Source organism: Brachionichthys hirsutus, unplaced genomic scaffold (genome assembly GCF_040956055.1).
Source record: "Brachionichthys hirsutus isolate HB-005 unplaced genomic scaffold, CSIRO-AGI_Bhir_v1 contig_1416, whole genome shotgun sequence".
Classification (NCBI taxonomy): domain Eukaryota; kingdom Metazoa; phylum Chordata; class Actinopteri; order Lophiiformes; family Brachionichthyidae; genus Brachionichthys; species Brachionichthys hirsutus.
The window spans coordinates 3684-75562 of record NW_027180454.1 but is presented as its reverse complement, the minus strand read 5'-3'; the positions used below and the strand labels follow the sequence as shown (position 1 = coordinate 75562).

At 42.2% G+C, this 71879-nt stretch overlaps 4 protein-coding genes across 5 annotated transcripts; 2 read left to right on the top strand and 2 right to left on the bottom strand.

The window, feature by feature from the left end:
• Positions 1–2663: 2663 nt before the first annotated feature.
• Positions 2664–3980, top strand: LOC137915026 (G-protein coupled receptor 22-like). Its single transcript, XM_068758508.1, has one exon. It carries the CDS (start codon positions 2664–2666, stop codon positions 3978–3980), a length of 1317 nt encoding a protein of 438 aa, XP_068614609.1.
• A 9855-nt stretch (positions 3981–13835) lies between these two features.
• LOC137915024 (B-cell receptor-associated protein 29-like) lies at positions 13836–16420 on the top strand. 2 transcript variants are annotated; one of them, XM_068758504.1, is made up of 8 exons: positions 13836–13906; positions 14248–14352; positions 14557–14657; positions 14755–14902; positions 15002–15137; positions 15249–15345; positions 15468–15568; positions 15830–16420. In XM_068758504.1, the coding sequence occupies exons 2-8, from the start codon at positions 14261–14263 to the stop codon at positions 15863–15865; spliced, it is 711 nt and encodes a 236-aa protein (XP_068614605.1). In that variant the 5' UTR covers positions 13836–13906; positions 14248–14260; the 3' UTR covers positions 15866–16420. The 2 variants fall into 2 exon arrangements, with proteins under 2 accessions (XP_068614605.1, XP_068614606.1); XM_068758505.1 differs by having other exon boundaries at positions 13844–13906; positions 14252–14352.
• Positions 16421–16483: 63 nt separating this feature from the next.
• LOC137915018 (solute carrier organic anion transporter family member 1C1-like) lies at positions 16484–22290 on the bottom strand. Its single transcript, XM_068758499.1, has 13 exons — positions 22149–22290; positions 21632–21764; positions 20851–20972; positions 20589–20735; positions 20296–20394; positions 19763–20011; positions 19366–19530; positions 18576–18771; positions 18249–18414; positions 17968–18152; positions 17738–17802; positions 17368–17485; positions 16484–17061 (listed from the first exon to the last, which is right to left on the bottom strand). Exons 1-13 carry the CDS (start codon positions 22288–22290, stop codon positions 16863–16865), a joined length of 1986 nt encoding a protein of 661 aa, XP_068614600.1. The 3' UTR covers positions 16484–16862.
• Positions 22291–32754: 10464 nt separating this feature from the next.
• Positions 32755–57441, bottom strand: LOC137915023 (cGMP-inhibited 3',5'-cyclic phosphodiesterase 3A-like). The gene is made up of 15 exons (XM_068758503.1): positions 57358–57441; positions 55825–55953; positions 52389–52439; positions 46889–47149; positions 44602–44759; positions 38437–38510; positions 37758–37909; positions 37503–37640; positions 37186–37297; positions 36852–36965; positions 36110–36309; positions 35734–35937; positions 34935–35096; positions 33195–33453; positions 32755–33065 (listed from the first exon to the last, which is right to left on the bottom strand). Exons 1-15 carry the CDS (start codon positions 57439–57441, stop codon positions 32755–32757), a joined length of 2409 nt encoding a protein of 802 aa, XP_068614604.1.
• Between the last annotated feature and the right edge of the window lie 14438 nt (positions 57442–71879).

Genomic DNA, 71879 nt, shown 5'->3' with positions numbered 1-71879 from the left:
AAATCACTCTTTAATATTAAATCTCGAAATTCCAAGTCGGCGATACTTTAAACATCGGCTCTCAAAAGCCATTTGACAATGTGGTAACGCATCGGGACATCTGTATATTCTCATGCTGTGAGCACATCCGTTTGTGTCTTACTCCCACATAATATGAAAGATCTGGCTTTGTTCAATGGGAAACGTGATTTGCTGCGTGCACTTCCACACTGTCAATCCTGACAACATGCATGACGCTCGTTTTGCCTGGTACAGAAACACCGGACCCACTGATCCTTTCTGACACTGTAAAGTAAAGTACGGCATCCATCACTGAAACAACCTTGAAGAATGACCGACATGTGCCTCTGCAAGTCTGCAGACATAACATGGCTCAAATATGGCGCTCAGGCTCTAAGCAAGTCTGTCCTATCATTAAAATCGCATGACAATATCACCACTGTTTCTGTACACGTGAGACTCACGGCAAGAGCAGCAAAAATGTTACGACAGTAAATCTTCAAATCTGAGAACGGGAGGCTGGGATGCAGTACCAGTTCCCTTTTGTTCTGGAAATCGTTGCTGGTGCTGTTATGTTAATGGTTTATCAAAGACATAAAGACATCAGGCAATGCACAGGAACATAAGACATTGCATGCTTGTTGCTATGCTAATGAGAATGTCCTTATATGTATATTTTCACTAATGCACCCCCACACTTCATCTCCTACTCCTCCTACTCTGTCTATCTATCTATCTATCTATCTATCTATCTATCTATCTGCTACCCTGCCCTTTCTCTCTTCTCAGGTCACTGTGAAAGAGCGACGTGGGACTGAAGGAAAGAGACGATGTTGTATGCAACACCTGTTTCCTAGAGCCCCATGCTTGTCTGGGATCTGTTCTTTTTTATTATCTACAAGGCATGCTGTCTCTGCCTGATGAAGTCACGTCCATCACCACATGCGGATGATCTCCTTCTGAATTGCTGAATCAACCCCCTCCAATGTAAATCACGAATCCCACAGTGGTTGCATGTCACGTTGGACAAACACGCGCACACACACATGCACTTTAATAATCTGTTCTACTCACGCCATCTCCAGTGATTGAGGGCTCAGCATGTCGAGGGGCAAATTGGAGGCCTGCGCTCGATTTACAAGTCAATGGTGGCTGGAGCCAGGCGCACAGAGAATGATGAGAAAGGTGGAAAGTGAAGGCCTGTTCCGTTAGTGCTCCAAGGGGAGACATGGACTCGGATGCTACCTGGACAGATCGTGGACATTACCTTGGTTTAAAGTGGGGAATCCACATGACGTACTGACAATCTTTGCCTCTCGAGCACAAGCGAATGGATGTAATCGTTTTTTTGTATTCACAGATCTGACAACCATCTTCTCAGTGAGACAAAAAAAAAAGCCGGATTGCACAATGAGAATTACATTCCAGCCCTGCTCAGCGGAAGGAGTCTGCATTTCTTTGTTTTCATGGTTGTCTCTGTCGCTCCTGCCTGGGAATATCATGACATTATAAACAGGAGGTGGCTCCAACATCTTATCCCTCTTCCACTCATCCATCTGTGCTCCTACCACCAACCAAAACCAAAAGGGACACAATATCTGAGACGCAGCCTGTAGAGGACACTAACCTATATTCTTATCCACCGGGTGACTCCATAACTCGCTGATCGCTGAGGTCTGGGGGAAAAAAGGCTGCAGCCGACAGACAATCCATCCAGAGACGGGCCGGAGCTTCTCTGGCCGTCGCTAACTCTCTGGCAGGGACTGGCATTGAAAGGAAAAGCTTTGCTGTGGGGCTCTGCTGGAGCAGGAACAGTTTTCCACTGGCTGTGTTTGGATGTGATGCTTCTCTCTGTGGATCTAATAGAGACTCTATGGCCTGATTACGCAGCCCTGCTATTCAGATAGTGCTGGAGGGAAGGGTAAATATGACTTCAAATCAATTAAGAGTTCAGATTGGATTCATCACTCATTATTTCTTTAGGTTGGATTATTTTAATATTGTATGTTAATCAGTTAAAGTAAGTGATTCTTGAGTTCAAGTGTAATAGATTTCTTTTCTTTTTTTTTTACACCAATGTGAAAATAATGACTGCCCTGAAATCCAATTATGATAAGTGCACTAATCCCTCATTTGTTTATGACCATCTTGTACTTTAAAGTGCATCTCAGCGAGATGGATGCCTGCTAGTGGGCGGCTAAACACAGAGGCGGTTATGATATCCTCTCGTAATGTCGCCAAGACTCCAATAATTTAAACAATTCCAGTAGTGATGAGTTAAGTCACCACATATATAGTATAGCAAATATAATATTACCTATCCTGTTCAGAAGAGACTCTAGAATGCAAACCATTACAGAGTTATTGTGTCAATGTTTCTGACACACACCTTCGCTATTCATGTAAACATGGTGATAAAAGAAAGTACAAGCTGATATTGAGACAAGTAATTGCAGGAAAATATTCTAGCATAATTGTCTGGTCCTTTTTTTGGGGGGGGCATTTAATCCTAAAAGCCTCCTTGTTGTTTGACGGCTGGCTGCGTTGCGTCAGATAACATTTGTTAGTTTTGTGTTGATGTCAGCTTGCCAAAGATGCGAAAGCATCGTTTTTTTACTTTACCTTTAGATGAAATTTCTTCTCCTCTCTCTACACACAGGATAATGCATATCCATCCCTACCCGGAACAAGAAGCCACCATGAGCAACGTCACGGTCACCGACAACACTGAGCCCATCAGCCGTACCATGAGTCCGGCCACCCCCAGCCCGTATACCTATCCCGTTAGTTTCCAGGTCTCTCTGACTGGCTTCCTCATGCTGGAAATCCTCCTGGGCCTGAGTTCCAACCTCACCGTTCTTGCCCTCTACTGTATGAAGTCAAATCTAATTAGTTCTGTCAGTAACATCGTCACCATGAACCTCCATGTGTTGGATGTGCTGGTTTGCGTGTGCTGTATCCCCCTCACCATTGTGGTGGTGCTGCTTTCCCTCGAGGGAGACACAGCTCTGGTCTGCTGCTTCCATGAAGCCTGCGTCTCCTTCGCAAGTGTTGCCACTGCCGCTAACGTGCTCGCCATCACCCTCGATCGCTATGACATTTCGGTTAAGCCAGCCAACCGGGTGCTGACCATGGGACGTGCCCTGGCCCTGCTGGCTGCCATTTGGGTGCTATCCTTTGTTAGTTTCCTTGTACCCTTTATTGAAGTTGGCTTCTTTGCCCGGGGCAATGTGGAGCTGAACCAGACAGCGGTGGAGGATGTGATCGACACTAACCAGTACTACACAGATCTCGGCCTCTACTACCACTTGCTTGCGCAGATTCCTATTTTCTTCTTTACTGCTGTTGTCATGCTCATCACCTACTCCAAGATTCTGCAGGCTCTCAATATTCGCATTGGCACACGTTTTCACGCTTCACAGAAAAAGAAGGCTCGCAGGAAAAAGCGCCCATCCATGACTGCTATGACAACGCAGCAAGAGGCCACAGATGGTTCCCAGAGCAGTGGCAGCCGCAACCCCACACTGGGTATGCGCACCTCTGTCTCGGTCATCATTGCACTGCGCAGAGCCGTTAAGCGTCACAGAGAAAGGCGGGAGCGCCAGAAGAGGGTTTTTAGGATGTCCCTCCTGATTGTGTCTACCTTCCTGCTGTGCTGGACGCCCATCACCGTGCTCAACACAGTTATCCTCAGTGTAGGCCCCAGTGACCTGATGGTCAAGTTGAGACTGGGCTTCCTGGTCATGGCTTACGGGACCACCATTTTTCACCCTCTTCTCTATGCCTTCACAAGGCAGAAGTTCCAAAAAGTCTTGAAAAGCAAGATGAAGAAGCGAGTGGTGTCAATCATCGAGGCGGATCCTACCCCTAATAACGCCATTATACACAACTCGTGGATCGACCCAAAGAGGAACAAAAAGGTAACGTTTGAGGACAAAGAGGCCCGGCAGAAATGTCTGTCTTCTGAGGATGTGGAGTGAAGGGAACTCTTAACCTTTGGGCTAAACAGTCAATTAAAGCAGCTAAAACTGACATCAGGTCATGATGAAAAAGGGAAAATGCTAATCCAAAGCAGAAATGTAAATAGTATGTGCAATAGAATGTACAGTAAGGAGACATGGATAATTTATTACTATTTATTGAGAGCAAAAGTAGGTTTCATAGATGAATCATACACTGTACTGTAGATATTGCATGGCTTTTTGTAACGTAGCAACATACAGTATAATATGTACATACGGTACTTGATACATGTACAGCTTAGGGTAAGAAAAGCATCATATAAATTGAGTCAGAATTGTTATGTATGCGTATATTTATAATAAATTTTATGTTCACTCACATAACGTGGCAAAATGTTTTCAATCCCCCCCCCCCCAAGGAAAATGTTTGTTATCCTGTAGCAGCTGTGAGATTACGGCCATTCATCAACGCGCCACTTGTTCTGACAACAGACTGTGTAATGGCCCCAGAGACCACTGACCTTATTGCCTGGGAGCCCACTGAGGGAAGGACCTTCCATCTGAAGTGAGACTTATAGGTACGAGAATGCAACAAAGGCAGAAAGGTCAAACACGCACAGATAGGAATGGAAAGGAAGAGCAAAGTGAAGCAGGCTATTTTTACACAGCTGAACAGCAATTGGGGCACTTTTTTTGCACTCATTGCTATATGAGAATAAGCGCAGACAGTCCGGCGTGGTTCTCGGCACTTCATTTGACATAAACCAGGTTTAATAAAAGCCTCGCCTGTTTCACTTTAACAGTCATGTCTTTGGGCCAAACGGAAAATCTGCAAAAGCTTTATTCTGGTTTGATGAAAAGCGAGTGACTTCACGGTGGGACTGTGGCAAACGCAGCACAGATAAAAAACGCAGCGAAAATAGTAACAAATACTTGTTTTATTCTTAGAGACAGCCAAATCCTCAGATGCTCTATTTTCATAGAGAAGAGATTCAATCTAAATAAAGCACGATGATGCAGAAGGTTGTATTATCAAATTGTCTGCTTTTACTAATGCCAGCTGTACAACAATGCTCTCTGAATATGCAAATCCTTATCTGCAATGAAAAAACAAACACTTTTTTTTCAAAAATCTTGAAGCCTAATAAAATACTCTGTTTACAGCACAAAATAACAGAAGATGAAGTTCCAGTCACAGAAGAAAACACAGTGAAATTGCATTTTCTAAGCGCCGGTACTAAATGCATATAAACGCGCTCAACCTCGTACATTGGCTCAACGTCTATGTTTTTCCTAAATAAGTTTGAATAATATATTCATAAAACTGCAGTAGAAATTCAGTAGTAAGAACCTGCAAGCGGGGGATTCTGTCATCTTATTACATTCAGGCTGCGCTCTCATACTGAATCTGAGCAGAGTTCTAATATTCATTAGCATATAGAGCCATCCTCGGCCTGCCTGGCAGCTCCCTCCATTACAGCCCCCGGGTCAAGCATTGCATTGAGATGAAGATTATGAGATACACAGTGAATTCATATGCATACATAAAGGTTTTCACAAACAAATGCATGCATGCACAGATATCTATTCTACACTGTACTATGGCGTATGTCGCGGTAATGAGCTTATTACACCTTTACTGTTTCAGGTACAGTGGAAAACTGAAGAGCCCTTTAGCGCCTGAGAGCACATGGCAGTTGGCTATACCACAATAATTACACAACCTTGGTCAGATGCTTCTCTTTCTGCCAGTGTGTGGTCTGCAGCACAACAGAGAGGGATGATGTGGGGGTATCGACGCCTGCAAGGTTCTTTATTACCCCGCCGTATACAGGAAGAGTAAATGTCATAGTGCCTTGAGGGCAAGTCTGTGATTGAAAGTAGAGATGCAATCGCCGCTAGCAACAGATGAATCGGCAAGGAATATAATATATATGGGATATACGTAGACAGTATACAGTGGAACGGCGGCTTATGACTTTATTACGTTCTTTAACTCTGTACGTAACCCGAAACGTTCATCAAACTAAATAATTGTTTGCATCAAAATGAATGTAAATCCTGTTTATTCCATTCTCCAGCCCCAGAAAATATAGAAAGGAATTAAAGATGATTGTAATCATAGAATAGCAGGAGAATTTTATGTAAATGGGACGTCTACTCTTCTACTTCTAACACTTGAGACCTTTGCTTCATTAGCACAGTCGCTCCTTTAGCCACATCAGCTGCATTTAGTGCATCTTTGTTCTTCAGGATAATGCAAATTGTCAATTTAGCCATTTTGTATTACTTGGCGAGTTCGGAAACACAAACACCATTTTTTTTCATTTTTATCTATTACTTCCTTCTTCATTTCGATTGTAAAACTCTTATGCTTCTTACTCCCACTACCAGTACCAATTTTAACTTTCTTGGGATCCATAATTAGGTTAAATCAAATAAAAAATAAAAGCACCAGAAACACATGTTTTAAAAGGAGAGCATAACGAGAATGCTGCAAACAACGATATGCACAAAGCACAACTTACGAGCTCGACGACGCCAAGCGCCGGAGCTGCTGTGCATGTGTGTTTGAATACCAAAGCTTGTTTGTGTTAGTAAACTGAGGAGTTGGCTCCACTAAACTATATAGTGTATATAACCTTAAAGCTAAAAATAGTAGGGTATCAATATGCGTGTTGGCACTACAGCAAAGGAACATTCTGTCTCCCATTCCTGGTGAATGCATAATTTAGAAGTCTGCTCTAATGCCAGGTACTAAACCAAACTTCATCACTGTTACTGAAAAATCATTTGCATTGATTGCCTTCTAAAAATTACCCTTCAGTGACTAATACTGTTTACGTCAACAAGAATTTGAGATCGCACTTTTATTTTCCATCCCGAGGCAAAGCCACGCTGATCAAAAAGTCCTTTCAAGCACGATCAACAGAGCATTGTGTCTGACTGCAGTGTCATTTCGTTAAGACTGTGCTCATGGATTATTTTGTTTTCACTAATCACTAAGACTGATGGATCCGTTCTCTTGATGCTATTTTCAGCCGCTGAAGCAGGGTGTGTATTGGATAGACGCACTCAGCTTGAAGTTTATCGGATACATTAATCTCAGATGTTTGTGGAACATGGAGAAATGTTAATGCTCTATTTTATTGTGCCTACACCAAGCTTAGTGGTTGTAAAGCCAAGCAGCTTTGCTGATTGAGCTTTTTCTTATTTTAGATCATAAAAATCAGAGGGGGGAGCATTGAATCTTTCCTTATATGTATATGCTGTCTTTTTAAAGAAACGCCTGCCGCTGCTTTCACTAAATAACTATTTATTGGTTCAACCCCTCCACCTTGTTTTAATTGATTATTGCTATATTAGTTTGGACTCTGGCTATCTCGTGATGACCTTCCTAATCTTGGCCCAACTTGGAACAAAACTGGCTGCTTCAGAAGCATCTCCATCTGGTTAAAAGCCACTCATTACAGCAGCAGCACAGCTCCGACACACTTTTAACTCACAGGCAGTAAATCAGGCACCAGAACTAGAACCGATTCAAGGTCAAAATGGACGCTGCTGCTAACAGCAATGACAGTCTTAATATTTTTTGGTAAATGATATTCCTGTAGAGGACCATAGTCAATAACCAGACACCTATATATTTTTTTTATACATACATATTTATACATGACACATGCTGACATAAATTGCCAAGCATGTCGTACTCAAAAACACGATGAAAATAGTAAAAAAAAAAATATATATACTACTTTTATTCTGTCATTTCAGAAAACGTGTAATAATATGAGGAGCAGACATTTAGATTTAAAGGCTTACAATTAAAATTCTGCACTCCATCATCAGCAATAGTATCAAGTCGAATAGCGTTAGGATTTCTGGCCATATTGCTAGATAACAATGATTAATAATAAGAGAACATCACCTCTAACCTGAGCTGACCTCCAGAGAAAAAAACTTGTTCAATACACTATAATCAATAGCTGAAGGTCAATCAGACGTAGAATCCCTTGACCCTGGTGTGTCCTTTATCCCCTCCCCTATACTCCCTCTCAAGGCTCATACTTGCTGCTATCTCTAGCACATATATTATATCCTTCCCTCTATCGGTCAGTGGCTGCTCTTAAGCAGCCATCCCCAATTCAGATGCCATCTCTTCAGGGCCCCTCTCCATCCAGCTGCAGACACAGAATAAAAGCCTGGGAAATCACATTAGTCTGTCCGTATGAAGCCTTTATTGGATTAGTTCAGCGAACACTCAACTGTGATTCTGCTATCGTAGAGGAGAAGAAAGTGAACTGAGCACAACAGTCAGCACAGCTTGACAAATTGTTGGTTGTGGTCATTTTGCAAATGTAACTCTCACCGAGCCGCATTTAGAACGACAGAAGGACACTTTATGGAGTTGAAAGATATACGACTCTGAGATACATGCTGTAATGTCCGTACAAGAAAACTCCAGCTCAGAGAGAACAGGCAGAGACAATGGCTCATGACCTCTACTGAGACCATAATGGCATCATTGTTTGTTAGCGAAGAAAAATAACGCACCCATCATTCCTTCAATGCTGTGGAGATTGAAGAGGGCGGACAGCCAATGACAATGAATAAACATTCCAAAAACTGAGGTGGACTAAATATTTTTAATAGTAACACTGCAGGTCTGAGAAAAAAAACAAAAACAAAACCATGATATGCTCAAAAAATGATATTTAAATCACATCGGATATTGATGAAGGAATTATTATTGAGGGTGAGCTGATTTATACTTCCTATTGGTGCCCAATTATAAATAACCAACCAACCAACCATCGAGGCAGAGGCTAATGAATTGCTGCTGTCGGTTTGTTGATCTGTCTGTCTGCTTCATTGTTAGCATGACAATTCAAAATTCTATAGACGGATCTTGATGACATTTTCAGGAAATGTTGGGAATGTTACCAGGAGCAGATTGTTACATTTTCGTGATGATCCTGGATTATGGGTCACTTTGAAATTGTAATTAAGATTGCAGTCAATGGAGCTCCAAAATGTGTTCATTTTGATGATGATGATACATATCACGATTCAAGAATTTTATTATCATTATGCTAACATAACAAAATCGTGTGAAGGCCCACTGCTTCAGGCACTGGGTGATTCTCATGAAATCAAGATTGAGAAGGTGTCAAGCATAAGAATTTTTAACATGCCCTACATTTAGATGTAATTTCCAATTAATTCTCATTACCGAAACATTTGTGAGGATTTACAATTGTGTTTATTTAATTACTTTTGTAAAAGATAACATACACATTTTGTATGTATCGGTCACTAAATAACTAGTGTGGTATAACTTGTCTGTATATTTTAAAACAAAATATGATAATATAATTATTACTTAATTTGTAAAACAAGACCAGGTTGCGGTAATGAGAAGGCCATGTCGGTAATGAGGATCGCCATTTTCTTTTCACTTGATGCTTGCCTGCATCAAAATACCATACTTGAGTATAACATTTCATGAAAAAGATTGACACACAGAAAGATAGAAATAGATTGTTGAATAGAATGAGCAAGAGTTATAGCGCATTCCCTCCTTCATTGTATCTCTCCACCGCAACAGGCCCTCAACTGTTGCGGTGAATGATAATGGTGTTGCGGTGGATGATAATGGTGTTGCGGTGGATGAGTGACAATGAACGTTTATGCTAATGTAGTTAGTACGTGATGTGCGCGCTAAACTATTCTTAGCTGTTTATGTTTAGACCATAATTGGGTAATAATAATAAATAGAATCATTATAATTTTTTTTAACTTCAAAACTTCACGTTTCGGTAATGAGAACTAAAAAGTTGTGTAGCTACTTAAACATACAAACTTTGAAATTATATCTTCACTGTAACTGTTTATAGTATAACATGCACTAAAGTTTATTCTTTTTTATCTTTCTTAATTAGTAATATTTCCATCTCATAGAACCCAAATCCAGTTATGGACACGTTGCGGTAATGAGAAATTTACCCTTAAATGTAAAGAAAAACAACAAAATTTATATTTATTATGGTAAATTTAAATCATGAGCAAATAGTAAATTAAGAGATGTCTATAATGGTATCCTTATTATTTTGATAGCATTAAGTTTTATAATCAAAATGCGTCATGCCACCTTGTTCGTCTGGTTTCGGTAGAATCACCCTTTTGCCCCTTGACCCTCTGGAGGTAATTTTTTTCTCCTCCCCTCCTCTCCACCACCTCCCGGGCACAATGTCCCCTAACCCTGCCAGGCTCTCCACGACCTCTTGGCCCAAAGCTAAACTTTTAGCGGAAGACCTCCATGGGAGGGAGTGCCGCCGCTCAGCTCATGCCCAGCAAAGGTGCCCGAATCTCGGATGCGAAAAACGCGTTTGACCCTTGACCCACTGGAGGTCATTTTTTTCTCCTTCCTTCCTCTCCACCACCTCCCGGGCACCATGTCCCCTAACCCTGCCAGGCTCTCCACGACCTCCCGGCCCAAAGCTCAACTTTTAGCGGAAGACCTCCAGGGGAGGGGGTGTCGCCGCTCAGCTCATGCCCCGCGAAGGTGCCCGAATCTCGGATGCGAAAAGCACCTATAGGGACATAAAACAAAAATCAAAATCTCTCCTAAAAAAACGATATATGAGAATGGGACTGAGAATCCAGCAAATACTGCAAACACCAACAGCAGCACAGTGGGACAGCCACATCACCATGTGGACGGTGTAAATCTACAGTAATAAGGAGCTGCTTGGCTGGCATCTGTGCTCTCTGAGTGCTTTTCTAGATTTTTATGCTGTGATTAAATCAAAAGATGAAACATATTTCAGTTGAATGTATTTTAATGAGTTTGTCAAATGGATCTTTCCACATCACCACCTTTATTAAAAAATATATTTGTATTAGATTAGTGCATTTCTTTTAGAGTGCACTGTGCTTCTTTGAATGGAGAAAAACAGTTACTTGTGCATTTATTTCCTCCAATAAGATATCATCTTAAGAACTTATGCATCTAAATCAAAAAAGTTTGTTGCACCAGTTCCACCAGCACAGAAAGTTGGAGTTGTGCAGAAATGTGTGTCTTTTATTCATATTCTACAGCTGGTGCAGATATGCCCAAACAATATATGCATGAAGCCATGTGTCAGTCCAGTTATTTATCAGGCAATGACAGAATGTCAAACGTTACGTGTGAGAAGAGAGACAGCAGAAAGACAATCGCTGCTCTCCAGCTCTCCCCGCAATGATGACTGCTGCCTGTAATACCAGTTCTCTTCTCTTGACATGAAAAGATATGACTGGGGGCCGCAACAGAGCTCAGCCCCATAAGCCTGGCAGCTCAGGTCTAGTGAGCATTTGTGTTTTTATTAAAGTCAAAATCGACAACAATATTTTGTTTGTGATTGCAAAAACAAAACAGTTTAAGTGTTAACAAATCATCTGGAAGAGAAGGTTCTACATGTGAGGCGTTCACATGCAAATCCGTTGTCTGCATGACCTGGAATGGAAGCGGGCCACTGTGAGGTCTCCAAAGATGCATGGGACACGCTATCTGCACCCCGATAAATATTAATTCATATCTGTCAGACTTATAATTATAAAAAAAATAATTGCTGGTCAAGTCCATGGAGGGATGGATGATATGTCGAGCAATATAAAATCACACTGGGAAGACAAATGCAATTGGTGGGAAGTTTGGACTGGCAATTATCTTATAGCTTTTTCATTATTTTTCATTACGCCACTTATAGATGACTCAACATGACAGCATGTCCAGAAGTGATTAAACCTGTCAACCCTGAATAAACCCTGAAATAGCTCTAGCTGCGTATGGATCGAACCGCTGCTCCTGTAAATAAACAATAATCGTAAACATGCAGTAACAGTTTAATTTCTTTAACACCACGCAGCTGGGGACGAGCCATCTGGTGCTTTTTCAGGCAGCGACCTGACCGTATCCTTAAATGTGCAGAAGTGGGCTGAAACAAACGTTAACCTCTTTGATGCTGAACATTATCCACCCATCTTTTATTTTGTGATTTGCACAGTTTACTGCCCAACAACTCCCCCTCAACTCCTCTCACCGTAGCTCTTTGCAAAACTGTTTTCAAGCCTCTATCTATACATGCATCTTGAAATAGCGTTGCTGGGAAACAGCGTATAAGCAAGGGAAATTGCAAATAGATTGTGAAATCATCTTCTGGTCTTACATTCTTCTTGAACAAACATTCAATATTATGCCATATGTGTTAATATATGATAATCCCTATCAGAAGCATTGTTTAAATTGCAGGAACCACTGCAAACTTAAGACTCGGTCATTTAAGAAATTACAAAAGGTAAAACTGAGTATTAAAACAATTAACCTCTGCGACATTTAAATAAATTGTCCACTCCTTTCTTAGTGGTGCGTACTCTACATTGGATCATAAATAACTAAGCAGCAGCAGTCCCTGAAAATGAAATTAAATCCTAATCTACATTCCAATCAAGAATGTGGGCGACCACATTTCATGATACAGTACTCCTATAGGCAGCTCTTGAGAGAAGAGAACCCAACAAGCAAGTCATCATCCTGCAGGATCACTGGAACCAGTAAGACATATTTGTGCCTCACACTCATGTCTGCTTATACCACTTAAAAACACACTAATGTCACAATGCCATCACAAACCTCATTATAATCTAATTCCATCAAAAGCATGGCCAAAATTCCCAAATGAAAAACAAATCTCTCTCTCTCTCTCAAATCTTATATAACGTTTAGGATAGTATTTTAGAAGGCCCTTCTTATGTATGATCACATTTACTGCTGCATCTGTCACGGCAGATATTTCAATAGAGACGCACCTTAAACACAACAGATGGAGCTCTTGGTTTGCGACAAACCACCGCACACACTATCAGTGTAGGATGACCATCTGCTTATGGCAGGAGTTTTGCAGCAATGACTTTTCAGTCTCCTGAATTGAAACCTCAGAGATTTCAGGAGAGGACAGCAATCAAAGCGTATATTCACTCCCTTAATGCCATTTGCCCACTCTCAAAAAGCTATCAGAGCTTGCAGCTGTAAACATTTTGCTCCTCAGCACTCCTGAGACATGCAGTCAAAGAGTGTAGCAGCCTCTTTCACCGAGGACGCTGAATACGCTCTGCAAGCTGCACAAAAAGCAGTACTTTTCTACCTCTTGGTAGTTAAACCATATTTCAGTGACAGCTATTTATAGGCAGCTGGCTGTAAACGGAGCCCTTAATCCTCCACACTCTTGGCTTGATGCGAATCTCATTGGGAATATTTGGATTGGATTTACTGAAATCACCAAAGCACACAGGGCGTCCTTCCTAAACTGTGACGAAGCTCAACTACAGGACAAGATAACGCTGCCCTCTTGTGGCTCTTTGTTGGGCTTGTTCTGTCCAGAAAAATGTGGATCCAGTCTGTGGAAATTCATCATGTCTAATGAGATGCTGAGAGCATTAGGTGTGATTTTTTATTCCAGGGAAGAACAAAAGAAACCAATAATTAATTATTATTCGTATTAACAGACTGTTCTTCTTCATGATTATATTTGTACCTTGGCATGAAATGTGAGAAGACTACAAAAACACACCCACAAATCAACATATTCATCACGACACACAGCAGTGGGGGGAAGAACACACGTTAAAAAACACTTTTCATTGAACTATTCATTCAATTGATTAAAAATAAAGTTGTTTTTTTGGTCAGATTGGTCGGTCAGGGTTTGATCTTTCACAAATTCAGCAGGGCTGAACCAATCATGTTGACTGACAGTTTTATTTAGGGCAGGAGCTCCTCTGATGCTCACTAGCAGCTGTTGTGAATGTGTGTGTGTGTGTGTGTGTGTGTGTGTGTGAGAGAGAGAGAGCATTTGTGTGTTCATCCGGACTTTTCCATTACTCTGATCGTTCAACTTAGTCTGGTAAGCCAACAACTCTATTTATTGCTTGAACTAGATCAGCCACCTCCTGCTCTTCAATAAAACGAGAACACCGGTTGATGATACAAACGCTGAAGCCTCAGAATACACTGTAAAAAGCCTATAAATAGCAAATAGGCCAGGGAAGCTTGCTCTAGATCGCCTGCTTAATGTAGTGGGCCTACAAAAACATTTTGTGAGTGAAAGTCAGACTTCAGTATATGAGTAGCAGAGCGTATGAGTTCCTATTGTGAAGATGTAATAAATGCATCGGACTATTTTGGCATATTCGTTTGCCTCCATCGTTTCCGGTTTGGAGCTCATTAACCGGTTGTTCCCCTCAGGAAGGGAACGGCCATGACTCTGCAGTGGACAGCTGTGGCTTTCTTTCTCTATGCAGAGATAGCAGTCAACCTCATCTTGTGCATACCCTTCATATCAGCAAAGAGGTACTGCAGTTAAATAATCCCACAATGCATCCATAAGTTAATTCTGCTGCCCGTTCTCGGAGTCCGTTCAAAAATGATGTCCTCTGGAGGAGCGTCTTTCTAAAAGGAAGATGTGGCGGCTCACCAGCAGAGTGCACCCATGTGCAACGACTGCATTCTGCATCATGACAGACATTCACAGTGGCCTCATCGCCTACTTTTCAGATGGCGTTTGGTTTTCAGCTTGAGAATATGGAACTGGTTATCGCCGTACTGGAACAAGTGCTTCTTTACCATGATCATGGTCCTCGTCGTTCTTTTCCTGGGTAAGTCTATCTGCTGTAGGAGACAGACATTTGGACAGCAGCGTGACCAGACTGACAGCATCTGTTACATTTCTGCGCGCTTCTTCATCACCTGCAGATGCCGTCCGTGAGGTGCAGAAGTACTCGGGTCCCGAGCCCATGCAGGATGCTAAGGTGAACCCGAACGTGTACGACCACATCCACATGAAGCTCTTCAGAGCCCAGAGGAACCTCTACATATCTGGATTCTCTCTCTTCCTTTGGCTGTTAGTGTAATTTCTGTCCGCATTTATTCAGAATAAAAGTGTTTTTATTCTGGGGCCCTCTCATTCCCCTCCTTCTCCTCCTCCGTCCACTTATCACAGCATCATGCGTCGGGTCGTCACCTTGCTCGACCAGGTTGCAGCCACATTAGAGGACCGTTCAGATCTTCAAGCACGGATGGACGACGGTGTCAAAATAGCCAAGCAGCAGCAGGACGACAACCTGATGCTAAAACAAGTGAGTCTTAGTCAGATGACCTTTGTGTCACATCTGAAAATCGAACGTTTTGGTTCAAAACGTTTTCAAGATTCGTCTTCCATGCTTTGACTTAGCCGTTTATGTTCCAAGGCTCTCCTGGATGAAAAAAAAGCCATGTCAGCAGAAAACCAGCAACTGAAGCTGGAAGCTGAGAAGCTGGCGAAACATATGAAGGCTGCTGAGGAGGGTAAGACGTCACCGCCTGGTTCACACAGGATTATTAGGAAAAGCTCTTCTCGCCAGAACTGGGATGATAAAAGAAGCTGAGCTGAGGCGTTGATTTTATAGACTGTGGAACTGTTTGTAAAGCTGTGAGCAGGTCTCGCGTTGAACTGGAGGCCATGAAGAGGCAGGCCAAGGGTCTCGCACAGGAGTACGACAGGCTGCTGAAGGAACACCATCAACTCCAGGTACACACTGACGTTTTTAGATGTGCGTGCAAACACAGCGATAAAATACTGCTGCTCTGTTATACAGCCGGGCGCCAGAACTCAATACGTCTAAACTGGCAAGTGTGAGAACAGACCGGGCTGCATCAATTTAATTATCACTGCAATTGATTACGCTAATGGTAACAGTATCCCTTTAATTTGGTACTGGGACCACAATTATTTAAACAATGCCTAATTCTATCCCTGCCTAATACCAGAGTGACTGTTTTTAATCCACAGAATCTTCAGAGTGCTGCCGATAAAAAGGACCAGTGACGACAGGAAAACAGAGCAACAACTTTTTCCTGGTGGTGGTTCAGTTCTCATTACGCCAAATATTGTGTTCCACAGACAGTACAGAGCACGTTAGGATTATCTTCAATAAATACTTTTGTTTTTTTTATTAAAGATTTATGTAAAATAACACAAGGAAAAGTATATTTTGTCCTCATATGAACATGCTTTGTTTTTGAAAGTTTCTTTCAGTTGTCTCAACTTTAATTGTACAAATTAATGGAACTTTTCTCAGTTCTTTGATCACTTTTAACTTTTAATCCCTTACAACCTGAGCTGTGCAGCAGTTTCCTTGGACTTTCCACAGACCACAGCGCCGCACATTGTCACGCAAACATTCTCGAGATTAAGTGATTGTGTTGCTCCTCTGAGGCCTCTACAATTGCAAATGTATAATAATGGTCATGAAGTCAAATTTGTGGATTTGACAACAATCAATGAATTTCTGTCACACATTTGTTATTACAAGCTTTTAATTTATAGATGAAAGCTTTTATAAATGTTTTTCAAAAAACATAAAAAAAAAGTTGCATTTTTGTTTTGTCACAGTTTGGTTTGTATGTGAAAAATAAAAAATAAAAAATAAGATCACATGTTGGGAGGTAAAATGTCTTGCGTCACAATAAGGAACAGTGTATGCGTCTCTTTTTCATTCCCAGGGACACAGAAGTGTCATGATGGTGTTAATCCTTATATTCAGGCACTTAACCATAGGCTTAATCAAAGCACCCGTTTTATCAAGTTTAATCAAAAAACCAAAGACCAACATAGAAAATAAAGCACAATTACATTAGCATTTCTACAAAGGCTATCCAATAACAAAAAACAGAAATACAAACGCTTACTTTCCAGCACATTGTGTTTTCAAAATGACTCGTTTCAGTTGTCAGATATTTACACAAATTCTTTACGTGGGAAAAGTGTCCACAGATTTTGTCTTGTAGCCGAGTCCAAAGACAAGACGCTGCTGCGTTGGGTCTCATAAAGGAGTCTCTCTGTCAGGGTTGCTGTCCGAGGAGCTGCTCTCCTCTTTCCCCAACGTCTCCATCTCTGCGCTGCCATTGGTCAGAGTATAGTTCTGTTGCTTCTCAATGTGTCTTTTGAGAAGAACAAAGCCTGAAATACAAAGGAGGAAGGAGACGGTCCTCAAGCCCAATGTCAGGCCCAGGTACACGATCCTGGAATAAAGAGAAGGCAAAGCTGTCAAAGTGGCTCCAACGGTCGTCACAACTCCAGCTTCATCATCAATCAACCCCCATCTATGCCTTTGAGGCCATTGGCCAATGTATAGTATATGCTAACTTCGTGGTGATGGTGCCATGATGACGTCGATCTACTTGATGTCAAATTAAGTAAAACCACTCAAACGCCTTTAACCCTTAAAAAGTTTTTTTCTCACAATGATGAAGAAAGCGCTACAGAGTCACAGTCTAGTCTGAAATACTTCTTCACCTCCTCCAGCTCCTCACGGTGGAGGTCCTTACCTGTAAGCTGAGGTGTCATATATTCTACACGCTCCTCTTCCTCCACACATCTTGTATCCCCATTTGAGGCATGTCGTGTCAATTAGGGCTCCAAAGTATATCGGGGCAGGTATTCCAGCTGTCACATAATTTAAAACAAATTGTTACGACACAAACTTAGTTATGGGTTCCTCAAAGTTTAGATATCTATCATTTACACTTTCATGAAATAGCATAAAATGGGGTTATTATTTTTGTTGTTGTTATTTACGGCACAACAGTTTCCAAAAACATATAGTAAGCATTGGTAAGGGTTCTGCTCCAAAACAATCTAAATATCAACTCAACATTCACACTGACAAAAAGTCATGTACATCATGACGATTCTCACCGAGAGTGCGAGTGGCCAACGTGTGGATTCCTAAAGCCAGGGATTTTAGCTCAGGGCTAATGCACCTACGGACAAAAGGCAGAGGTGTTGAAGTTATTCACCTTGTGAACCTTACAAACCTTTAAAGAAAGACAATGATGCACAAGCTTTCCACTGGAGGACGTCACATCAAAATGCGCAGTTGCTTTAATGCAGCATAGCTGGTGAGGGGGCGGGACTTTCATCCGGACCTGACAAGCAGCATAAAGCCAGGCGTTCCCCCAAGAGAGATGATGAACGAGCTAACAACGGACAGAGCAAGGAAGTAAGGGAAGACTCTGTCACAGCTGTCTCTGCGTGGACACTGTCCCAGCGTGGCTGTCCGGTTGCCTGGTTGGGTCCCACTCAGCGCTACACAACTGCAATTGTCAAACACCTAGCAAAGTAGAAAACACTCATTTTAACCAATGACAGACAACACAGCAGGACACAACCAACATGCCATTCGCTGCTCTGTGTGTGTGTGTTTGACCGTATTTCTGCCAGAGCCAGTAGCGGACCCACATCCAGCCCAGCATGGAGACATGTAGGTGATCCCGTTCACGCCACAAACTGGATCCCACTCCCTTCTGGAGCACGAGCACTCCGAATTACAGTCAGAAAAGAGAGCCGGCTCCTGATTGGATGAGCCTTCCACGCTGCATTTGACAACAAGAAAGAAGAAAATGCATATATTAATGACAAAAAGTGAATCAAACATATAATGTGCATTAAATATGAAGCTATAGCGACAAAGGAGGCAAACACAAAAGGAATTCTAAGAAGTGTTACGTTTAATGATTTAAATCTATCCTCGTACCCGGGATATGAAACTGTGATGCCTGCCAACTTGGAATTTTCACAGCCCATGGCGAAGAAAAAAAGTGACAGGAAGTAGCCCAGCAGGGACGTCCCGAAGGCAAATTTCGCTGCTCCCATGATACACAGCTTGTACTTTTTCATGACAACTCCCCCAGAGAACATCCCAAGGGCCACAGCTGGGATGTTGATCATGCCTAGCCAAACCGCACAGCACAAAAGATTTTCAAAGGAGTCGAAAAAACGAGAAACAACACAAAGAGGCATCAGGCAGCAGCACAGCCCATGTAAGAGCCCAAACTAAGAACACTCTCATTCATATTTCATGTCAAGTGAAGCTCATCAAAGATGAAAATGACTTTTGAAGGCTGAAAGGATACATACTGCATTATTTCCCATCGTTAAAGCCCCCCCCCCTCTGCACTGTCAGTTATGTCTATTCAACAAGCGATGCTTATTTACACTGTGTCCAACTCCAACAGGGTGACCTAAAAATTGGTCTCATTATTATACTGTGTGCTTTTGTTAGCCGATGTTGGTCACTGGTTATCTTTTGAAGCCGCATCTTCACATGGGAAACGGGAGATGAAGCATAAAATATTCATCAAAGGCACGAAACACTTTGAGTTCTCATCACTTTGTATTCTTAAACACTTTCCTTTCAGTGAGGCAACGCTGGTTTTGGAACGAGCTCGCAAACACGTTTGCAAAGAACCCCCCTCCCCCCCCGGAAGAGGCAGAAACCACCCAAACAAAGAAAACATTGTGAATAATTGAAATGCTCTGCTCACCCATTAGAAGATTGGCTTTTGATGCCGACTGGCCGTAGTGCTGCTCAATGTATTTGGGTTTGTAGGTCACCATCCCGATGAGGGAGTTGAACTGAATGACGGTCACACATAAGTAAATGATGTACACAGGATTTCCCAGGAGATTCTTCAATGTGGGTATGAATTCTGTACAGAAAAGTTCAAGACCAATACTATAAACATTACTGTTGAGTTCCACCACATCTGCATTTGTGATTTTCTTGTGTTTATTAAAAAAAAGGATCCATTGTTGAATACTAGACCACAAAGCAAGACAAAATTTGTCCCCACAAGAAGCGAAGACAATTTAAATTCATGAGACGAACCACTGGCTTGTAGTTGTGGTACAAACGCGAGCTGAATGCCAGTGTCATCCTACCTTTGGCCATCTGATATAAATTAGCTGGTTCTTCCGGTCTAAACTTGTGCTCCAAGGTTGGGGAATCTTTGATAAACCTGGTTTGCTCTGGGGTGCAGCTGCTATCGTGTTTATCCACGGGCATGGGCAGGGATTTAGGAAGGAACCAGAACGGAAGAGCAGACATCAGGGTGAAGGTTCCAGCGATGAGGTAGCCCAGCCACCACGCCCCCACCCAGCGGGCATCTCCAGGGGTAATAGTCAGCATCTCTGTGCAAAGCACACAAACGCTTTACCGCTCAGGCTTTTACTGGCTATTCTTTTCTTGTTAGAATTATTTATTGGGAAGGCAAAATGGCTTTAGTCATAACTCGCCACAGATTTTACCCTGACAACAATTTTGCTCCTGTGTGTGGGTATATCTTATAAACCTGAAATGAATTGTGAATTTCTGAATGAATCTCTTCCAAGTCAGATTTTGACTGTGTTTCTGAAGTATGAATAAAAAAAAACGGCTGCAAAAAACAATTTTAATCAGGTGACAGCTCACTCACCCATGTCCACATAGCCAATGTCAACATAGATCTTGGCACACAGTGACCCCAGCAGGTACCCAAAGACAGGGCCAATAACCGATATGGTTTGGACACATCCTAGGATGGAAAATAAAGCAAATTCTTCCCAATACAGACTCCATATTTCCATCCTGCATAAATGATCAAGAGGCTGCGGGATCAGTTCCGTATGTCTAGCTGTCAATCTGGACACTTCTGATTACATTAAAAACAGGAACCTTCATCGTATTAGTCGTAATCGGTGACAATGAGTGAAAGACACATTACAGTACCAATATAGAGGGCGGCATTCTCTGATTGTGCAAAATCATCAATGTAGGATATTCCCAGAGGCTGTACGGGGGTTTCTCCGATGCCACGCAGGACATTCCCCAGCAACACGTAGATCCACATTGAAACGCTGGATTCTCGCTCACAGCCTGCAGCACAACAAGCGACAGACGAGATGAGAATGTCAAATTTAAAGACTCAAAATCAGATATAAAGGAGAAAAAAAAGGCATGCTTTTATGTATCTATTACGCAAAGCATTCACCTTCAGAGGGAATTGTGGAGGCTCTGTCACCCACCCTGGTGGACTCAGTTGAGCTTTCTGGACACGGAGGGAGGTTACCGGTCGAATTCAGGGACAATCTGACCGACGTTTCGATCTTGTAGCTGCGTACAAAATACCAATGTGACTGTTAAACAAGGGAAGGGAGAAAGCGTCAGGTATCGTTAGATACTCGTAAATACACACAGACAGACAGAGTAGTTGTTGCAGCCCCCGGCGTCGAAATAAGTGCAGAGAGTCACCAACGGGTGTAGTTGCTTTGCGTACTTTATTCAAGCACCTTCAAGCACCTTCAAACACCGTGAAACTAAGTGATCAAACAAAAAACATAACCACTCGTCAGTGCATACTGCCTTTCAACATAACGGTCAGATTGCAGGGTACAGCATATTGTATCGGACATACCTCGCTCTGCATACCAAGGGTGCAAACTCGTAAAATATCGTTTGGCGCTCTTCTTTGGCGTCAGGTTATTAGCGCACCATGTCCCTGTCTCGGCGTTTGCAGAGACCAGCTGTTCGTCACGCCCCCGCCGGCGGAACTCTTCCGGCTTTATACGCGGTTCCATACATGTTCCGGGGCTTGCAGCGTCGCCCCAGTCACGTGACACGTCATGCGTCATAGACGGACACTTACAGTAGTAGTTCAAGTTGCAAGAGATATCGTCATTACCGGTATATTATGTTTTACGGGGTTGAAGATCTAAAACGGATTCATATACAGTATGTTTCATCCACACATCCACATATGAAACTGAGCCTACCGTCCAATCATGAAATGAGGCATGGCCATCAAAAAAGTCCCAAAAGACATCAATATACATCCGATTGCTATGATCTTGGGTCGGTGGAGTTTAGCACCAAAATAGCTCACAAAAGCAATCACCAGCAAATTCCCTGCAGAGTTGTGATGAACAGAGGAGAGAGAGAGAGAGAGATTGGGGGGGAAAATGGATTTTGTGGACCAAAAAATGTGTTTTCACAAAATGCTCTATGACATACATTTATACATCAGTGGCTCACACAGACTCTATTGTATATCTGTCATACTGCGCTCCCAGTCATTAGTAAAACCCCCATTCCGTGCCGAGATGGTGCAGTTTCAAAGGATATTTCACCCACAAGTGGCTATTTAAGCATCAAAGGGGACGCATACAGTGCATGCATATAGTGTCCGGTTTGGTGCCATGCCGACATGAATTAGCATTTAAATGCATCAAAAGGTATGCATGAGTAGCCAGAAAACAGAGACATATGGACAAACTGAAATAAGAGACTCACCTATTTCAAAGCTCCCATCTATGATGCCGATCAGATAACTGGGAATGTCAAACCGCCTCTCCAGTTGTGTAATTGTGCTCTTCATGTAGCTGCCAGAAAGAGCCTTGGCAAAATATGCAAATGATAAGGCTGCCAGGAACATCTACAGAGATACAGGGAGAGAAATCAGACAATGTTCAATTTGGTGGTTCTGAGATGCTGAATGTATTTTTATTTTATTTTTAAATAAAAGAAAAAACAGTTTTCCTGACCTCATTCTGGATCGGATCCAGAAGTTATTTTTTATGATAGTGCATATCGGACCCCTTTATGAGTCAATTGCATACGTATTTTACAAGATATGATTTCTTGAAAAAGCCTCCATTATACGTAAGTAAAGGGGAAAATAAGGATTTTGTATCTAGACTGGTATCTGGATCGCTCTCATAATTTAATGGGATCTAACTTAGACCAAGACCCATATTCAGATTTGTTTTCCAACAAGATCCCTCTAGCAGCTTTTTTCATAATCCTGGTAACAAACGGATTTGTTTGCATAATCCTTTTTTACCTCCTTGGCGGAGGTAAAAAAGCAGGCAGCGATGGGAGATTTATTTATTTTAGACCCAACCAATAAGTAGATGAGATGTGCCAGGCAAGCCTCCACAGCAGCCAATCAGCAAACATCACATTCTGTGTGTGTGTGTGTGTGTGGGGGGGGGGGGGGGGGGGGGGGGCGTTGGGGGATTGGGATGTGATACAGTGTTATGCAAATGTTTGGGCACCCCTTAGCAAAATCAATGAAACAGTTTGTCATTTGCTGAGCTTTTGAAGCAGCAACTGCATTTAAATATATGTTATACCTTATGGAAACAGACACATTTAAGAGCGGGTAGTCTTATGATCCAGATGTTAGCGATCGAGAGGTTGGCGGTTCGATTCCTGGCTCCAGCACATGTGCCCACTGTTGTCGTGTCCTTGTGCAAAACACTTCACCAATATTGCCTGTGTGAGCGAGTGAATGTCAGTGTCAGGAGGGCCGATGGTGCAAATTGGCAGCCTCGCTCCTGTCAGTCTGCCCCGGGGCAGCTGTATCTACCCCAGGGCAGCTGTGGCTTCAATAGTAGCTTCACCACCATCAAGTATGGAGTGAATGAATAATGCACAATGTAAAGCATCTTTGGGTGCCTTGAAAAGTGCTATATAAGACCAATGCATTATTATTATTCTTTCAATAAAATATTCAGCTTTGATATCACTTCTTTAAACCTCACAAGGCATTCTGGGTGTGGCGTAAAATGGCTGCAGCACCCAGCTTCACTGCTATTGCGCTCCCCTCTAAAAAGATCAAATGTTTTTAGAAGGATGTTGAGGAAGGAACTGCCAGGGAACAGGCCTCGAGGTCGACCCAGGAGAAGATGCATGGACTTAGTGATGGAGGACATGAGAGTGGCTGTGGTTGGGGAGGACGACGCAAAGGACAGGGTGAAGTGGAGAAGGTTGATTTGCTGTGGCGACCCCTGACGGGACAGTTTAATACTTGAAACATAAGCAGGGAAGCAGCTTCTTAAAAATTGAACAAAAACATAACATTTATTGAAAAGGAAACCAGATGATTTTTTTTTTATTATACGTTATATAAATTAGTAAATTATGGATGATGAAGCCATATGGTCCACCAGTATGAAACATTAATAGATCTTCCTCTGGCCATTGATTCTGCTTCTCTCAGTTTTCTAACCCTTTAAAGTCCAGTACCTTCAGATTGCGGTGGCAGGAGTTCTTTGCCGGGGGGGAGGAGGACAGACTGTTGTCGAGACCCCAGCTGACTTTGGCTGCGCTGTCCATCTTCATCTCACCTTCAGACGGTGCCTCACATGAAACGTGGTTCCTCTGCAGATGATTGGGAAGGTGTGTATTTGTTCTCACCTGCTGGAAAGAATGAATGTTCACAAATGTGTGAAACCAATTTAGCTAAATAAAAAGAAATAACAAATTGTAATCCTTGAAGACAGAGCGTCGTGATAACCTTATTAGGTTTACTATCAGAATCAGTTTACCATGTTCTTGAAAAATCGTAAGGATACATAACACACGCTTTCCAAAACACTGGAGGGAAGGATAAAGACATGTCCATATTTTCCCTTTCTCTGATGGCCTACATTTAATGTGGTTTCATTGCAACACTAGCAGTTTTTTATAATCCAAAATATGGTATTCACAAAGCATCCTTAAACATCTACAACATCTCTTTCAGCGATAAACCTGCACAGTGACCTTTGGCTGTAACCATGCTGGTGGACACTTGCACAAAAGACCAACACCTGCATGCACCTAAAGCCTCTCTGGCATTCATCTTACAGGTGAGGGTGTGATTCCAATAAGTGAGGTGAGGAGGAGAGGGTTTAGTCAATTGTAACAGGTGTGTTTTTTTGTACTGCCTCTCCATTTATCTGCAGTATTACATTTATATTTTTTTAGATATGCTTGTAATATGTCTGGGAAATTAGCACAACGGATAAAATCAGACCAACACAAAGACCCGTGGCTTTGAAATTGCTTCAAAGCCAGACAGCCTATTATTTGATAGGACAACTCTGCATGGATCCCTCCTCCAAGCGCCAAACCACATACAGCTTTGAATTGTGCAAGAAGAAATGCATGAAAAGAAGGCTTTCATGCTCATCTTTTCTTAATGGAGCAAAGCAATGACGACCACAGCATTTCTTTTTCACACATAAAACAAGCCCTAGCAATTATAGTTGCAGAATTTGTCTCATGTCATCTTGCCATGACAACACTGACTTCACTTTTCTTAACAATCGTCTAAATTGTGGCCCATAAGTATTTCACTGTTTATTATGTTTTGTCAGCTTCTTTTGAAGTGTTTATCTTGGGAGGGCTATTACTCAGCATATAGTTAGTGGGCTGTGGTAAGGTTTCGGATTCAGACATGACAACACATTCCAAATCTACCGAAGAGAATAAAGTTGGGTCTTTCATAAAGGAAAGATTATTTTGAGAAACCAAATACTTCTCATCTGACTATAGTGTTCAAGTGTAATAAACTGCATGCCGACCACACAGAATGTTACAGAGTACTTACAGTTTCTTGAAGACATGATGATAGGATCAACACATGATGCAGTCTCTAATTAGATTTTCACCATTCACATGGTGATCTGGATCCACACCAAATTGTTCTAAATTGTTCTTGGTATCTTTCAATGTTAAGATTTTATATTTTTTCCTGACTCCATTCTGGATCTGATCCGGATGAAATTCGGTGGTGAGATAGAGACGTGCCATTCACTGCAATGTTAGTACACATTTCAAAGTGTTCCAGAATCCAGGATCTCTTCTGGGATCATCACCAAAATGTAATCATCTGTTCCTGGTAACATTCCCCACATTTCCAGAAAATGTATTGTTTTAAAAGTGACTGGCGGCTAATCAAGCTTTTTTTTTTTTTTTTTTTTTTTTTACAGCAATCAAGAAACTTCTGTGAGGGTCAGATGACTTTGGACGCAGCGATCGGGTCATCTCTGCGCCACAAAAAAGCGCTCTCTGAATTTCACAAAGTGCCTTTTATACTGTGAACCGCGCGCCCGCAGAAGGTGTTCGGTGACATCAGCGCGCTCCCACGAACAGATCCATATAGGTGGAAATACGCAACTTCATTCAAGTCGAGCCTTCAAATGTCGCAGACTAAACATTCTAACGATAACAACAAATCCGACTACTTACCCAACCCGAAGCTCCCGACAATTTCCTCTTTGCGTCGTCTCCGAATTCTTACTTTAACCCCGGGGCATGGGCTACAAAGGAATAGTTATAGAATAGAACAACCTTTCTGCGTAAATCACCTGCTCGATCTGGAACAACGCGCCCCTCGGCAACGGAGAGAACACTGTGTTTCCCGAAACAGGGTGGGATACTGATCTCCGTGAAACACACGTGATGCGCGCAAAAGAAAACTCCTCACCGGGGACAATCCCACCTTTTCGGTGTGCGTTCACACTGCACTGTGAATCTGTGATTGTTAATGAAAACCTCTCAGCGTGTTAGATTCAGATTAATGCAATGTGGCTTTCACAGTATTTTCTTTTAACCACGTGCACGCATAAACGATCCCTCCTCCAGCGCATGTGATGGAGGCATCATTTATGATTTAAGGATGGCTTTGATGTGTCAAGATCTCTGTCTTGCTCAAGGGACATGTGAGCCAGAAAATATGAATGCTGATAGAGATGTGTCGCTCTTCACTGCTGCAGCTCACAAACGACTGCATTGTGTCTTTCTTTACTCATGAAAGGGGAAATTGAATTTCACGCTCCAGTGTCTGGAATTATCAGCCACGACCAGTTCAGTTATTTGAAATAATCCAGATGCTGATCATCAAACATTTTAAAAAGGAAGCTAAGTGGGCGATTCACAGCAAAGAAAGAAAGAAAGAAAGAAAGAAAGAAAGAAAGAAATGAAGGAAGAAAGGAAGAACGAAAGGCAGAAAGAAAGAAAAAAGAAAAAGAAAGAAATGAAGGAAGAAAGGAAGAACGAAAGGCAGAAAGAAAGAAAAAAAGAAAGAGAAAGAAAGGAGTGTGACTTCACCTTAAATTTTCAGCACATGATGCAGATTTGTCATTAGATAAGGTCATTCTTCCCTTGTTGAGCTGACTGCACATTGGGTGGTCAGACCTGACTTCTCAAGTATCTCTGTTGCCATGGGAATAGCTGGTCTACACAAAGCAGGTGGACTGGTAATGAGCATCCACACACCTCTCTTTTAGGCGTCATGGGTAGGTTAAAAGAGTCTGCTGAGAAGCCAGTGTGAGATGCAGAATTGCCTACGGGCCTAAGATTCTCTATTCTCTATTCTCTCTATGAGAACAGAAGGGCCAGAGAAGCCAGAGTCTACCTGGAGAGGCACAGCCAAGTGGCCTGAATAGTGTACAGGAACATCTGTGCCCAGTACGGATTAGCCGTGTCCGACAAATCCCAACAAATCCCGACAGGAAATACCACCGAAAGGTCTCCAGATTCCAGATTCCAGGCTGACAAGCAGCTGCTGGCTAAGCAACCGGACATCAGCAGCATCAGGAAGGAAGAGCGTGAAACGACTGTTGGGTTCAGATTTGACCTGAACAGGTGCTGCATGTTAGAAATTGGTCATATCTTATCTTTTAAAATGGACTATTGATTTAAAAGTGTGAGTCAGATCATGTGAGATGGCTTTATGGAATCTGTAACCTGTCAAATTATAAATGCCCTGCCTTTCGTAGGTTATATATATATATATATATATATATATTTATATATATATATATTTCACGAGGGCCATTTACACTGACACAATAACTGTCCGTGTGTCCTAAGACATTTGCTTAGTTTCCTAGGAGACAGGAACTGGTTTGTCTTTGAAGTGTGTCAAGACGGCGACAGAGAAAAGCAGCCTCGGCATTACCATATATAATATATACCGTATGTTCTTTATGGTATGTGCAGATCATGTAAGGAACGGAGGTAAAGGTGCCTCTACATTCTTGTGAAATCTGCACAAGCATGTTGTAGCTACAGTCATAAAATGACCCGAGGCTTTACAACACTCAGGAAACATCCCACCATGATGTTTGTGCTATTTATTGTGGTTATTTATTGCTTAAATGCTAATTAATGATGATGTAGTGAATGGTCATTAATGCTTATATGGTAATCTTCATCGTTCATAATATATTGTACATAATATTCTCTAAACCTAGCCTTCAAAGGAAGCCTCATGTACCTGTTAGCCTTGTAATACTTCACCTCACTCAAGTGCAGTGTAATTCCATGTAATATTTCCCTACATTATCTAAAACTATTTGCATTGCCTTGTTTCATCAGAATACTTTTATTGATCCCAGAAGGGAACATCTGCTTACAAGAGTACTCCACTCACACAACGTAGAAATAAGAAATTAAGACTGTGCACATAGAGCAGTGATAGAAATATCATAGAAGGTTACAATGATGCATCCTGTTTTTTAATTGACACAGGAAAAAAACGCCCTTCTATTCAGTTTTTGAGGGGGGTGGTCTACCTGTTTGTCCGTGTGCTCCTCCCGCCAGTAGCTGATGCGGGGGGGGGGGGGGGGGGGTCCAGTTTCATCCCCCACATCACCTGCCTTACGGATTAGTTTGTTGAGTCTGTTTGGATCTGCAACCCTCAGTCTGCTGCCCCAGCACATTACAGCAAACAGGATGGCGGTAGAAACGACAGACTCCTAAAAGATCCTCAGCATCGTCCGGCTGATGTTGAAGGACCTGAGCCTCCTTAGGAAATAGAGGTGGCTGTGGCCTGTCTTATAAAGGGCTTCAGCATTCCTAGCCCATTCCAGGTGGTTAATGCGTATGTGTATTGTATGTGTTTTTGTAAATTAGAATGCTGTTTATTTGTGCTCTGGTCAAACTTCTTTTTTTGTACTGTACTTGTGCTGATAACACATTTTAATTTAATCTAATCTATAGAGTTTGATAAAGTCACACATGATATTAAATGAAAGTTAGTTGTTTTGTCGCCATAAACAGCCAAACAGATTGACTCATTGTTACCTTCTCAAATATTAATTTGGAGATTTTGATCTAATCAGATCTTTGGCAGCTCTCATAATGTAGAGAAGTCATTTGAAAAATGAGCAAGAGACAGACACAGGGATACCACATTATTAATAGTTTTGTAATTCAATGTATTCACATTACAACATCCACATGGTTCAGTTCGTGACAACTTCTAATGATCTTCAAATATATTCACCATATAATACAGAATTACTAATATAGGCACTTCCAGTAAGTCTGGCAATATTGAAGCTACAGTATTGTGTCTAAATTACAAAATGGTAAAAATAAATAATGTATATCTAAAAGTTTTTGTAGTTTTAAAATGTATTTACTGTACAGCATATATGTATATTGTACAAAATGGAGCATCAACCTGCAAGGAAGTTTATATTTTACTTCGACAAATACTGTGTATTTGGACATATTATTCTTCCTGTGTAAATAATACATGCGGTAAGTGCAAGATACTAGTGAGAAGAAAGCAAGTAATTAATCATGTGATGACTATATAAAAATATCAATCTTATTTCCTTTACTTGTCATAAAACTACTTTGGATAATGTGGCTACACAATTTTTAAAGTGTCACTTTCATTAATGTTTATAACCGATATACTACAAGTTAAACCGAGCGACTGGGTTGGGGGGGGGTTGTGTACAAAGTTTAGTAAATAAAATGAGATCCCCAATGAGCTAACAGCGTGGTCGGAACCGCATCACCCAGACCCAGAGAATGTGAGGAATGCATTTACTGCATCTGTAAAAGAAGTAGACGGAGAAGGTCACAGGAAGCCCAAGGTCAAACTTGCTACAGGACCTTCTGCGAATATCAACTTCATCTGAGTATCCGAGAAAAATGAAAGAACCGCTCACTCCATCAACTTCATAACTTCAGCACCTTTGAGAAGGAAAGTAGCATCTCCTTCTGCTCAATGCAAACCGAACGCAGGACAGAATCGCCTTAGAGGAAGGATGGAAGAATTCAGTTACACAAAGGCTGTGTTCACATCACCAGGCCCAAGGGTTAAAATACCTGAATGTGATATAAATCAGATTTTCTCAGGGTAACGTTGACACAAAAAATTCAATCTGTATAAATCAGACTTGACTCACTTTCAGACTTGGTTCCAGATTGGACACGTCACAATTTGTGAATCAAAAAAGTTGGATCAGAATTCAAATGGCTTTATGGATATTCATCCTATCTGTGTGTTCTCCCCGTGTCTGCGCGGGTTCTCTCCTGGTTCTCCGACTTCCTCCCACCTCCAAAAACATGCAATTTTGGTCAATTGGCTACTCCAAATTGTCCGTAGTGTGTGAGAGTGTGCGTGAATGTTTGTCTGTCTCCGTGTGGCCCCCGCAGTGCGCTGCCATGCATCCGTCTGTGGTGAGTTCATGCCAGTTTGAATACCATGAGTTGTCTCATGAATGTGAACTTATTTGTTGTTGTTTGTGATGCTAACGATGCCTGTCAAAAACATTTCAAATGTCCAGGTAGCCCAATCTGATTTTAACATACAAATGGAATTGAATAATGGCGGCTTGTAATGTGAGCATAAGTACTACATAGACACAAACACATGCACTCTCTCTGACACACACACACACACACGTGCACACATGTTTCACTGTTATTACACTATACTGTATACATTCACAATGCAGGGACTTTGGTGAGTTTCAGTTGGAAGTTTGATTCAGAAACACATGGAAGTTACATGCATGAGTAATAAAAAGAAAAAGCATTGCTTAAATTGTTTTTTTTTAAAATTCTGCACCACTTCAGCTAAGATATCTGTGATGTATTGATTTCCTCTCCTACGCAGCATTAATTATATATCCATGGTAGTTTCTAACAATGTTATCCATCTGTGATCGGACAACATAGACTGCACAGCAAGCATGTCGTAGGCCTACAGTATGTACAGACAAGTGATTCAGATTGGTCCGATACAGGGTTTGGGGTGAATTTCTATGTGTTGTTTCTCAGCAGTTATCCAGAGCATGTCCGGCCTAAGCTGCAGGGCTCACCCCCCAGTTTAAAAGAAATGAGATTATGATTGCGCGGTTTGAGATGAGATAGCGATGTGTGAGAGATTTGGATACGCCTGTAGAATTTGCAAGATTAGCAGTGTATAATTCATTACACGTTGTATCACTAAACTCACACGTTGCAGAAATCTGACCTGCCATCTAAGCGCAGAACCTTCAACTCGAGTCAAGGGTCACTTATACGGATCCGAGCAAAGTGGGATGTGTATTGTTGACTGGACATATTACATGATATTCAAATACAATGAAATTGGATTTCTACTTGTTTATCTAATGGCTTTTTTTCTAAGTAGAGAATAAGTTGTGACATCAAGGCCACTGATTTTAACCCACGTAATCATATTAGGTGCAATGATGTCATTCCATTTACAATTATGTTTAAAGGCCATGGTTTGTATGCATGGAAGCTTTGGAGAGTGACTCCTGTATTCTTTGGATCATTGATATCAATAGATAGAAGTTACGATCAGTAAAAGAAACATACTCACTACCTTTGTTTAAGCTTGAGCCAGAGTGGCGAGACGTCAACGACACAAAGATGCTCATTATATTGTATAATCACATTGTGCTACTATTGCAATGCTATTTTCTTCCATCAAAATAAAAAAGCAATGGTACACAAACTTTTAGGACCAATGTGGTGCCAACTTCAAATGGACAGAGTCCATAACAGATTAAATAATTCAAACTACTCTTTTTCTTGCGTGAAATCCCCCCCACCCACATTACTTTGCATCATCGAAGTACAGGTTGTGATTTGTCAGGTTAGGCTTTCACTTGCACAAGACCTGGAGTCCTGTCTGTTCCTAACAGAGAATGAATGTCTCCCTGAGGATCCAGGAAAGTCGGTTCAGGCGATGCAGATGTTTACTCTGAATTTCAACAGTTGAGGTTTTCCTGAGGATTTAAAGGTCAGCATCATTTTCGGGTTTTACACATTTAAGACCATAAGTATGGAGAATACCGGTAATACAGCACACCAAGTCCAGATAGGTAGTGAAAAAGTCAAAAGTAGATAGAAAAGATGATATTCTGCTTATGCTACTTTGGAGGATTATGCTGTACATTTCAATCAGTGTTTTTTTTTTTTACAGTTTCTGGTTGTTTGTAGTGTTTTATAAAAGCAATGTAAATTTGTTTTACTTGTATTCCCCGCTTTGTTTTAGAAGAACCAGAGTATGCTATGCATACTGGCACATCCTTTTTGAATTCAACACCAATAATCTCTGTTGTTATGTAAGTGAACGCCTCTGAGGCAGCGATCGAAATTTGGGAATAGATGACCAGAAATGGCACAAAAGACAGGCAATCTGCTAAATATATCTACGTGTGTCCTCTGCAGAGGAATGTTTGCACGGGAGTACACTGCTTTAAACACACAGACACATAGATACAGATCAGGAGGAGCCTTATGAGCCTCGAACTCATATGGTAAGGTTTAAATTACTTAAATCTGCATCAAATAAAGCACAAGGTAACTATTTGATTTCGTGTTTTGGCAGACAATGGAAGGAAGAAATTGACCATGTAAGAGCTCAAAAACCCTTGCTACAATTTAAACACAAGTACAAGTAATAGTATTGATATCTATATAGAATTGTATTCAAAAATAATTATCTATAAATTGGCAGCAAATTACCGCAGTCCTGTGTTACGCTGAGGTCTGTGCAATCAGTCTTCCTCGTCTCTTGACTGTAGGAGAAGAGTCGGTAACCCAAAGAATGCAAATAATCCTGTACTGCAACAAAGAAAGCTCCTTTAACTGTTTGGTGGAAACAAATATTCAGATTAAATATGTAAAGAACAAATATTCCTTCCCTGTTTTGTTTTGTTTTTTGTATAGGCAATCATTTCCCAAACATCTACAGTGTTGTGTCTAAGTGATGTGCTGGCAAAAAAACAGGAGTCGGTTTATAGGATAAGAAAACAAGAAGTACTTCTTCGTGTCCTTTCTCTGTTCTGTTCCACATTTGCCTGTTTCACTGTGGACCCCCTAGTTCCGCTGCAGGTTCCGGGTCTTTCTGCGGAGAAACAGGCCACTCCGGTTCCTCCACCCCTTCCTCGGGAGCGTCTCCTTCTAGGAGCTCCTCCCTGGTTCCTGACTCCTCTTCCTCTTCATGGATCGCCAGGATTGGCTCAGCTACATTGTTTAAATGGACCGCCTCTGCTCCTCGACCCTGTTCCTGGGCCTCCTCTTCTTTGATCACCTTCTTCCACATCTCATGGTTCTCCAGGAGGTGCTGGGTGATTTGGCAGAAGACTTTCCTCCTCTTCTTCGAAACTGGTTTCTCTGGAACAGCAAGAAAACAAAAAATAAAATACAAACATAAACCTAAACTTAGACCTTAAAACAAAACTTCCAGTTGGGCCTCCCCCTCATTCAGGTTGATGTCTTTATCTAAGAACATGTAGTGCTTACGTGATGCGTCTGAGCTGGTGGATGCATCTTCCTCTGCAGTATCCTCCTCGTCCTCCTCCTCATTCTCCATGATCTCGGGCTCATCTGCCTCTGGGTTGGGCTCTACCCATCGTCCAGGTATGAGGAAGGCTGAATCGTAGGAGTTGCAAAGCGGACCCACGATGTGTGTGATGAATGACTCCTGGAGTTTGGCCAGCTGTGGCGCTGATCTGTCCATGAAGGGGCTGATAGGAAGACCCAAACTAGACTCCTCATCCCCCTAAGAATGGCAACAGGACAAAAGCATCACCAGCTGATGGGCTGCTTAATTGCAGTCTTAACCATTTTGAATGCAGCATTGCTTTTGGCTTAAGACAGATTCAAGCAAGGGCGGCCCGGTGGCGCAGTGGTAAGCACTGTTGCCTCACGGCGAGATGGTCGCGAGTTCGTCTCCGACTTGTGGTCATTCTGTGAGGAGTTTGCATGTTCTCCCCGTGTCTGCGTGGGTTCTCTCCGGGTTCTCTGGCTTCTTCCCACCACCAAAGACATGCAGCCTAGGCTGATTGGTGATGCTAAATTGTCCGTAGGTGTGGGTGTGTGTGTGAATGATTGTCTGTCTCTGTGTGGCCCTGCGGTGAACTGGCAGCTTGTCCAGGGTGTACCCCGCCTCTCGCCCATTGACTGCTGGGAAAGGCTCCAGCTTGGCCCGCGACCCGATGACGAAATAAGCGGTTGGAAAATGAAAAAAAAAAAGATTTGAACAAAAACTAAAATAAATTATTAATATTTACCCAAATTTTAACTGATTGGATTAAAGCCTAGATCTATGCTGCCCTAAACTGTATGTTTCGCAATAATGGATGAACTTAAGAATAGCCAACATGACATTTGGCTTCTACTGCACAAAATAATTTGTAGTGATATTGAAAAATATATCTTTAGAGAAAGGAAGATCTATCTTAGAGATCTATGTGATTTCTTTGAGTTTTCAGATGTATTCTAACTGTGCTATCTCCAAAAATCCAACACAAAACAGATTCAAAGCCTTCAATCATGGTTAACAGGTCATAATCAATCTGAAAAGAGCCAGCATAGCCAAAAATGCTCCTCCAGCCTGCACCCCCCCCTCACAGACGTGGCGGCAACATAGCCGTGGCACCGATGTGAAGCGGCACAAGGGTCTGAGCCTGACTCCGAGGTATTAGCAGAGATTATCTGCCATTCTGTGTCAAAGGTGCATGCATACTGTTACAAAGGTCAGTGAGGTTTGCATTTGACTGAGGACATGATGGTGTTGTGCCAGACCATAATATATTCAGATGTGTTTCAAGTTTAACTCATATTTGAATTCTAATATTAAACATTTTAATGTTAAAATGTTATGTTTGTTCCTGACCTCATTCTGGATCAGATCCAGAAGACATTTTGCATGATAGTGCATATCGGACCCCTTTATGACTGGGATTTTTGTTGAGTGAATTGAAAGCATATTTTACAAGATATTACAAGATATATGTTTTTTTTAAAGCCTTAATTGGAATTAAATGCAAAAATCCAGATTTTTGTTATTTTATTGTATCCAGTCGGGTGGCCGAAAATGTAATGTGATCTAAATTAAACCAAGCCGTTTCTACGTAATCCTGCTAATAATCAAGCCAGCAAACAAACAAACACCGCCAAAAATATAATAATAATAATTATTATAGGTAATTATTGGGATATCATGTGCACATATCATGTAGAACTAGATGGGTCGCTCACCTGTTCGTAGAACTCGTTGACGATCCCCTCCGTCCACTGCAGGTGTAGGTCCTTGGACTTCAGAGGCCCGTTAATGTCAGCCAGTTTAATGCACATCTGGCACACCAGCAACCTGTCATTCTCATTAGACCAGTCGATTCCTGTGGATGGGTCGTCACCAACCTTGAGGATCAGCAGACAGGCATGCCGTCGTTAGACATATCCAAACAAGCTGGCAGACACAGTGTGTGTCAGATGCATGCATTATGTAAATGTGATGCTTTTCCAGTAAGATTCAGCATATATTTACAAAAATCAATGAATTTGAAGAGGTACAACTTTAGATAATTCCGATTTGTACTGATGGTAGATGACAGTCCAGTACCAACACTTTACTAATACTCTCAATGGAAAATCAACAAGATGCTCAAATCCAAATCCAACAATCTGTCCACACTGAAACTAGTTTTTGAAAAGCTGCAGGGTGCTTTGTGTTGTTGGCTTAAGCTGATACTACTGCAAGTACTTCAAAGTCCTGTACAAACAGAACCATTCCTTGAAAACCACGGGATAGTTCCCTTTCGATATATAAATAAATATCGTAAGAGCTGAGGAATGAGAATAAGAAGAAAACATCTCTACCGGATATAGCTTGACTCTTAAAAATAAATAATGCTGCAACACTTTATAGTTCACAAGACAACACATTATCCGGTCGTACAATAAACTAGCCAGAAATCCCAATCCTTCAAAATTAGTTAAATGTGTCTAATCCTTTTATAATTTTTCCATACATTTTGTGTGCAAATGTCATAGCAACCTTGGCATTGAATTCTGCCAGGAAGTCAAAGTGCTTCTTCAGATCAGTGGCCAGTATGGCCTCAATGACGAGGAAACGGAAACGTTTAAACTCCACGTGGTCGAGGTTGACCAGGAAGTTGTAGTCTGGATGTGACATGAAGAGACTCCAGGCTGAGGCAGCATGGTGATTCTCCAGAACAGAGCGATCATTGTAAAGTACCGCCTGCAGAAACACACACACACACACACACACACACTTAACATTCACATAAACATAAAAATCATCACATCATATTATTGCTGATAAGAAAGAGTTTGCAAAATTAAAGGAGGCAATTAAAATGTTACAAATCTAATCCGGTACACTTCTCTACTGGCTGAGAGTGAGAGAGAACCTGTGGGGCGCTGGTGGCCACGAGGAAAGCATTAGTCCGCCCTGGGTGGTCAAAGTCGTGCATCGCGGCGGCCACGTAAAGGGCCATGAGCTCCAGAGCAGGTATGAGGCCTGACAGGCAGCCGTAACCGTCCTCTGACACAGTGTAGGTCTTTGAAACCAGGAAGCCCATATGACTGTGGGTTATTCCACTGTCGGAATCTAGCCACAAGGGAACAGACACAGAGGGGAGTGAGGCACATAAACACATAGCACGCGCACATCCTAAACACACACACACACACAATCATGCATACACACTTAAGCATTAAATCCACTTATATGTGTATCAAAGGGATGGCCTCAGCAAGGCATTCAAATGAGTTTAAGGAAATATGGGCTAGAGGAAAGTCTAATCTGCTTTCAATTTCATGCTGTTTGAGATGCAAATGAAAGCATTGAAAAGCCTGTGAAAGACAAATTGCGTATTGGATAAGGACACAGACTCCTGCAAGGTTTGATTCTCTGATGTCAATGAGATGCATCACTGTAAAACTACAGCCAGATAGCAAGAGGTAACTGGAAGTATGAGGATGTCTCTATGACAGTCTTTATGGTAGCATGTCGTCTGATTGTAAGTTGGAATAGCTAAACAAAAAGGCATTGAAAGGTCATGCCTTCCCATGTGGGAAGTTAAATTGACTTTACCGCTTCATACACGGTTTTACATGCAAATGTTTGCACGCATATTTTACGAGGCCCACCTGAGTCACTGGTGGAACCGTGATCAGTAATGAGGCTGGGTAGACCAGGTACAGCCTGAGTGGTGAGGTACCAGACTGCATGAAGCACGTCTGTGGCGTGGACCCTGTTGTGATCTGGGTCAAGAAAGAAAAGCGTGCGTTATCGTCTCCACCAGAGGGCACTGTCGACCTGCTTATGCCGCGACAACACAAGGGCTGCTTACAGTAAAACAGCATAAGACTGTAAAAACAGAATGGCACGGCCCTCTAGTGGCTGTATTCACAGTTACAGATGTGAATACGACAAAATTAATAATAATAATAAATAAATAAAACATAATAGGTTCGCGCTTACATGGTATATCTCTGTAACCGTTCTCCAGGGCATGGAAGTAGTTCATGAATTCTTTTACTGGGATCTTGAAGGTCTCAAACAGGCCAGTGTCTTCAAAGAGCCTGTAGGAGACCTGAAACACAATGGAATACACCCTTCAACATTTATATAAGTATGAAAGAATAGCTATAGAGAGACAGTGGCGGAGGTGTGTCTTACTTGGGCCATATACTGATAAAAACAAAACTGTTCTAACTAAATACAATAATTAATAATAATGATATTTGCACTCTTTTTGACCTCTGGGGTTCATCACTGGTGTTCTTTGACGCTCTCACCTGACTGAGGATTCGGCCACATTTCCCATTGGTCTTCTCCATCAGAGTGAAGATGGGGAAGTTCCAATTGTTTAGCTGACTCATCAGAGGTTCTAAGTCCTCCATTAATAATGGCTCTGGAGCCAGAGTTGGTTTGTCCTGTGACACATGATTAAAAATGGCAAGTGTATATACAACTATCTTTGTTCCAATGTGATATTATGGATTCTCCACAGCAGTTTACAGTGTGTACGTGGCGACTCGGCCTCGCCTTACCTCAGGAGGTATTAGTGGGTGGAGGATGGTGTTTTGGGAGGGGGCTTTCCCTTCCTCTGCCTCCTCCTCTATATGTGCTACGTCACTGCTGTCACTGTGGTTGGCTTCGTGAGTGCTGTCATAGTCGGAAGACACGACGACTGGGTCCTCTGCTTTTAGAGGATTAATAAAAGAAAGACGTCAGACTTCAGAAGAATGGAAAGATCAATCAATCAATTTGATGGATATCAACGGGATTTGTTATAGAATTGACATTAGCCTCTCTTAAATGTTCACTTCTCCTGATCCCAGTTTGCAATACTGAGAATATGTGCTTGAAGGTCCCTTATTCCAACTGTGTCTTATCATGTGTGTTCTTACAATGACCTATACTTACTCTGCTGGATATTTAACTGATTAATGAACACTGCAGCAAAATGTTTTACCTTGTGTCGACATGTTTCTGAATTACCGCTACCGGTACATGTTTAAATATTATCTGGCGTTGATATTACAAAAGCATTTTTCCTTTCGCATATTTTTTCTCGACTACTAAAGTGGTGACTTGGAAATGTCTCAGAGGGAGAGTAACTGTAAAACCATTCACTGTTAAGTAATAGTAATGTATGTTACGCTAGTAGCATCTAAATGTAGATTTACATTCGTGTGTGTTAGTGCAGAAACAAGATGAGGGGCCCACCTGACCGTGGGATCCTGTCCCCTTTGTCGATTGAGCCCTCTCCATGGCTCAGTTTCATGTATTGCCGTCCACAGCTGCAGACAGAAATGGTTTAGCAGGTTAGGTAGAGTGCAAACAAGGAAAAGGTTTCTCCATAGAGGAGAGCATTCGCTGTTGTTGCTGCGGCACGTGCCGTCTTGCTTCTTTGTCTGCTGAGTATGCTAAAGAGGTCTGAGTCAACGTAATCTGTTGACTTTTAAATGAGAAAACTTCCAACACCGTCACTAGAGACTGCACACAATCAGTGACGACGCTTTCCTTTGCCCTGACTTTTACAAACGAATATGTATGAAAACTTTTTTTTCTGAGATAATATGAACTCTTAATGACTCTCTCCGAGTTTTTAAATTCGGTGTTAATAATAACGCTGAGCATTCCAAGGAGTTTGGTTTTGACCTTCAGAGAAGCCTGCTAAACAAATAACAGAAAACATTAAATACTATGAGAAAACTAAATATACATTTGTGTATGAATGCAAAAATGAATAAAAGCAAAATATTCAGGACAATTGCCATTTGTCTTCATCTGTCTTCGCTGTCCAGTTGGTAGAAGTCGTTAAAGATTTAACAGGCTCGCGTAAAACAGACGTGCAGACACAAAGAAAAGCGCTCATGACTGAACTTAATGGATGCCCACATTAACACAAAGAGAGCAAGCAACAAAACAAATTTGCAGCAGGTGCTGTTACAAATGGCTCGTTAGAAACAGCGCTCGGAAGCGTCCCAGGCCCACGTGAAAACAATCACGTTTATTGACTGGGTTGCAAACCAGTCAGAAATGATTTATCTTTTATGGAAAGAACCTTGAGCCGGCTCGCTACTGCCTGGTTAGCTGTGTGACGCCGTCGGGAGCCTCCCGAGCTGCTCTCAACAGCTTTTCCATGTTTCTGCGCCGAGGCCTCCGTCAGGCTGTAGGTGGTTCCAATTAAAATACCGCTCCCTAAATGTTGTAAAACCTGCCTTCTCAGGGCAGGAAATGCCTGTCGTCAGAGCATGCCGTCACAGGGAGCAGAAAGGCCCGTAGTGTGTCTATCTCCTTCTGATAAATTGTTTCTTGAACACTTTAGCGCTGCAGCCACCCTGCTTAATGACCCCGAGGCCCCAACAAAGGGAGTTCTGTTGTGTTTGCAATGCCAGGTTGTGTAATGCCTTGCAGGTGTGGAATATAAAATAGTTTGATAGTTTGGCGGGCGAACAGTTAGTGCATTATTGTCAGAGGGTCTGGGCAGACAGCAGGCAGCACTTGGCTTAAGAGGTTGACTTTTAATGAAAGTTGAAGAACTGGCATGCACTCTTCCTATTCTGCTAAGGCAGCAGAATGTCTCCAGCCACTGACATTGAGTCTTCAGTGCAAAAATGTAAAAATAGAAGACTGGCCATTTTCACTTGAGGAAGCTGTCAGTCACAGCAAGGATACATATATATATATAATTATTTAGATAATATAATGATGATGATTTTTGTTTAAATATATTTTAAAAAAAGTACATTCTTCTGACACTAGAAGCGGCTGTGCAGAATCTTTTCTTTTTACCAAAACTTTCTTGTTTAAAATGACAGAACCATTTTAACATGAATTATATGATGATGAGAAAAAATTCACAGGTCTAACATAATTTATTTTAATTGCTTATTTTGCACAAATAACTTTCTATTATTTTAGAACTTATCATCTGTTTACATCATCTGGTCACGTCTATCCAATAGCACAGAATTAGCCAATCATTGTGTTGCTCTCTTTTTAATTGATTACTTATTTTACCTCTTTTCCTTTTTTGCTAATCTACACATCCTCCCCTTCCACATCGCCTCACTGTCTTCACAGCTTCACCAACTATAAAGCTTCAGCAGAGTCATCAGCCGCCACCACCATCTGTGTCTTACTTCAAGGGGATTTATCTTCCTGTTGCTCAGTATAGACACCTTTCTATCTGTCCTGATTTCAGCTCTAAATACATTTACCTGTACATTGTGCTGTGATTGAAGAATGGTTGTTTTTTCAAAATGTATTTTTTTCCAGTAAGCATATTCTTTTCCCCGTTTTTTTTTTTCATTCATTCTTTCATTCATTCATTCATCTTCTGAACTGCTTTGTCCGTTACTCGTCGTGCTGGAGCCTATCCCAGCAGTCAGCGGGCGAGAGGCGGGGTACACCCTGGACAAGCCGCCAGTTCACCCCAGGGCCGCAGATAGACAATCATTCACACACACACTCGGTGTGTGTGTGAATGATGGACAATTTAGTGTAACAAATTTAGTGTAACAAATTACACAAAAAAAACTGTGACCTTCTTGCTGTGAGGCAACAGCGCTTACCAATGTGCCACAGTTTTGCTTTATTTTAGTTTTATGACTTTGAATAAAGCCAAAGCCGATTGTGAACAGTCAATTGGAAAGCTTTCTCTGAAGTGGAAAATGACTGCTGCTCTCACACACTCAAAAGCACCGTAGCAATCTCCAGTGTAATCCTTAATCAAGGCAATTTCACTGCAGTGGAAAACACCGTATTCTGAGAAATACTCCAGCTTCATCTGCCGCTCGCATGCGGCTTATCTCACTGTCTCATGCACTAAACTCTGACTGGCCTCTGCCCACTCCACTCTCCGCTGCTCCCACATGTTACATTCAACCACTCTCAGCAGGTTGACAGATTGTCTTTGGTTCAGAGCCCAAACAGACAGTGTCCAAGCCACAGTAAACAGTGCAGTCATTATTTCTGCTTCCAGTAATCTACCTTCCCTTCAGCCAGATGACGTGACGACGATAACAGCAGTGTGGCCGGTGTTAAGGGAGATGGAAGGTACTCAATCGCTCTCTTTTTTTCACATTACGTCTGATCAAAAGCCAATAATGCTGCTTTGAAGAAGCCGCTATTTCTTCTTAAGCCTGTGCGTCACTAAAAGCTGGCCTGGCGGAAGAAGGAGGGGCAAAAAAACAAGTCTAATGTCCTAATTAAGATTGCACAGATTTGATAATGGAGCAGAGAGAAGGCAACTGCATTCATTTCCCCCCCTGCTACGCCTCCATGTGTTATCTCTCTCCTTTCCTCTTCTTCATTTCTGCATCTCACTATCTGAGAGGATCCCTAACAGGAATGATTAATGCTGTTTTGCTTGAAGTGTAAATACATTTTTTGTGTTATGGTATTCTTTGCCAGGTCTCAACGGGGATTAAATACACAATATTGAAGATAAATTACAAAAACAGTCCGTCCTACGCCTCCAAATTTGTGATCTGTTAAAGATCACTTGAGCAATCCTCTTTTGGCAGATTGTGGAATGGGAAGAGACCCTCACAGGTTTGCTCCCAACCACATTGATTCGTTATGAGTGGGCATAGATCCTCTCCACCGTCTTTAAGCTCGACATCAATGCCTTGCCAGCTTTTTATTTTATTTTATAAAAAACAGATGCCTCCAAAAAAAAGTGTTACTCAGAAGACATCCCTCTCAGCCGGAGTAAACGAAACCCAGGGACTCTGCACTCTCAAATTATGACTGCACAACCCCTGCCAGAAGACGCAGCTGTGACAGTGTGTCTGAGCATGTGTGTGTGTGTGTGCGTGTTATTTGTGGATGTCTGGTGACTGGGGAGAGACCCAGGTGTTTGCTTATACTCACACCACCATAAGTGGCCATAGCCGGGGCCTGCTTTTGGGCTGGGCTAAGTTTTAAGACCAGGCGACAGGGCTTTGTGTACAGAAGCAGCACAATGTGCTTACATTTACAGAACCCGTTCAAGTATCACAACGCCATTGTGCAAACAGACCCAAACAGACGCCGTCCACACGGTTCTTTGGAGGGTTCAAGACCAAACCGTGCTCGGGGTGGGGGGTCAGAGGAAGCTCTGCTAACTTAGTACAGGAAAGGAAATCATGCATTATTTAAAAAAAATACAAGGTTTCGTATTTTTGTAATTTTATTTTAAACATTCCCCGATTGCCCTCCCTTCTCCAATTTGTGGGTCTTCCTCATTTCATTTTACTTTCTTTATATCAATCACATCCTGATAAAATCTCACTAATAAAAACTTCACTAATAGAAGCATCATCATAACTGAGACCAATAAACAATATTACATTTGTAGTAAAAATGAAATTCTCAAGAGTAAACTTTGGAATAGCTAATGTGGAATACACATAGTAATTGAGTAAAAGCTACTCAAGTAATTCATCTAAGCACAATTTTGAGGTACTTAAAAAATATTTTTATCATCTCATGTTCAAGAAATTTTATATACGGTATATACTGTTGTTTTGTGTATTTGTGTGCGTGTGTGCGTACATTGTCAAACAACTGTAACTCATCTGAGACTGCATGGTCTGAACTCCCAGGCTGTCTTCTTCAGAGACGTCTTTCTGAGGTTCTTCTTCACATTAAAAATTAAGCTCCAGCATAACCTTAAGATAAAAGCTTTCATTCAAAATTAAAAAATGAAACTTTGAACAGCGGCACAAATGTTCTCAAAAAAAAAAAAATGTATCTAAATCCCAGCTGCCATCAGAAGACTTGACACAAACCTGACAAGCCAGAAGCTGGAAAGACAAAGATAATCCTTCTGGTTGTGGCATAATTTTAACATCAGGGAGCATTGTGCAATGCATGCTGTCCTTGTACTGCATCTGCACCCGCATCCTAAAAACATATTCAATAAATCACAATCAAGTAGGCACGACCACGCACAGCTGAACATTGTCATCTTTATTTTCTACTCCTTTCAAAGACCTAAAAAGGCACTAATTTTCCGGAAGTCTTGGAAGATATTCCTAACATAACATCACAGCAATCACAAGGTAATTTTAAAGAATGCAATGTCTGCACTGATGACCGTAAACAGAGTTATTTCTATTAGCAATCATGACTAATAAATGAAGTCTATCTCTATATTATAAATGTAATCGATCAATTTGATTTCAATTGGAAAAATAAAATTACATAAAAAAACAACTGAAATGAAAAATATTGTTTCCTGTCCTGTCGTTTTCTGGATGAGTTTTCTTGCTGAAAACAACGGAAGCATCCCGCCAGATTTCCTCTGCAGCTTTTACAAAACAAATCTCTCCATGCATCAACCCCATCATGCATCCTATCACACAAACACAAGCATGAAACACACTGGAGAACTGGAACCCGCGCCATCTCTATTCCGCAACACTTCCCTCCCAAAAACTAGAACCGACTCAAAAACCACATGCAGATCTAAATCGGAAGCGTGCTGCGTCAGTGCAGCATCAGTCTCGTGCTATCGCCTGCTGCTGGTGCCGATAGCCGATCTTAGTTATTCATGTTCATGCATCCGCCTGTGGGGCTTATTTCCATTCTGGCTCCCATTGCGCACACATCCCTTTACGAACGGCTGCACCATTACTGTCCACTCACGCTGACGTCTTTGGCATAACCACTGCCGCATCGCTGGGAATAAGTGGCTTCAGAGCGACTTGACTGTGTAAATCTGTTGGATAAACCTGAAGTATAATACTAACTGCGTACAACAATACCCAGTTAGGGTATTTAAAATGCTAAGTTATTGTTTATGCGGCACGGTGGCGCAGCGGTAAGCATTGTTGCCTCACAACAAGGTCACAGGTTCGAATCGGATTTGGGGCCTTTCTGTGTGGAGTTTGCATGTCCCCCCTTGTCTGTGTGGGTTCTCTCTGGGTTCTCAAGCTATCTCCCATCATTAAAAACATGCAAATAAGGCAAATTGGTTACACTAAATTGCCCATAGGTGTGAGGGTGTGTGTGTGTCTGTGAATGATTGTCTGTCTGTGTGTGGCCCCGTAATGAGCTGGCGGCTTGTCCAGGGTGTACCCCGCCACTTGCCCGTTGACTGCTGCAATAGGCTCCAGCACAACCCCCCGACAAATCGGTTAAGAAGATGAATGAATGAATGAATGAATGAAATTCCACTGCTTTGCTTCCATCAAAACAAATATTATTCAGTGAAGCTTCTTCTTGTAAGGAAAACACTAAATTGGAAAGCAAACGTAATGACCTGTGGGGCGATATCTGCTGAATCCACAACTGGAGAACAACAATCAGTAAGTCACCGAGGACGGGAGCGGTGAAAGGGAGAGTCAGAACAACAGAATACATGAATGATCAGTCATTCAGCTGCAGCTCGGGTACCTGCAGGTGAGAGTTTCATGGTAGGGTTTGATGCTGGCGCTCCGATCCCTTCGGACAGGCCCGGGTTCGATGGTAGGAAGGCCCGTGGCGGAGGTGGTTGTGGTCCATGTGGAGGAAATCCTTCTTAGAAGACCAGGATGGAGACTCTTCCTCAGACGCTGCAAACACACAAACACGCATGTTACTTTTCAAAAAGATTAAGTAAATTATCATTCATAACTAACTGGGGATTTTACCATGCACTGTAATTGCACAAGTGGCTTTCAATGTACCGGTAGTCAAAATTATCATCTATCATTATCATCACACAGTTGGTTTTTCTAAAACTACCAAATATATCCTGGAACATTTTTGCAATATGGGCCACATTCATGTTAATTTCTTAATTGGACTAAAAGAGAATTTAATCCAACCGGATGGCATTATAGCCAGCAGCTGAACCAATGATGCCCTTCTTGGCTCATTATTAGACACATCGTCAGTATTGATGTGTACAGATACATATTTGATCATGAAGATTCAGCCCCTCTGCTTTTCATTCCCTCTTTTGTCCCATTCTAGCAGTCTTCCTTTTAATCTGTCTTTACTTTGTTGGGACTCCCAGTAGTTTGTGCCCTCGTGATGCCTCCATCTGTTCAATGCTGTGCTGCATCCATCTCTCTCTCTCTCTCTCTCTCTCTCTCTGAATGACCTAGTAAAGATTTCCTCAGGATCCTGAATGAGCCCATTCACTGCTCAACATCATGCAGTATACTGAGCGCAAGCAGACACACACTCGCTCACTGAACAGGACATTTCACATTTTTGAGGCTTTGGCATGAATTTAATCTGCTTAATTTTAGAATGTGGTTGTAAAGGTGAAAGACATAAGAAATGCATTTGCACACAAATGCACAATCAATGCATATTTGTCCACTCACACATTTATATACAGTATATATATATATATATATATGTGTGTGTGTGTGTATACAGCTGCATGAATGGAGCTCCATGTACTTCATATGTTGTTGTTTTTTTGTATTGTGCATAATAAAATGTCTAAAAATATGCATTAAACTCCTTATTTTAAGAGTGGAAAAATGAATTTTGTGATATGAATTTCAAGCACAATACTTCCTTTTTCCCATTAAATCCATGCAGAAACACACGCGAAGCAGAAATAAATGATAGAAATATGCGCACACACACACACACGCATCACCAATCCCAAGCCATTCTCACAAAAATGGAAGAAAAATAATTATAGTTGATCTTTGCTGCCGCCAACGTTGATTCAAATCTGCAGCTAGACTTATGTTATGAGTGTTAATGTGTGAAAAGTGAGATCAGATTGTGTTCAGCCTTGTTTGCATAGTACAGGCCAATGCAGTGGCTTTTTCATTATTTTATTTTGGAGAAAATGTGCAGTGTTGGTTAAAAAAAGTGAGTTTAGAAAAAGTGCTTGAAAGGCATCAGTATGCACCATGATGGACATCAAACTCTTAGCCAGGAGGCAGAAAAGCAAGCGCAGGGCTTTCCACTCCTGTATTAACCGCTCCACTCCTCCTATTCTCCTCCTGGGCAGTTGGAGTCAGGTAATGCATCTCTGGGGATTGGAGGCTTAAGGAGTGCAGCCTCGCCGGCCACTCAACAGGAGCAGTTTGTCCAAGCTACTTTTACAAAGTTCAAACGGTGTGAAAATGCACCTGTTAACCGAGAGATGGGCTTAATGGCTTGGCAGGCATCAACCACACTCCAGCCGGGAGAGGTATCCTCCTCGGGTAAATAAATGTTGCTGTAATCATGGAGGGGTTCAGTTTTCTTTACACAACCATGTCCATCTCTGTTACCTTTTAAGAGGCGCGCTCACCTTCATGTAGCCTCTCCACTTCTGCTCGACTCACATGTACGGTACATACACACACACTGTCCTGGCTCTGCACATCGATCATGTTGACACAGCTGTGCCTGTGAAATGGAGAACGGCGCTCCGAGCAGTAGACACTCTCTATTTGTCTTCCCTCAACTCTATGAAAATATTCTCCTTCATTTGACGCTAAAAGCTCCGAGAGCAGGAAGCACTCATTAGCTGAAACATAGGCTGAAATATTAACATGTGTGCACCGTGTGCTATATAAATCATTTGGCTATAATAAACCAGACGGCATTTCCATCTAAGGATTATTTTCAGATATTTCTAAAAACGAATCTTTATTTGTCTAGTGTCATAACTACTTGAGATTAACCATTCGGACTCTCAATATTTGGGTGAAATACGGCGCTTGATCTTCATTTATTTCCTTACCTTGTGGATGGATGTTCTCTCGCCTTTCTCGGGGCCCTCTTCTGAGTCGGAGAGAGTGTAGGCATCGCTGGGGTTAAGCAGGGGAACAGGGCGTGGCCGGTGCAGCGGTTGGAATGTGAGTTGGGTTGTTAGGAGCTTGCTGACGGCACGCAGAGAGGTACAGGTATTGGGGGGCAGAGAGGGGTCAGCTAACAGGTCTGTGATTAGTCCGTGAGCTTCTCCCATCACTGCTATGTCCACCATGACGGTCGTCCCTGAAGACTGTGGGGTGACAGGAAGAAAGGGAAATCAGGTCATCATTAGTGGATCTTTATTTATTTAAATGTTAGGTAGTTTGGAGAAATCAACATGACACTAGATTATCGATGCCCATAAACAATAACAACACAAACAATACAAAAATAAGAAAATAGGCAATGCATTCCATGGCACTATTAGAGGAGACTTTTTCTATCAGTCAGACTGAGATAATTTGTTAAGTGTATTTTAGTGTTTTCAGATCCTCACTTCAAATACGTTATTTGATACCATATATGGCTCCTTTAAGCTCAGAGAATGTAAAAAAAAAAAAATGAAGGGAAGGAGAAGAGGAGTCAGTGAAGCTGACGTACTTGCAGTCTTTCAGACATCTGAACAGCGTCATGCAGCGCAGTGCGACAGTCGACGCTTGAGGAACGGATTCATTACCAATGTCTAGGGTAGAAGGTATGACCTTTGACCTCCTCACTTCTGAGCCGCCGTCTGTTTCCGGCCGCCTCGCAGTTGGACAACTACAACTAAACATAGATCAGAGTTGGCTGCCAGTAAACTTATCTAATGCACCCACGAGTTCACACTGAAGAATGTTATCAGATATCTCATTCACTTTGCATTTTATTTTCCTGGTTGATTCAGATAGTCATTGTGTTTATACAATCTGGTGGTTTGCAGCAATATAAAGGCCGTGTGTTCATTGGTTGTGAGGTCATTCCATCACAGTGGAACGCGTTTATTGATGGATCTGTCACACGAACCGCTCTGAGCATGAAAATCATTTTTTTAAAGACAAAGAGACATCCTGTTGGATTGCCCCATACCTCCTTTTGTCTGAGTCTTCTCCTTCTCCTCCCTGTCCTCTCATACTCTCCTCTAGTGCATGCCTCGAGGAAAAGACGTAAACACCTGCCTCTCAGCTCATTTGCAGGCAGATTTATTAGATTGCTAAAAGGGGGATTTAAGGAGAAAGTAGAAAAAACAACTGCCTTTTGTCAGGATCAAACATGCATGCATGTACAAACACAGAAACTCAAGGTCAATTTTTGCAAACTATATAAAACCACCCACCACAGGCTCTACTAATACTGTACTTTTGGCTTGTCCCCCGAGGGATCCCCACAGCAAATCAATGTTCTCCACTTCACCCTGTCCTTTGCATCGTCCTCTCCAACACCAGCCACTCTCATGTCCTCCCTCACTACGTCCATGTATCGTCTCCTGGGTCGACCTCTAGCCCTGTTCCCTGGCAGTTCCATCCTCAGCATCCTTCTACCGATATAGTCCCCGTCTCTCCTCTGGACATGTCCAAACCATCAAAGTCTGTCCTCTCTGACCTTCTCTCCAAAACTTCTAACCTTCACTGTCCCTCTTATTGTCTCATTTCCAATCATTTCCAACCTGGTCACTCCAGGAGTGGCCAGGTTGGAAACAGTGGTTGATGTTATCACGATGGAAACATCTGCACTACTTGTAAATTCCATTAAACACAGGGATTAAAATCATTGTAATTTAACCTTTCAGTCAGACTGTTTTGGCAGACCTCTGAAATTTTAGATACAATGACATTTATGGATATGCCAAGATAATTATAACATGCAGTTTGATCTTGTAGTAGATAATTATTTTCTGATTTTGCTGATGCCAGACCTTGGCACCAGACACTCATCCCCCTAACCTGGCCCATGTCATGCGTATCAACACAAACCTGTGTGAAATTAGATGTTTGATAGCCTGCATTTGATAAACCAGAGTAACAGTTTCAATAAACAGATATGACTATCTTGTAAACATACCAAGACACACTCTGCACCAGACATGAACAGTGTGTGATGGATTTTAGTGCTAATCACAAAGATGTGAAACATCACTGGTCTTATTTGCATACGTGAACACAGTTTAGAGCAGTATGCCAATAGACACGCCATAGATTAACACCCGCGCAGCAGTTCATGTAAACCAAAGCTAAAGCCAGTCAAAACAAACCAGCAGTCACTCCGGAGTGACTGGACACAAAGCTGTGGTCTACTCAGCTTTGTGTGCCGTTTCAGTCACAGAAATGTGCACCAAAATGCAATAAATAATTACAAATGAATACTGGCATAATCAGGCATACCAGATCAATGGGGTTTGAGCTCACTCATGCTGTTCACTGATCAATAACTAATATCCATGCATGATAGGGTTAAAAGAAAAAACATACAGAATCATGTTGAAAGTGATGCATCCATGGTATTCTAACTTGCACCCCCATCAATTTAGATGTTTGGACAAAATGTAAAATTTCACAAAAACACAATTTATCACAGACAACATCGCCGAGTGTTGCAAGGATTGGAAGAACATTGTTGTTTCTGCTGTGTCCACACGCTTGTTGCCAAAAACTGAATTAGACAGATGAAGTGCATGCGATGCAACAAACAAGGCGTTGATCCTTCTGTCTAATGATGGTTATTAATGGCATGCATAGACAGGGAGGTCACATTTTTGCCATTTTTGAGATGGTCCATTTCATGCACTTTTAACCCCTCGGCTCCCTCATCTAAACATGCAGCGTAAAAAAGCCTTTTGTGATATGTGGACCATCTTAAAATTGTGCAATGGTGAGGATATAATGCATCCCACAGACAGGACAAGCGCCTCAGGTGCTGACTGTAGAATGGCTGATTCTCTTAGTAAACACATTTCAATAAGTGCATAAATGCTTCCTTTGCAATCAAGGCCTCACACAAATCCCAAAATTGCTAGATATGCAGGAGTTTTCTGGCCAATATGCCGGAGAATACATTTCAAAAATACTTGGGTGTTTCCAATTTGAGTTCAATGCACTGAAAATCATTACTGCGCAGCTTTCTATACCAGTAGCATTATAGTGAGTGTCATGGCCATAATTAGAACTGTCAAGCTGGATTAGGAAAGAAGGAGCCTGGGAGATGGCGATGTTCTCAATTCAAAACAACAGGGCAGTGATACAAGACAAAGCACAGCTGAACAGTAACACAAAAGTCCACGGAGACGCTCCTCGACCCTTCCTCGACTCCTACAGACAAAATTACACACAAGCATCACTTCCATTTCCCAAATAATCTCCTACCTCATCGCTGTGACCCAACCTCTCTCCGTCAGCGAGACCCAAGCCATCCCGAGCCGGGTTCTCGGCCGCAGCCAGGAAGCAATTACACTATTTATTACATGTTCTATCAAAACGGGGTGTGCTGGGGGCCGTGGGGGGATAAAACAAAACAAAAAAGAATAACTGCCTCATTAAGGATTTACTGGGAGAGGTCAAGCCAGTTGACCCCAAACATGGGGTCTATCTCATCTCCAAGGAAAGCTTTGCTTTTCCTTCCACATATTTCAGGGGGTTTCATTCGTGCAACGGGAGCCAGCTTAGATTTAAAAAGCAGCGATAAAGAGGAAAGGAGAAGGCAAACAATATGAGGGAAAATGATGACTCACGCCTGTGCATGAACGAGTGAGGATTTAGCATATACCGGTAATGCAAGCCGTTAAATCCATATCCAGTGGGTACAGTCACAGGTCTCTAAAAAACCTCACGAACTGAACGCAGCATTTTAAATAAAAACAAGTTCAAACTTTATTTCTCTTCCTTGGCTCCTGTTCGGGAAACGGCATCAGCTCAGAGGTGTTTTACTGTCGCACATCGTAAAAAGTAGGAGTTTGAAATCTGCGAATACTTTGTGCAACCTTTGTGGCAGATCCAATTATATCTCAGGCAATAATAATTATGTGTTTTCAGTCAGTGTATTTAACGTGTCACAGGACGCAGTTTTCTAAGAAAATATTCCACTAGATTGTCATAATGGTAGGAACGACAAAAGGGGCAGTGACCTTTTTCAACTCGAAAAACCCACAGTTTATGAAACACCGATCTCGTGTTTGAATTGAACACAGTAATTTGGAGACGTCTGCAACACAACTGCGATGTCACGGCTCGTCTGCCTCACAGACCACTCTTCTAGCTTTTCGGTGATTTAGAATAACAGTCACAAGATCCAGGCCTACAAGCGCTCTTTTCTCTGATAATCTCCCTGGGTAAAGTTCCGAACCCAATGTGTTTTTCAAGTCGAATGCAAATATTTAAACAGCTCTTTCCATACATAACTTCACTGTCAATTCCTAAGCTAAAACATCCATGACAAGCTTCAGAAGGCGGGGGGAAAAGAGGTGGTTTGGAAAACGAGCCTGCTAGTGTGTGCATGTTGGCGAATGCGACACAGTAGAGATTAATCCAACGCTCCGGTCACCAGCTAAAGAACAGAGTGTGTGATTTAACCACTCTGTGTGCAGTGCACACCACACTGAAGTGCTACAGGCCTCTCCCACCAACGACATCGTCCAAGAGAGCAGAGCCAAGGGAAAGCAGCCAGGAGATGGAAAAGGTTGCCAACATAAGCCTTGACTCCTCACACGTCTCGTCAGTCTCTGGACTATTACAGGATCCCACTGACAAACACATGGGATCCAAATCCAAAGAAAAAAAAAACTGAACTGACCACTGACTCTAAATGGCAGCTTACGGAATGCATCAATCAAAAAATGTGTTTACTTACCAACCGACCCGACGGAACGAGAACAATATTTCAAAAGACTAACATGCTATTTGAACATTTCTCTTCTCTCATTTATTTCCCCCCAACTGCAATTGTTCAGCATTTACTGCTATCCAAACATACATTGTCAGTGCAGACAAATTGTCATTTCATTCACTGTCCTGATGGCAGAACACATAGTCCAGAGAACACACACACACACACACACACACACTTTGTACGGCCTTGCCAACACTTAGGGCATTGTTTGTTCTGTATGTTCTCCAGAGCACTGCCCTGTGGCTCTGCTTTAGCTCAATACATCAATTCCCAAACATGCACACACACACCCCAAAGATGGGAAAGGTAATCTCAAGGATGTGGCTGCATGTGTCTGCCCTCTACAAACTGTGCCCTCTGTGATGAGTCGCTCTAGTTTCAATTCCCTGGCCTTTAATGGTTTGTGCAGAGCCAAATCACAGACCTACGTCCTTTAGACTAACAGAGCGCAACAATGACTGGTGGGAAGTGACAAAATGAGAGGCTGAACAGGCCTGTAAGTGCCAGGACTTCAGCTATTGACATTATTTAAAGGTGCATGTAGTAATAGAGATCAGGGCACTGGTTAATAAGTGCATGCATCTTCCTGTCAGCTGTGTACTGGCGTGTCTCTTGTTTTGGTGGACAGTTCCAACCTGTGATCCTCGCGAGCCTCTCTTGTGGTCCCATTCTGAGCGAGGCAGCATCTGTTGGAAAAAAGAGACACGTTCAAACCACAGCGCTGCGAATCCTGTTTCTGTCCTATGACTTGCCGCCTCACAAAGGCGAAACCATAATGGAGATACAGCACATTATAATGGAAAAGGGGCGGTTCTAATGAATCCCACAGGCTTGGTACAGTTTAGCTCCTACTGACTGCCTTGGGGGGGGGGGCTTTCTTGAGTCAATGAATGCATCGGTGCATTTCTGTCACTGATTTTGGGTGAACATGTTGCATGAGAGCGATAATGGAGAAACCCAGCATGTCACTGTAACAAATTGCTGCAGCACACACTGAAAGAAAAGGGCTCTGTATGCACTGAAAAAAAAGAACCCGTTTGAAAACATCTACTTGAACTGTGGAAAATTAAATGTTAGGGGGAAAAAATATTATCGATAGATCAGAACAAGTTGATTGAGATATATTTTCAGAGACTTTTGGGAATGGCATGCGAATCCCGTACTTTGAATCGTGGAACCTTTGATTCATTTCGCTAATCAAAACGTAACCTTGATGTGTTCGACCAGACAGGACACAGGTTTTTAATAATTTGGCTGCTTTGTGGGGACTTTGATTGTACATCTTCATCATTGGGCCAAAGTTCTGGCAGCAGTGGCTGCTGCTCCTCAGAACACGGTGACCCTGACAGAAAGCAAGCGAGGTAGCTGTCACGGCAATCGGCAATCATAATCTCGGCATTGCATTCTCATGTCCGCCATTTTTCCCCAAAGACTGCAGCTATGAAGAGCTCAGACTTTCTGATCAGCCGTAAAGTTATATCTGTGGCCACTTTAAAACTCTATCAAGCACCAACAAACCTTTTATGTGCACTAAAATAACCAAGCTAGATAGCATAAACCCTGCATACAAGAGAAGTACATAAGTGTAAATATTTCTGTCAGGAAACTGGAGGGTCATTTATCTTGTTCTTTACTGCTCTGACAACTTGTCAGCTGCTCCTGCACAGTCTTGGTGGAGTCCTGCGCCGTTAGAAGGTCACGGCTCTGCAGCTTCTGCAGAAACTGTTTCAGTCTTACGGTCTCATTTAATCCAACCTTTTATCCCCTTGCTCCGAGAGACAGACACAGAAGTCTACATGCACTCTTTGACGTGCCATAACAAAAAAAAAACCCACATGAATTCAAAGCCGGGCATAACACTAGAGCGCCGCAGATAGCCTCTTGCACAAAGTGACTTAACAGGCCACAGCGAAGTTCGGCTCCCCTGAAAGTGCACGATGTGGCATTTATTAAATCAAACAGTGCAACAGTGCTCCTTTTTATCGAGAAATTCCTAGAATACAACTATTATCTCTGCTCAAAAGCCCAGTTAGAAAAAGACTAGACGATAATCAAATCAAGGCTAAATTACTTATATGTGCCTGAAATGAAGAAAACTAACCAAATAAGGCCAGTTAATCTAGCATGAACAATGATGGTTGAAAAAAAAAAAACATGCTTCAGGAGCATGGAGGAGTCTATGGTTACACTAAAAACATGCGGCAGTTCACTGCCAATATTATGTCTGGAGAGGTAAAACCGCATATGAATGATTTCTTAGATATCTCCTCGCTTCTCATGGACACCCTACAGCCAGCACAACCAAGTCAAGCAGTAAAATGTCCTTTTGTCCTTAAGCTCCTAGTGTACCCACTGGGAACAAAATAACAGCTCAGAAGAAGTTCATATGCCCTCCGTTTCATCCCCTGCAAGATTCATCATGCTGCCCCATAACTCAGCCAGGCCTAGTAGTGACTTTCCATTGCTTAAAGCAGTAGTCGTGACTCGTAAGAGACTGAGGCCAGGCCTCACGAGAAAAAAAAAAATATTTTTGTCTTTGTGCATGTGTCTTTCAATTACGACGCAACCGCCAGCTACAAACATGACACACTCAATGAGGTCAAAGGCATGTTTTTCTTTTTTTTTTTTACTGTCATTGCATTCTTGAGTTTTATGATGGAGAGTGATTTTAGTTCAGAAAAAACCAAGAGCGACAGCCCCCCCCCCTCAAATACTGTATAATGGAAGCAGTTGGCAATTTGCTCATGGCGCTCAAAGAGCCAACAAACACATAAGAAAAACACAGCAATGTCTGTTTACTGAAGTCACGACCCAGTTACTCAAGACAATCCAACGCATTTGGTATGGGAAGCTAGGAATGATTTACTTGGTGGAAAATAAACCTTGTTACTATGCAAAAAGAAACGTGGGCCTACTCGTGGACTGTTGTAAGCAGTTCCAAAATGCTTACAACAGGATCTGTAGATATTTTTTTTTAACATTAGCATTGATTTATATTTAAAATGCAAGCCTATTATTCAAGTCCAAGGGACGTGCCGTCTTCTTCTTTTAACCAGATTTAGCTTAATTCAGTGTCATCATTTTTTTTGCAGGTTTGTTAAAGTCATGGAGGCTCCTAGTTTTGATCTATTTACACACTTATATGGTTGTGCATATTGAAGTTCATGGAATATTCAGAGTCATAAAACAATTGTTCCTGGAAAGAGGGAATGTGAGCACCAAAAACAAAATTTCAATCTTTGTTGGAAGAGAGTGGAAGAAGAAGAAGAAATCGCAGAGAAGGCTATCTAAGAATTTCTTCGGTTTTGGTTTCAGTAATTTGGATTCAGGTAATTCAATCTCTTCAACGTTTTCTTCAATTTATTTTGTTTTAAGTTTTTAATTCTACATAAATACACATATCTTCTTTTTGTCTTAATGTCACCTCATGGTGTTTCATTATTGAAGGCACTATGTTTGTTGTGACAGTTAGCCTTTGCATGACTAATAAGTGAGATACAAATTCAATTTGGCAATTCAGACTGATGAATATTAGCAAATATTAGCTTCAGCTGAATTTTGCCACGCTTTCTTCAACCAAACATTCAAGTGGATCCTGTCCCGGAATTCTTACGCTGTTGTCCCTCTAAGATGGAAACCTTTGCAAAAAAAAAAGGGTGATAATTTCAATTTTGAAGGATCTTTGGCAATCCAGGTCTGTGAGTTTGTTTAGAAAACTTTATATGTGTCAAGAGAAATCATAAGGAAGCGTACTCATAAATAGGTAAAATGAAATTGTAAGCCACACAAAGAAAGCAACCGGTCAAAACATGATGCTTGCCCTGTGCACATTTATGACTCCAAAGAGTCGGAGCCAGGTAAACTCCAGGCCTTCCTCTGATCCAGTGTGTTGAGAGGGCAGCGGTGTGGATGCCAGCACGCAGCCGTGCCCTGTCCACCACCGTGGCTCCGGGCCACAGCCCACAGCACACACTGCTGCTCCTCTGAGGTGCTGGGTAAACACCGCAGTCTCAAACACACACACACACACACAAACTACTGGAATATACTTGTTGTTTGACTTGTACCCACCAACAACCAGCTGAGAACCACTTCCCCGTTTGGTGTGAAGTGGTGGGTGAAGCAGAAGCAGAACCCACAGCACAGCTCCACTTTCACACTGAACCACCCGAATGCCTCGTCGAGAGCCCGAGCGACCGTCTGGAACCCATCGTAGAGCACGTTTCTAAATCCGTCCGGAAAGGGAACCAGAAACTCTTCTTGTCCCAATATAGCCCAGCACTATTTTACTGCGAGCAGTGTATCTTAATTTTTCATTAATGATGAAGCCCTCTTTTCTTTTTTTTCTGCCTCCCTTGTCCTATTTCGCTCCTCATTACTGGCTTCATGTGACAGCAGTTGATGTGCGGCGTTGACATAGATATTCAGGGACTGTGTTAGCAAGATGGACTGAAATCCAAACCGGATGGCCATTGAGGAAATAGAAGAAGTGCCGACTTGAGCTCTTCTGTTTGTGTAAAAAGAGAAAACCTAGAGAAAGCTGATTGGACAGTATTTTGGTTTCATTAAGGCCAGGAGATCCGACTGCAGTCGTGTTATCAGCTTGATCCGAGGGTTTGATGCACCCACTTTCTGTCCAATTAAGCTCAGCGTTCTCTCTGCAAAGTCATGGATTCCAACATATGCCCACTTGAGTAAGTGAACACACACACATGCACTGAGAATCATGCCCACTGCTCCGTGGTCTCAGAAGATTCTCTTAATTACTGCGCCTTTGTTCTTTTATCACTACTCTCATTCAAAAATATTCCATCTCCCCGCGCTCAATTTCACTTCAACCATCAAAGCCGAAAACAGGACAGATTCTACAAAGTCTGCCTGTATGAAGCGATAGCAGCCGAGTCATCAGGATGCCATCGAGGTGACAATCAAAGGCCCATCGTGCTCATGTTTACTCTTTATTGCCCCGAATGGCTTTGAAAATGAGGTGTAATCTTGTTATGTACCCCCAGGTGGAGGTATTCTCATGATTAGTGCCATAAAAATGTTTTCTCTTGGGGTCATTTTTGGGAGACTGTCCTCTTTGTTCAACTTTTTAAGAATCGTGACAATGCATATTTAAAAGAATATCATTAGATAGTGTGTGTGTGTGTGTGTGTGTGTGTGTGCGTGTGTAGGTGTGTGTGTGTGTGTGTGTGTGTGTGTAGGTGTGTGCGTGTGCCTGTGAGTGTGTGTGAAAACACATGTGATAACTTGACATTTAAATTATTGATCTCGCCATTTATGAATTTACTTTGCAGTTCTTTGTATTTTCCACTCTTACATTTTCATAAAAAATAATTATTATCCTCTTTGGGAAATATCTGCATAAAGGTCCAGACTTTAATTGGACACAAGGCAATAGTAATGCAAGAGGGGAAGGGAAAATAGATATTAAATGACTCAGAATTAAGAGGGTTGTTTACTTTGTACAATAAAACTGCAATCTAATGTAATGTGGAAAGGCATGGGCTGAGACAAACACAGATTTTTGACAGAAACCTTTTGGCTCTTCCACCCAAAACATGGCAGCCGCTGGCAGGACCCTCGTAAATCCTTCTCTACCTGCCTGCTGAGGGGAGAGTTTGGAGAGTCATTCCTATTCATGCTGGCTAATGTTTTACAGGTTTTACCGTGGGGGTCAGTCATCTTGCGCCATTTGCGTCATTGCAGGAGGGAAGGGAACTATTGAGGTGGGCTGCCAAAGCTGAGGGGGCCATGTGCAGCCAATTAAGGACACACTTGTGTGTATAGAAAGATTAGCACATGCACACCTAAAAGCTATTTGGATTCCACACCCTCTCATATTCTCTGTCTAATGCCCGCAAAGCAAACACACACGTGCACACATACACCTATACACACACACACACACACACACACACACAAAATGAACAAAAGCACACTTGCACGTGCATTGAAAAGGCTCACATAAACAAATACAGTGGAATGATGAATTTCAGACACTTTGGCTTCTCTTTAACCCTCCCCTACGTTTCACACTTTCTTGCTCAGACTCTTCTAATTTCTAAAGTGTGACCAATGGGATTCATCGTCTTCCTGGGAGAAATTGAGTTTGATCTCAGAATAATCTCCCAGTATCATTCTGTGCCAGTGATGGGCCTGTCATTCTACCAGAGTGAAAGCCCTTAATAGTTGTATGACATATTCTGACCTTTAAAACAAAGAGATATTAAGTCCCACTCATGCGGATATTTGATCATAATTCAACACTATTTTTTTTTTTCTTTCTTTTCTTATTATTTGTATATAGAGAGAGAGTTTTCCGATGCTGGCCGACTCCTTGTCAAGCAGTGAGTTTCCCCAACTCCTCACATTCAGCTGGGTGAAAATGAGGGATTCTGGCTCAGCGGACCTGGCGGCCCGCCTCAAGACGACATGCCAACATCATTAGTCTATAACGGTCCAGTCAGGATTACTGCTGGGGCCGGGAGAGCTGAGAAGGGAACACAGCACTAACTTGTTTGTTTATTTTACAAGTCTCAACTCTGTTCAGTCTGCAAAGATGCCAGCAAGGCTTTGTCTTCTTGAATTCACTGCAGATTCAAATGGCGGACAGTGTGTTGATAAAAGCAGCTTTTCTCTGGACAGCAGCACATTTGATGGAAAGTATTATGTCAGGCTGTGACATTTTGATTCATCTATATGCTAACAATCACTGGTTGGCCAACCGGTTTCCCCAAAGGTGGCTGTAGCTCCCTGTTAATTGGGTGATTAGAAAACCATCAAGAGCTCAACTTGTTAGCTCGTGTATATTTTGTATTAGTATTGGCTTCATATTCATCAAATAAGAAGGACGGTGCTGAGATAAAGAGAGTTCCACATCATCCCTCAGCCACTCGGCTTCTTCAGCCGCTTCCAGCTAAGCTTTCCTGACAAAATGGCAATATTGATTTATGCGTCTTCTTAAAGACTTTCTGTAGCATTTATGAATTACATGGTGAAAGTTCAAGGTGATGAAGAGAGTCAGTTGGTAAAAAAGGATTGTCATATTTTTCCTCGTTCGGTTGCCCACAGAACCTGTTTAAGCAATGAAAATGATAGATTTGTGCTAGTTTAGCGCTCAGACAACAATGCTGGGTGTTACAGCTCCACTGTAAAATGTTTTTTTATGAAGCTTCAAGTCTGACTGGAACAGGATGCAATATTTCTTCTGTAGGAGGAGATCCACGTCAAAAGGGTTTCTCAAAGTTAACAAGCAGTTCAGCAACGAAACACGTCGGACCTGACCTTGACATGTGAAGTGAAGCAAATACACCAAAAACGCTGGCTCGTATTAATTTTAGCTGATTAATGAAAATCTACTATTTGATAATAGACTGTTCAAGCTTTTTTTTTTTCAATCCAATTTAGGCTTTGCTAGAAGATAATTTATTGAATAGGGAATGAGAAGAGTCCACTCACACACAACGCTCTGAAAGCTGCGTGTGAGTGTGTGCATGCATGCTCCCTCCGGTGCGTATATCATTTGATCTTTTATTCACAAGTCTGACTCAGCAAGGTCTGTGTTCTATCTGCGCTCAAAGAGGACCACACACTCCCCCCCCCCCCCCCCCCCACATGGAATATTTACAATCCCATCGTGATTCCCACAGGACCCCCAATAAACCAACAACATCCCTACATACTTTATAAATCACTGATGTGGAAGCATAAATCTACAGTCAGGACAAGACCTATGTGCAGACTGATGGAATCAATGTCAGCATGCATGAAAGTGCTTGAATGTCAGCCACTAATAAACAGCATGTTTACATGCGTGGGGCATAAATCTCTGCTTCCTCTTTTTGCAAGTGGAAGCATTTGCATTACAGAGCCCGTTCCCAGAGGTGCGTCTCAGGTCGGCCCTCAGGGCGGGTTTTTCGCCATTAGCTTGCAATGCTGGCTTTAGCCAGTGGAAATCACAGAGGGCTCCGGCGACAGAATTAAAGCGCAGGTCCGTGGGGATCGTGAAGGTACAGGGGAATAAGAAATGACCTTCCATGGCACATTCTTTTTGGGTCTCCCTCTAGGTTCCCGAAGAACAGAACCATTACGAACTGGGCATCATGCCAATAGCCATCCTGAAAAGCTGGTTTAAAGAAAAAGAGAAGAAGAGTATGAAGTAGGAGGTACTGGTTTCCTTCTGAGTACAAAAGCTGAGAGCTCCATGAGAAGACTGTCCTCTATAATCACAATTAGCTATTTCTTGTGGAGATGGCATTTGGGGTTTTGTTTTGGACATATTTATTGGTTTCTTTTGCAAAATATGGTTTCTTGTACGCAAAAAGGTATTATTTATTTTATTTTATTTTTTATTCTGCTTGAAACAAACAATAAACTAAACTAAACTAAAACTAAACCCAACATTTGCTGAGGTTCACAAGCGCTACACAGCATCTAGTCTAGAAAAGCTTTCTGTTCTGCTTGCCTGAATGATATTCATTTCCTTTCGTTCATTTTCCAACCGGGTCGCGGGCCAAGCTGGAGCCTCAGCAGTCAATGGGTGAGAGGCGGGGTACACCCTGGACAAGCCGCCAGTCCATCGCAGGGCAACACAGAGACAGACAATCAGCCACACACACACACACCTACGGGCAATTTAGTGTCACCAATCCGCCTAAGCTGCATGTTTTTGGTGGTGGGAGGAAGCCGGAAACTCTCTGAAGAGAAATTTGGAAGTCTGGCTAAGGATCCATTTTAATTTCATGCCGACCAGAAGGAAGGCCTGAGGTCAGGCCAGATGATAGTAATGGTTTGATCATGTTTCTGTAAAATAGCTTTAACAATATTTGCCTGTTCAGGGATTTGCTCTCTTAAAAAAAAAAACTTTGACCTGCTTAATTTTCTCTTTTCTCCTATGTGTATAAAAGATGCAACCCATTGAAAAATAGGCCTACAATTTCAAAAGTAATCAAATCCAATCATTATGCAATGTACACCTTTTGAGTTTCAGAGGGATGTGGATAGGCGCTTAAACATACAGGCCTACGGGAAGGGTAGGAAACTCCCTTTGGCCCAGGGAGATTGCGATAGAAGGGAATCGGTCTTCACCAATGGAAAGAAGCAGTACCCCCCCACACACACACACACACATTTGAGGGTCAGACACTGGTGGTGGAGGCTGATGACGTTAGCGAACGTGCGAAGACTGGGTGCTTATTGGGAGGTGGAGAAACAGCACAGAAAGACTTTTATTTAATAGAGACAGCAACTAAATGACGATGAACGATGAAGATGTGCCGATGTAACCAGCTGATCGCCTGATAACTCAACTCACTAAACGTTAAAATATATGTGCACGGAATTATGTAAAGGCATATATATTCTTCATATGAATTGCTACAGTTTCATGCTAATGTGCGCAAACATATGTACTCACGTATGCAGGTGCAATACAAGTGTAATGTACACACACACACACACACTTACACACACACACATGAATCAATTAATTCCTTTATTCTCAGTGGACAACAAGGAGCAGAAGTCGTTTGAAGTGGATGGTGCCATTCACAGATGTACATGCCAGCCCAAACAGCTACTCGTGTTTACCTAGCCATGTGACTGAAGCCATGATCCCTCCACTGACGTCAGGCTACATTCCACACATTCATCTGTCTCAGCTCGCACTGATACTGTCTCAGGCGCCGCCGAACAGAGGGAGCCGAAATCATGCATTACAAAGGCAGCAATCATTCACTGGGCCGGCTTTTGCTATATTTATCTTTCCTTGATGAAATAAATAAGTGCTACTTTCTGTTTGCCATCTACTTTCATAAGCGGTTGCTCGCTCATGAGCAGCTATTGCCTGAAATAGTCTTCCTGTTCTACTTAAAACGTGGAATCTAATAAATAATTGCAAAATGCTGTCAAGAGATGGATGCAGGGAGCAAACAACTTAGTTCATGAATATGCATGAACACTTCATCTGTAAGCCACAGTATGTTTTGCTTGCTGTGTCTGGATCTTGTTGTTAAATTAATTGGCTTCTCTTGAATTGCAGGGGCAAAAGTGCAGATGAAGTTCTGATGATAAAGGAATGTAAAGGATGTAAGGGAAAATATCAGAAATCATTCTGCAAGATACTTCACTGTCCAGATGACCAAAGCAAGCAGGACATCGGACATAGTTGCTCAACATCTGCTCAACACCATATTAAATAAAATCTAAATATAATATGCAATATATGTAATATATGTATGTATATGTAATGTATCGGTATACATTAATATGAAATATAATATATTCCTAGTTGCTTTTACAGTACAATTTCTATTTTATTTTAGCCCCAAACATTGATTGCTTAATGCATAAATGTAGACCTGAAGTGTTCACAGAACCTCTTTCATGTGAGGTGAGGACTGTGGTCTTCATGTTATACCAAAAAGGTCAACAGTGAGTTGGATGACTATAGACAAAACATGCTTACTATGTTAACATTAGCACACCTATCTGCACCTGGGCGTCACGATGAAGCCTCGGTCTGCGGTGCACCAGTCCTAAACTTTGAGCGAACCCCGTCCACCGCTCACCACCTCGCTGAGGGTTTCAGGCAGCACAAAAATGTAGCACCTTCTTCACTTGGAAAACTTTGCATGAAAATTAAACCAGAGCACATCAATTCTTCACTTTTTTTCTGGGATCGGGGGGGAGACTTTTTTTTTTTTAATCTGTCATGAAAATGAAGTCTAAATGATCAAATTCTTTGTTGTATTCTCGGCTTTCTTTTGATTAAAACTACTGAAACTTAAACAACAGAGGGTATTTAAGAAAACGTTTAAATTATAAACGTATGCTAAACAGTCATCTCTGCAGAACAGCTGAGGAAACAATTGACAGAGGCATCCCCCCCCCCCTGCCGCATGGTCCTAAAACGCAGCAAAACAGGAGGCTCATTTCGCTGCCATCTGAAGAAGGAGAGAAAACATTGCGGACAGTGTAATGGAAGCCGTTTTAAACCTCACTCTGTAATCCTCATTTGTTACTCTCTTAATTGGCAAATCAATAATGATGACAGGATAATTAATGAAAACAATAAAAAGAACAGATTAAACGTGAATGTTTCTTGTTTTTATCATTGTGCTCAGCAGAGGTTCACATCCTGTACATGTCCAACAGAGTGGGTCTGTAGCCCGAAGCTGAAACTCCTCATCCGTAATTGCTGTAATTGCACATTCCATAGACCATGGAAAAGTAGAAACAAATAATGCCTGCTGCAGCTTTGGATAAATGACAAGCATCAACCATGGGGCTTTTACAATGTTAACGGGAAAAAATGCCCAATTGGAAAGGCTAATCTGGCATAATGGGAAGTAACTCAATTAATTGTGGAGGTAGACTTGGAGAAAGGCCCCATAAAACTGAGCCACAAACAGCTTCAACTGTAGGGTTGATAAGGTTGGGCGGTGTGGGACTTGTAAATACAAAATGGCTACTCTAACGAGAGTACGTTTTTCCAAAAATCTGCATGTTTATTATCTGTATGTGTGCATTAATAAAAGGGAAACGGGACTCCAGAACAAATTAGTTTGCCTGATAATTCCGGTGCAGGCAGCCAGCGGTGACAAAGAGGAGGGCTGTGTGTGAACAGAGAACTCACAGCGCTTCCTGTTACTGCCAGCGTCATACTGGAAAACCCAGAGAACTAGAATGGAGGAGCTCGATGGCAGACAGACCTCCCTCAGCCTGGATCTACATCCAGAGCGGTCACTGTCAAACATTACGGAAGCCATCAAAGCTGCAACGATGCAAGTGGGAAACAAATGGTTAAGTGTCAGGTAAAAGGGGGATGATTTAGTGCAAAAAACACACTTTCCATCTGTTACGGTCCATTGCAGCAATTTCATTCTACTGGGTTGCAGCACATCATAGTTTGGTAAAATCACTACTGCCCTCATATCTGTCTGTTTAACATGAATAACATGAAGCTGCAGCAAGGAAACGTAGTCTTATATATTTGTATGAGTTTCACATATGAGATATAAGAGACACAAAAGCAGGCTAGCATTTTCCCATATTCCTGTCTGTATGCCAAGCGAAGCTAAGCATCTGCTCACTGCAGCTTCCTGCTGAAGAGATGAGTATAAACGCGTTGCCCATCGATTGAATTCAACTCTTGGCGAAAAGGGCAAATAACTGTATTTCCCACGGAGACACGAATGCTTGCTTTGAATATGATTCTTCCTCTTTCCACTAAATTCTGACTGTTGCTCTGCCTCGCTGACACTCATTCCTGTCCTCATTTGTGATTGGATTTGATGGCTTTGCTCAGCTGGCAGTGCCACACTCCCTTGTGGGTAACTAGGACAACTGTGTTGGCAAAATTAACCTCACGTTGGGCAATAACGCTCTCAGTTTTGGTTCATTTGGTTATGGTTTGATAGGGCTCCAAGCGGTTTGGTAAAAAAACTCTGGTTACATGCAACAACACACTAATGGGTATGATTCTGTTTGTCCCAGGGCCTCAGAACAAAGTCAGGAGCAAGTCAAGCGGAAACCTGACTCTATCGCACACACACACACACACACACACAAACACACATCAAATTGATTGGAAAATGTATGTTTGAGGCCAGTTGATGAGCAAGAGCTGCAGAATCTATGGCTATGTCCCCAACACATGGACCCAGGCCTCCGTTATTAACATCACACGTTGACAGCAACGTATCGCATTGCACTCCTTCTGTTTGTCTCCACTCATCCCCAGTAATCAATCAAATCTACAAATATAAAGGCTGTAAGCACACCCATAGGCACAACAGGTTAACTCACTAAATTGAAGATAAGTTGCAGTTTTAGTAACGTAAATATGAAAAGGCCCATGGTAATAATGACCTCAGAACCCTCTGTCCCACAAGATGCACAGGAGCAGTGAGATCTATCCGTGAAAATTACTGCGCACTATCCTCTCTGATGATACAAATCAATGAAGAGTCATACACTGATGTCAGTAGGAAAGCGTGGTTTTTTTTTGGCAGTACATTCTTTGGCTTGCACCTCGCGCTGATGTGTTTTTCCCCCAGGGGACAGCTGTCAATGACCCTGCAGACTGTAAACATATCATTACAGGATGCACAGAAAGCCGTGGTTGTTGCACAACGTTTTATTCACAAAGAGAGGTCAGATCTCATCTTTGATGACTTTTAAAAGGGAAATTGGTTAAAAGGCTCAAAAGACTTACAGATGCTCCCGTGTTGCACAGGCGGCGGAAACGCCCTACTAAACTGGATGCTGGAATACCTACTAAAGCATGACTTTAGCCCAGTGGATCGTTTTAGAAAACTGGACTTCTAAGTTCTGGATCTACATGATGGTAAAAGTGGTGGCAGGCCTGTAGCACTTGGCCTTGGTTTTCATCTGCAGCTAAAGAGAGGAAGGTCAACTTTCTGTCTTCCTTCTCGCAACTATAGAAGAGGGATTTTGACTTTCAGTTTGATATGTTGCCAGATGCGAGTCAAACCAATCACATTCCTGACTGAAGGAGTGATGGAGCAGAGGGTGCACAGCACAGGGAGGTGGCGGCCCGGAGGTAGATCACTGCTGGTCTGTCAGACAGCAATAATCCTCCCATCAGTGGAGCAACATTTACCACAGGGGAAGGAAATGGGTTGCAAAGGGGCCGTGCAATGTTCCCAGTGCTGGCTTCTCTGAGCCGCGATAGCAGATGTAACACAGCACCATTCATGGCTTTGTAAGCATTTAGCCAGCCAGCCAGACCCGCTGCTGGCTAGAGGCCAGCCTGATTATTGACATTTTGATAGCGAGGGTTGTAAAAATGTTAGTCTGTGCAGCTATGATGCTGTTGGCCGGCTTAAAAAAAATCTGAATTGCACCTACACACTGATCACTGGAGTGGTACAAAAAAATGGGCAACACAACTTTTTTTTCCGATCATAAACTAAACCTGAGTCTACTTCAATGTCTTTTGACACCTTTGCGGAATGGCTGGAGCTTCGTCTGGACGAATGCACGAGCGATATGTTTCATTCAATCCTGTCCTCTCACCAGCGCGAGGAAAGTGACAGGAAAAAGGGCAAACTGTAAAAAGGAAGAGCGTGTAGAAAAGAGAAGGGTCGGCCGTTCATTGGAATTCAACTGTGCATGAAAGGCAGGGAGAGGAATGAATACATCCGGCGTGGAAATAGGAGAGGTGGTTTGTCAGGCATAACAGTTTGGAGAAAAGAAAAGAAAAAAGGCTAGAGAAAGGACAGAGAGTAAAACAAGGGCTAATCATCAGAGAGCTGGGAGGCAAGAGGAGACAGCGGATGACTAAAATAGGCAAAGAGCTCGTAAGAAACAGAGGGAGAATGAAATGAAAAAGAAAAAGAAGTGGAGGGTAAAAGAGAGCAAAGTGCGGTCTGTAATCCAATGAGCACATCATGAAACTTCAGATAAGGGGGAGGCGATTTTAGCTTGTGGAGTAATGTGTCCATCCTGGGCCGGAGCTTTGAGCACACATAGGATGGGGGAAAGAAAAAAAAATGAACGCGCCTCCCCAGAGTGGAGCGCAGCATGTTACCATGGAAACCGCTCTGACGTCAGAACAGGCATTATGTGATTACTCAGAGAGTCTGTTGAGGAGCGGGCCAATAAAACAGGGACCATTACTCACACTGGGAGATGGCCTGAGCTCATGTTACACACACATGCTTGCATATATACTTACACTCACAGACGGTAGACACACAAACAAAAGCATATGGAAACACACTTGCGTACACACACACAAAGTTGTAATTCATCCTAGTGCCTCCATATTGAATGACGGATAGACCGATGAGACAAAACTTGAGCATTTTTAGAATCCAGATTCATGAAAAGAAACTCACAATTTTACAAGAGCTCCCGAGTCGGAATGCAAAACACGCGTTTTAAGTGTTTGCATGACAACCTTGGTGCCGAGGAATGAGGCAGAAGCTGGAACACACAGTGCCCGGTGCTGAACCCACAACACAAGACTTCTCTTAGTGACTGGTGTGACTTCCATCCCAACAACGAGGGCCACAAACACGACCTCATCGACACAACCGCAAACACGATATCGCTGCATGCTCTGCATTCCACACGTCTGACAACCATCAAACATGCATGCTGGCATGAAAGTTATTTGTGCCACACAAAACAGATACACACAGACACACACACACATGCTTACTTCCTCTCAATATCTCCCACACATTCTCCACTGGGAGTTAAAACACTGTTAGGGCTGATAAGGATCCAGGCAAACAGTGTGGATAAACAGTCACTCTGGTAATTAAGAACCATGGGCCTATCGGAGAGGAGTATGCCGAGACAAACATGAGACCCAGACTCCATTACCATGGGCGTCCACATTCCCACCACAACGAGCATTAGGTGTGTCCTGACAGATGGTGAGAGAGACCAGGACGCTAAAGGCCGAGACTGACTGCAGTCTTTCCAGCTCCACAGTTATGTGTTTTTGCACCCAAAAGGTTCACTATGTGGTCTGATGTAGTGTTTGGGAGAAACATGTGCACTTACCAGGCGCTGCATAATTTTCACAAGAATTTTAGAAGTTCTAAGTAAGCATTTGTGAAATGTGTTTATGTTTCAATATGAATTGAATATGTTTGAGCTCCACTCAGAAATATCTGTCTCTGTTCACACGTGAAGTTGCATGTTCACATGTGAACGGTGTATCTTGCACTGCCGTAACTGTATTTTCAACTGTCCTTAATGGGCATGATGCAAGTGTGTTTATTGCATTTGGGACAAAGCTCTCCATGTCACCTCTCTGCCACAAATGTGACTGAGCTGGGGCCAAAACTTGATATACTATACTCCACACCATAACTAATCTAGTTACAGCGATTCCATATCTGTTTGGATCAAATTAGAGGCGTCCAAGCCCAGTAGCCCCCCCCTCCCTTCCTGTCTGTCCCTGTTACGTGTGTGAACATGTCTTATTTGTTCTTCTACTGTATTAGCAGATGCACATGTGTCGAATCATGCATCACTGTGCGAGCGTATGTGTGCCATGTGCATTTGTGTATGTCCTGAAACAAGCTGCAGCCCATCTGGCAGGCCAGTCAATTTAATGAGTCTCGTATTCATGCAGCGTGTGCAGCCACATCCGGTGCCTGAGGCTCTGACCAGGTGCTCTGACCGAACACATATTCAAACATCATGAGCAGGATCTTCCCAGAAGGTCTTGGCTCTCGTACCATTTCTGTGACTGACAGCATACCACCCAGAAGGAAGTTTTTTTTTTTTTTTTCATCTTTGCTGTCATACCATCACTAACAATGGCTTTTAAATATGGGAGGCTGATGATGATAGTGGTTTTCTAGGGAAATTTATTGCTGCTGTAAAAGCATAAATATATTGAATATACTCAACTGGTTTTCAACTGTATTTATAATTGAAGCATTATATGTTAAATATGCAATTTGGTCTGATTTCATGGCAGTGAAATTACTTTAAGTAACTAATATCTAATGTCTCTCCTACATGATAGGCACAAAGAGTGCAACAAATATATATATTATTGCACATAGTCTGTTATGAGTATATTGCTCAAGAGAAATTACTCTAAACTACATTCACTGATTCTGACTTGTTATGATGACAATATTACATCATTACATTATGATTCATCGATGTAGGAAGGTGTCAAACATCAGCTCCGCTAATGAAATCACCAGGAGTATCTCCCCTATTATTATTATTATCTTTCATTGTTTATTTTTTTTACATTGCTAACAGTATTTTAATATAAGAAAACAAAACAAATATGTGTTATTATAAACACTTTTTTAAAAGTCTTATGAATCTAAGAATCTCTGTTAGAAACAGTTGGAAATGTTTTTTAATACCCAAAATTTGTATATTAACTTTCAAGTGATTAGCAAATGAAAGTCTTTTTTTTTATTCTGATTTTGTTTATTGTGCTTTTCAATTTGTGAGTGAATCTGTAACAACTAAAGGAAAGCGCATACAAAGAAGAGCAACATTTTGTTTTGAACATTTTATTTTAACTATTGTGAATTTTGTCAATAGAAGTGTCACACCCTCATTTCACAGACGTGCTGGTGGGTCCAATTGGCCCCATTAGGAAGCATCCAACCTGTTCTGGACAGGGTCCATATGAGGTCCGGTCAACTCAGGCTGAGCAACGATAATACACTAATGAATCACTGCTGCCTCCTCTTTCCATTACTTTCCAAAAAGAGAATTGCAAAATACTCCCTTACTCACCCACTTCTCTACTCCTGCTCCTCTTCTCTCCCTAAAGTCAAGGACGTCGACCATCATTACAGGAGGGTGGCCTTTCCCTGCAATAACAACTATTGCTACTGATTTCAGAATCCGCTCTCTCCCACCTCCTTTTACTTATGATCTCCAGAGCTCCTTAAAACAAATGTCAAAATGTTCAGGGTTTATGAGTCAGGGAGTGACTGAGGAGAGGAAAAGTATTTGAATTGTTGAGGCTCCAAATGTGTGAGAGTGAGGTTTTATTTGCAGCATACCGGGTAGCTGTCTGCGCCGACCTGGAGCCAGGCCCTGTGGCTAAGAACAACTTGGCCAGGGCAATGCTACCGGGGCAGCAGTGAAGGGCACTGCAGAGCTTTCACGTGTGCATGACCGTGTGTGTGTGTTTGTGCACAAGCGCGTGTGTCCAACATGCATCATCTCACATAATGTTTTCTCTCAGATGTGACCCCTAGTTCCAGTTCCTTTCCAGCAGCTGACCACCACATGTTAAAGGCCCACACAGGTCCACTGAATCTCTGTCTAATGGGCTGCACAGATGCCATTTTCCTGGAACAATCCCTCTTGTGTTTGTGCCCAAGTGTGTGTTTGTGTGTACGTGTGTCCCTGTCTTTCTCCGTGCAACCAGAATCTGACGTTCCACACATTTCTCTGAATATGTTTCATCACTATATGGAAACACAGAAAGGGAGCCAGGTGAGAAGTGGGGAGGGGAGAAAAAGAGGAAGGATTGAGGAAGGTGCCGAGCAGGAGGATAGAGAAAAACACGAGGGGGGAAATTAAGCTGTTTTGTTTGGACAAGCATTGTTGTGGGTAAGTAAAAAGAAGGTCGTGAGGGGAGGAGAAGAGGAGAGGGAGGGTAGACTGTTGAATTAATGGCAGAATCGAGGCTGTCAAGGGCTTCAGAGACATTGTTTGTGTAGTTTGGACTGGACCTTGTAGAGCGTGCAGCGTGATGATGGAAATCTTACACTCACTCAAAACAAGCCCGTGACCTTTTCATCTCCGGCCCCTGAATAAATCTTAACATTCTGCCAACATGGAGATGAATGAATGTTCATTACATCCATGGAGAGGCGGCAGCCTCCCGGCGCCTCGTCCACACAGGTGTGCTGCACAAGCGCGTCCCTCCAGGTTTATCTGTTTGCACTAATCTGTCAGATCGGCGTGCATTCCTGCCATCGAGCAACACTTTCAGCACACGTGAAATACAGCAGGGACGGTCTTCACGCTGTAAGCAAGACCTCGTTGGGTCTGTCTTCAGCTCGCCATCCCTCAGCAACAGCGTATACAACAACGAGGAGCTGGGCGCGACGAGAAACGTGAAGAGTCACAGTAAATTGATTTGCTTCTTCATTACCACTGACCTTTCAGAAATAATGTGTAGACAGCGAGGGGAGCCTCTCGCTATTTTGTATGAATTCTGAACACACACACAAAATAAAAGGTGTGAGTAAACATCTGCATGAAAGCATTTAACCCCTGAATACCCGGCGGGAAGAAAATAAAAGATGGCTGCAAGCCATGGATTATAAACTAAACGTCAACATTTAAATAGCATACACACAACCTTATTGAGATCAATAGGTATTTGTGTTTCCTTTTTAGATGTGGAATATTTGGTAGATTTTGCTCAGAATTTGGGATGCGACTGCCACGCCTGTTTTGGCAGCCAGTGCCGTGAAGATATTCTCTTAGATAGATGAATGCTCTGAATCCCATTGGGAACAAAGGAACTTGCATGCTACAGAGATAAAATCCAAAAGCATCTATCAAAAGTCTCCCAGAAGATTCCCAAAAAAATGTTTCAAGGCAAAGTGAAAATGATTGCAGAGAAAGATGTCTTTACATGGGGAGCAAGCGAACATGTGATGTTCAAATGCATGGCTCAGGTTTCATACGCAACTTTTCTGCCTGTTCCTTTTTCCAGCAAAGACCTGCTGCAGGCTTTGTGAACATACTGTATCCATGATATGATCTGATCAACTGAGTTTTTTTCCTCATTACCAGTGATTATGTGGCGGATAGGTTGCACCGTAAATTGTTATTAGATCAACCAGTATCATTTCCGACAACGCACATGGTTGCAGATGAAAACCAGCGGACCCACAAAAGCAAAAAGAAATCAGCTTTTAGTAATTTAAAGTGCCACCATTCACAAACATTGTTGTTCCTTGGTATATAATTAATTGGTTACACTCACCTTATATGAAAGAAATAAAATAGAATAGATGTACCTAAGGGAATAGAAAACCTTTGGTATGCGTTGTGCTGTGCTCCAGTGGGATTCAGCATGCAGGCTGTGCAATCTAACCCATTCTCCTGGAACAAGCACTGCAATGGGCACCTTTACAGTTTCAATGAAAGCTACAGAGACAAGAAAAGAGCCTATTGCACTGTAACATGTCTAACTAACCGACAGACCAGAACGAAAGGCTTTATGTAATGTCTGAAAGCACCAGAGCAAAAGACGCAAAGCGGAAAAGAAGGAGATCGCCCCCCGGCTGATAAGCAGGATGGAGCAGAGAGCTGAAGTAGTGGTTCTCATGCACCCAATATAATTTTGTTTTCTCTATGTCCACCTTAGTCATATGGCTGGAAGACATGCAGTAGAAACTGGATCAGGCCATGTTCTGTCTCATGCCCATTTGGAAAAAACTCATCACGCGTGACCTGCCTGACCCGCTAACACCATCCCTGTTATCGTGTTGCAAATCGCTCACAAGAGCGGAATCTGACGACCACATCAGTGCACGCTTGTGCACACCCACAAACCCAAATGAGACCCATAAGTTCCCATCCCTTTGACTGTCTTTCAGTGGATATTTTTATGGAAAAATAAAGGCAGA

Bases quoted from the DNA above. Each gene is read 5' to 3' on its own strand.
- LOC137915023 (XM_068758503.1), bottom strand. From the start codon at position 57,441: ATGACTGACCCCCACGGTAAAACCTGTAAAACATTAGCCAGCATGAAT. The intron at 33,454-34,934 runs GTGAGCGACCCA...TGCCATTCTTAG, and splicing joins TCAACGAGTTCTACGAACAG to GGGGATGAGGAGTCTAGTTT. The intron at 33,066-33,194 runs GTAAGCACTACA...TTGCTGTTCCAG, and splicing joins CACCAGCTCAGACGCATCAC to AGAAACCAGTTTCGAAGAAG.
- LOC137915026 (XM_068758508.1), top strand. From the start codon at position 2,664: ATGCATATCCATCCCTACCCGGAACAAGAAGCCACCATGAGCAACGTC.
- LOC137915024 (XM_068758504.1), top strand. From the start codon at position 14,261: ATGACTCTGCAGTGGACAGCTGTGGCTTTCTTTCTCTATGCAGAGATA. The intron at 14,353-14,556 runs GTACTGCAGTTA...CCTACTTTTCAG, and splicing joins CCCTTCATATCAGCAAAGAG to ATGGCGTTTGGTTTTCAGCT. The intron at 15,138-15,248 runs GTGAGTCTTAGT...TTATGTTCCAAG, and splicing joins ACAACCTGATGCTAAAACAA to GCTCTCCTGGATGAAAAAAA.
- LOC137915018 (XM_068758499.1), bottom strand. From the start codon at position 22,290: ATGTTCCTGGCAGCCTTATCATTTGCATATTTTGCCAAGGCTCTTTCT. The intron at 20,736-20,850 runs GTGAATGCTTTG...GTTGTGCTGCAG, and splicing joins CTCCACAATTCCCTCTGAAG to GCTGTGAGCGAGAATCCAGC. The intron at 18,772-19,365 runs GTGAGCAGAGCA...CGGTTTGGCTAG, and splicing joins AAAAGCCAATCTTCTAATGG to GCATGATCAACATCCCAGCT.